This window comes from Amblyomma maculatum, chromosome 3 (assembly GCF_055883805.1).
Source record: "Amblyomma maculatum isolate TAMU_Amacu chromosome 3, ASM5588380v1, whole genome shotgun sequence".
In the NCBI taxonomy this organism is placed as follows: domain Eukaryota; kingdom Metazoa; phylum Arthropoda; class Arachnida; order Ixodida; family Ixodidae; genus Amblyomma; species Amblyomma maculatum.
The window spans coordinates 57,619,203-57,691,291 of NC_139346.1; the positions used below are offsets into that span (position 1 = coordinate 57,619,203).

The 72,089-nt window shown below is 45.4% G+C and overlaps 1 protein-coding gene and 1 pseudogene across 1 annotated transcript; both read right to left on the reverse strand.

The window, feature by feature from the left end:
- Positions 1–1,948: 1,948 nt before the first annotated feature.
- LOC146194820 (putative monocarboxylate transporter 5) lies at positions 1,949–29,371 on the reverse strand. The gene is made up of 4 exons (XM_084596131.1): positions 29,024–29,371; positions 22,934–23,077; positions 13,518–14,531; positions 1,949–2,341 (listed from the first exon to the last, which is right to left on the reverse strand). Exons 1-4 carry the CDS (start codon positions 29,247–29,249, stop codon positions 2,142–2,144), a joined length of 1,584 nt encoding a protein of 527 aa, XP_084452257.1. The 5' UTR covers positions 29,250–29,371; the 3' UTR covers positions 1,949–2,141.
- Positions 15,829–17,395, reverse strand: LOC146194821 (uncharacterized; annotated as a pseudogene).
- Positions 29,372–72,089: the final 42,718 nt, after the last annotated feature.

Consider the following 72,089-nt stretch of genomic DNA (forward strand, 5'->3'; position numbering starts at 1 on the left):
CATGGCTGTTTTTCTTTTATTTTCTCTTTTCGCCGGCGTGGGCACAGGTAACGAGGAAGATCAAGATTGTCATTCTCTATCGGGTCTTATTGAAGTCAACGTAAACATCCTCGGGTTGCGTAGAGCAATGGTAACGTACGTATGCTTATGCGCGTTGTTTAGTTCAGTAAGTAGCTTTCTCCCAATTACACCAGGAATTCAATGCTTACCTAAAACGATTAAGCCTGTTTACTCGCAGATTTCAAGCTCGCTGCATTCTAAAGCCTCTTCGCCTGCCCTTTAAGGTAATCTGTCTGAGCGTAGCGTCGCCCGTTTAATTCGTTTCGTCATCACTGCTGTCACGTTTATACAAAACGCACCTTGTGACATGGAAAAGCTACAGGTTTTAAAACTAATGGCAAACTTGTTAGAAACATCTGGCATTGTACCTGACATTTAAAGAAGCTTGTATGAGCTTAAAATGCTGTAGCGCCCCCAACCTGTCGCACTTGAGTGCACCATAAATTTGCGAGCCGGAATAACAAATCTGGGCCGCATTTGCGATCGCTTTTAAGTTCATGACGGCAGAGGGTTACAAGCTTCCGTATACGCCCTACCTCCCACCTTAATGCCCCTCATTCACGTTCATGCAATTTACTTGACTGCCCCAATCGTTATTCCCTTAACTTAATCAACTATTATCTCATACGTGGTCATGCGTGCATAGGCGTAGGCTACCACGAAATGTGATAGACCAACCAACATGTATAAAAACATTTAGGTTTCCCCGCAGGGGTGGTGCAGTGATTACAGCGCTTGACTATACTGCGTCCAATGATCCGGTATCTAATCCCGCCCTTGGTGGCCGCTTTTCAATGGAGGCGAAAAACAAGAATCTAGTGTGGTGCGCGATATCATGCATGTTAAAGAAGCTCAGGTGGTCGAAATTTTCAGAGCCCTCCACTAGGGCCTCGCTCAAAGTCTCACTCTCTTGGACAGGTAACTTTATTATCTGAAGCGTATTGGTGTCGTATATTATTGGCAGTACTTCGTCGGTAATTGTTTTTTGACTATATGAAGACAAAACGATTTTCTTAATATTATTGTTAGCAAAAACATTTTTCATATAGGCTTCAGGCCGTGTTTACGATTAATTACCAGAATTTTCTGAATAACAACACCGATTGTTTCAGGCACCTCAGCGTGCCCACACATGCCGCGCACTCACTCAGCCTGCCACAGAATACTTGCTAATTTATTTCCTTTATCTCTCCACTCTCCCCATTTCTTTGCAGGTGCTAGCAGAAGCCTCCGCAGTGCCTTTGTGACAGGGCAGAGCATAAGGAGGGGTGGAAGGTAATACATATCACCTGAGGTGGTACCAGTTGCTTGCCGAATCACTTTCTGACCAAATGTGATCTGTCTACATAATCCAAAAGCTAATTGTTGGCGGAACACTGCATCGGGCAACTCCTGTCATTTCATCGCGCTTTCCGCGGCTGATTGCCTAAAGTAATTTAGTATTCATATATAATGAAATTCCTAAAATGCGGGCAAATGCGGGCAAATGCTTTTTCCTTTGAAACATTATTGCTGCTATATTCGTAGCAGTTATTGTACAAAATTACTAATGAACCGTTCAATTTTCTCTTTGTAGAAAAAGAAACGGAAACATGTAAAAAAAAGAATAATCGTGACTTTGTGTGGTTCCCTGTTTGAGATTTTAAATGTTGCGTTCCTCACGTAAGATAGAAAGAAGCTCTACACCTGACGTAGGCGTAGCTGAAATTAAAAACAGCTGCTTTTAGGGCGGTATTGCATATTTGGTTATGTGATGAAGTTTCGTAGCATATAGCAATTTATTAGTAATTCTGTATATATTTCGCAAATGAAGAACTTGGCGGCGAACAAATGTTTACCATTTCTTGAATTTTGCGAAATAAAGTCACATGGACGACGGAGTGGGGTGTATAAAATATTTTATTTCAATTATGGGAAGATGGCAGCACTTGGTAAAAATATTTTATGGGTAATATCTTGATGGTGCACTCCACAGAAACGAATATGAGTTGACATTCCATCGCTTCTCAGTCCATAACAGAGATTGCAGAGTTTTCGATGGAGCGAAAATATAGGACATGGCATAACTTGTTGATGCTTCTTTATGACCGCACTGGTAGTTCTCTCCTTCTGTCGCGCGACGGTGCTGTAGGTGGATTCGAGACGCCCTTGCGTGCTATTCGCCTTGTGCGCGTCCACTCAAACACAATGAAAATCCCCAGTAATATAGCGACGGTAGTGTTCAAGGCAGCCAGCATCCGGTAGAAACCGTCGTAAGAGCCCATGGTGTCACGAAAATATCCTGTAAGATACAAATGGAAAGCAGAAGACAACTAATGAGCAGTATTACAATGCGAGCTTTCATTACAAATCACTAACGCCGAGGCATTTGTACATCTCGAGCTGTTATTGCAACTCTATCTGTACATTATAGACTTCAGTGCCCTTCGCATAATAAATAAGGTATTTTATAGGGTAGGTTTATATCCAGCACAAAGCCGCGAAGATACCTCAAAGGAATTTCGAGTCAGGCAGACAAGGGTGCTACGGATGTATTGTGAATTTTCGAAGTTGATTCCTGAGCTATTGTGCAAATCTGCAGCATTGTAATACTGATTAACAATGTCACATAGAAATACTCGTGTGCTGAATTTGCAAAATACATATGTCAATTTTACGCCGATGACAACAGATAAAATTTTTTCCCTCATACACTTGCCTGCAGTATTATAGGAGTAGAGTTACGCGAAACGTACATAATCAAAGTCAGCGAAGATTTATTAGAACAGTTTGCTTGTCTAAGCAAATTACTAAATTTTTAGAGGATGAATTTCTAAACATTGTTAGCTCGGAATACTGAAGGCCCAATGGGAATAAGATATCTAACGACTCTGAAACGAAACTGTTTATTGTAGAAGGTACGCCTTCAAATTTAGCGGTGATGACCGCAGCAAGGGCTCTGCGCGACCATCAAACGTGACAATGCTGCTGAGTGATGTCACCTTTGAATTGCAATATAGCAGTCGCAGATGGAGTTCCGCGGTTGCGTATACTTAGAATATGCGCCACACATGCAAGGAGACACAGGTTCGATTGATAGTGCCGTGTACTTCTCTAGGTGAAAAAAGTCCTCATGTCACTACATTTCCATAAACGTGTCTCGGGATGTAACTGAAACGAGTGGCCACCGCCGGAAACGCATTTCATTACCAGAACAGGTTTTAGCCACCACGGTGTAGTAATTGGTCATCAAATATTACATGACCACTCTAATAAACTCCCGGTCCTCATTCACCAGCTGCTCTGGTACAATTGACTACGGCGGTAGTCAGATCTATGACGCAGCGGAGGGTGCAAGGAGCTCTGACTCTGAAGAGACCGCTAATAAAAGCTGAACCTGGCACCGTTAACCACTAGCGCCTCTTGTAATGAAGCTAGCTTAGCGGTTCAGTTGCAGGACCTTGGAAGAATTAGACTTTCATTGGGCTCAGTCAAGTTAAGAGGGCGAATTAAACATAAGCCGTCATTAAGGGGCTAGCATTCACCCTATTATTGAGATTGAGCAGAATGACAGAAGGAAGGTAGATCTATGGTTCAGAATCGAAAGGCATATAGCTAAATAACAATGACGAGTTCTTAGCATTAACGAGATGGTGACGGGCAACCAATATGCCTAGTAGGTGTTATAAATTAAAAAATACTAAAGACCTACACCTGTACACGTAGTCGGGATGAATATGCTGCCGAAAGCATCTATGAAGATGAGAAATCGGCAGTAGGGATAATAAAAAAGAAGTATATTGTGTTCATGGACGACTTCATAATGAGGTACACAAAAAGCAGGCTGAAGACTAGTTAGTGTGCGCACACAGCGTTGGTTCAAGGAAATAGCAAGTGCTCTTAGTGACTTCGCAAAAATCAGCAGCCTACGAATTATGAAAAACTTTTCAGCAAAGAGACAAACCGGAGTTGACCATGAAGTCTGAAATCTCGAACCAGCCTTGACTTGAAGAACTTATAATGGAACGTACTGTTAAGGAAGAAATCTATCAGTGAAATACCGGTTAGAAGGAAAGTTTAAGGATTCGGGATCTCACTAAGCAACAAGTATCAGCGTTTATCTAAGTAAAAAGCCATTAGTTTTGAAGCAATGAACAATAATTACAGGGTTATGCTAACTAAATGTGCAGCAGAAATATGCAGCACAATAGTTTGAAATGGCAACTGCAGTGTTTCCGCCGGACGCCGGGTGGAACTGAACAAACGTTTACTGATGCAGTGACCTTATATAGGGGGTTGAAGATGTGATCTGCTGACTGCTCTTGCGTGGCTGATAAACAATACTGATGAAAATATCTTGTCAGTATGAACATCTGATATCTATACGTAACAGCAACGGTAAACAATCTAAGCAGAACAATATTCTAAGAACAAAGCATGCGAATCAACAGATATGTTGGAACATTTAGAGTTATCAAAGCTAAGAAACAAGCGTAAAGTCTCCGATGAAAGGAAGTATAGTCGAGCGTGATCTGATGAAGGCGGAAACATAAACACGTTGAAGAGGAAGCTAAGCATAGACAAAAACATACATACGCACTAAGAGATTAAACTGGCAATCTTATTACTAATATATCGGATAGTGAAGGGTCTCGAAAAGTTCTACACTCCATGTATTCAGGGCGATGATAAGATTCGCCGCAGTAAACAGTCATAACATGTTCTATTAGTAACGAAGAAACAAGATCAAGAAAGCTTTGGAATCTATAAAAACGAAGAAAGCAGCTCGGGAGGACGACGTATTATGTTGAAGGATGATCGAGATACCATGCTAAAAAAATGGCCACCGCGCACACGCAATAATACCAAACATAAACGGTATTGAATTCTTGAAACAAAGCTAATAACATATCAATCTATAAGAAAGGGATTACCAAATACGTGAAAAATTAGACCTCTCCTTTTGCTATCCTCTGCGTACACGATATTTACAAATAAAAATCGCCAACAAACATAGGGTAACCTGAAACTTAAATGAACAGAAGGTTCCTGCGAGTTTTCCAATAGCCTGTACAACTATAAGTCATATCCATGCTTTAAAGAAGTCTACTTCTTAATAGCACCCCAAACATAAAAATAGCGCTCTAAACATAACCAGAGCATTTAAAAAGGATTCATTGCTTACGAGAAAGTATTTGATAATACAAGCCTTAGCCATCATGCAGGTAAGGGAGGGTTTACACAGTCTTCTGAAATGCCCCCTCCATTCTATACTGCAACATGACATCCTTTACGCATTAATTCGCTTTTCCCGTCCTATTTCCTAGTTACCTGTTGTTTCTTTAAGCCAGCACGAACGTCTTGAGTGTCGACGCCTTTCATCCTTAACAGATGCTTTAGCGCACCCAATCAAAAATGTTGGCTTAAGTGGTGTCTTCCAATGCCATTGGAAAACGCCAGTTGAATTTTTGGAAATTACAAACTATTCGAGCTATATTTTTGTGTACTATAATTAAGCATAAAAATTATAGGAAGCACTAGACTTCTTAGGTGCGGTAAAGCGAAAACATTTGTTTATTATTCATATTTTTACTCACTGGGTACTTTTGCTTTTATTTACTTCTATTATTTATCTTTGGGGGCTACTGATTTCCCAATATTTAAATACTCTACCGGATTTAGCGGATGCTTAATATGTCGCTACTGCTGGATTGGCTACGGAATTTGTCTGGTTTGACACATACCTTCGGCCCCTACTCATGATCCGAGAAAAACTTTAACCTTACGATTCGTACCGTGCCGCGGGTCAGTGAATCTCCGTTTCGGTGGCTAATCTCCATTTTGCAGCTTTTAAGACAACTCCTAATGGTGCAATTTTTCTCTAGTGAAATAATGAAGGTACCATCTTTGCCAAAAGTAACCAGGCTGCGTGTTGCGCTTCTCAGTCAGGTAGAAGAGAATTCATACCACATCTGAAGTTGTAACTATGTGCAAAGTAAAGGCGAGCTCCTGTTTTTACTCCTGAAAAGTTGTAATCCTCAGTAATCTATGTTGACTTTAGAATACAAGCGAGAAGTGAAACATGCAGCCTGGTTGCTGTTGGCAAATACAGTACATTTCACAAACTGCGCAAAATCTTAAGCAAAAGTTAAGTCAGATTTTTAAACGGGAAGATCTCTATAAATTTTCCTCTTCTGAGTGCGTCCAATAAATATCAGAATCGTGCGAAAAATCTGCCAAATCACACATGAACGAGATCCTGATTATGCAGAGATAAAAATGAGCCAAATGCTTTTTTGACAGCATACCTTCTTCCGTTTCGGCCTTGTAGGTTTGATTTTTTCGTGTGTTCTTTTCATTATTTCTTCACGAGCACTACATTCTCATCAATTAAGAAGAATGTCAAGAAATTCGATATGGTCTGAGCCCGGAAGACCAGAATAATTATCGCACCATTAGTCCCGATGTCGATCAAGATATGATGCGTCTCTGGATCATCGAGTCGGACGAGGTCGTAGTTGAGTTGTCAATTTAATGTTCTAATCGAAAAGATTAGAATATTATCGAAAATCGAATTTAATATTGTAATCGAAACAATACCATATATACAAGTGAAGGAGAAAGACGCTGGAAACAGACTCCCTTGCCGGACGCGCTGCCGTTGACCAGCTGAGCTCCCTACCCTATTGTCTTGTTGTTGAGCACTCCGACGTCTTACCCCGTCGTAACAAATTGGCAGAGGTGCTGGGTACGATTACCCTCAAGACGCATCCTCAACCGCTGGAGCATCGTCGGAGCCCTGAACAACAAGACGATAGGGCAGAGCGCTCAGCTGGTTAACGGCAGCGCGTCCGGCACGGGAGCCTTTTTTCAACGTTTTTTTCCTTCACTTGTGTTGTAAGCTTCATCTTCTTCTGTACTGTTACATTTCCCCATTGAGCAGACGCAGCCCCCCGGGCGAGGTAGTTATTCATTTTCATGAGAGTGACACGGCTTCATCCAGGCGACATGGGCAACTTCGGTTCTGACTGAGCGACCGCCACTGGCTGTCATACGTGCCATTTGGTAGTTCACTTCAGTGAGGCGCTCAAGCACAACGTAAGGGCCAGCGTAAAGCGCCAACATTTTCTGGGCTAAACCACGCTTTCAGACAGGTCGCCAAAGCCACACTATATCTCCAGGGGCGTAAGACATATGGTTATACCGGCTGTCGTACCGAGCTTTTGAATGCTCTTGCGAAGCGAGAATTCGCAAACGGACGAGACGGCGAGCTTCTTCGGCTCGACAAAGAGTTTCCGCGGTGAACGGTTCGCCATGGACGAAGAAAGGAAGAATGGTGTCTAGAAAATATCCGAGGAGGACGGGCATATGGCAGGAAGAACGGGCTGTAGCCGGTCGTCTCATGTGTTGCAATGTTGAATGCAAACGTTATAAACGGCAGTATAGTGTCCCAATTCTTGTGGTCAGATGCGATGTACATAGATAGCATGTTTGTGAGTGTGCGGTTTGTGCGCTCCGTCAAGCCATTGGTTTGAGGATGATATGGTGTGGAATGCCGAAAATGCGACGAACACAAACGGCGAAGCTCTTCCACAACATCTGCCATAAACTGGCCACCTGGATCACTGATTATCACTCGCGAAGGTCCATGGCGGAGGATCACAGAACGGAGCAAGAACAGGGATACGTGGTGAGCGGTGGCTGAAGGAAGAGCTGCCGTTTCGCAGTAGCGGGTGAGATAGTCGGCACGAACCACGATCCAGCGATTTCCGTCGAATGACTTCGGGAAGGGACCCATAAGGTAGATTCCGATTTTCTCAAATGCGCCCCGTGGTGGAGTCACAGAATGTAGCAGGCCCTGTGGCGCTGGCGTAGGACGTTTGTGTCGTTGGCACTCAGTGCAGCTCGCCACATATCGCTCAGTCGTCTGGCGCATCTTCGGCCAATAAAACCGGTCGCCGGCAGGATGGAGCGTTCGTGTAAAGCCCAGGTGACCGGAAGTGGGTTCGTCGTGCATGACACGCACGATACACGAGCGGTAGCTCTCGGAAACCACAAGCAGAAAATTCGTGCCGGTGCTTGAGTAAGCCTTCTTGTACAAAAGGCCATCACGGAGTCAAAATGGGCTGGGAGCATTGGAATCCCGCGCCTCCGCAAGCTCGAGGCTTCTGTCGGTCTCTTGTGCAGTCCGCAGAGCCGAGGCGTCGGGAAACTCGGGCACGACGGAGGCGATGTAATGATCGAAATCAGAAGAGTCACATTTGGTCGTAGGAATAGGAAGACATGAAAGACAGTCTGCATCGGCGTGTTTGCGGCCACTCTTGTACGAAACAGTGAAGTCGTACTCCTGCAGACAAAGGACCCAGCGTGCCAGACGACCAGATGGATCACGAAGGCTGACGAGCCAACACAGGGCATGATGATCCGTCACAGCCGTGAAATGGCGTCCATATAGGTAGCACCGAAACCGCTTGACAGCGAAACCTACGGCGAAACACTCCTGCTCCGTAACTGTGTAGTTACGCTCAGGTTTGCTGAGGGAACGGCTTGCATACGCAATTACATGCTCGCCTGTTGCCGAACGTTGCACAAGCACAGCACCAACACCAATCCCACATGCATCAGTGCGGACTTCAGTCGGAGCGGAAGGGTTGATGTGCCGTAGTATTGGATGTGACGTAAGCAGAAATTTTTGTTGGCGGAAAGACGCATCACAATCTGAGGTCCAGTGGAAAGAGACGTCCTTTTGTAGAAGGGATGTCAGAGGGTAGGCGACGTCGGAAAATCTTGGGATGGATCGTCGAAAGTAGGGACACATCAGAAAACGGCGGAACTTATTTGAGTCTGTGGTCGTTGGAATGCTGTAACTGCTGCAGTCTTCCGTGGATCTGGCCGCACTTCATTGCGGTAGACGAGATGCCCGAGTACCAGTGCTTGACGTTCGCCCAAACGTCACTTTCTGGAATTCAGGACATGGCCAGCCTTCTGCAGGCAATCTGAAACAATAGCGAGTCGCGTGTTATGCTCAGTAAAGGTCCGGCCAAAAATAACAACATCGTCTAAATAGCACACGCAGATTTCCCACTTCAGGCTACGGAGTATTGTGTCCATACATCTTTCAAATGTGGCTTGCGCATTACGTAGGCCGAAGGGCATCACGTCAAATTCAAATAGGCTGTCCGGCGTAACAAATGCAGTTTTGTCCTTGTCAGCAGGGTCCACCGGAATCTGCCAATACCCCGATCGCAAATCAACTCAAAAGAAATAAGACACGGAAAAAAGGCAATCTATGGCAGCGTCGATGCGCGGGAGAGGATACACATCTTTTGTTAGAGTGATGGAGTTGAGCCGACGGTAGTCGATGCAGAACCTCCATGTTCCTTCTTTTTTCTTTACCAATATCACGGGAGCAGCCCAAGGACTGGAGGATTCCTGTATTACGCCGCTGTTCAACATGTGCCGGACTTGCTCGGTGATGATCTTACGCTGTGATGGCGACATACGGTACGGCTTTTGACGGATTGGATGGGCAGATCCCGTGTCAATCCTGTGGCGTGCGCGCGACAGCGGAAAACGTTGCGAGCGGTCGGACTGCGCGAAATCAAAGACGAGTAGGTGCTGGGACAAGAGGATCTTCAATATCTGTCATTGTGACGTGTTCAACGATGCGCTGATCATCGAAAGAAGCTTTTCGTCAACAGGTGAGTTAGTAGCGGGGTTGTCTAGGGTATATATATATATATATATATATATATATATATATATATATATATATATATATATATATATATATATATATATATATATATATATTAGTATGTCGCGTGCTGACACACCCGCGGACGAATATGTTCGTCGCTGTCTTCGTGATTCGCTATGGCTGACGCTCTGATACGAGTTCATCTTGAGCAGCTGGATAAATCAGGGCTGACTGAATAAAAACACCCCTTGAATTGGTGCAGCTTTAACGGCGTATGTTTCCATCCACACCGGAACTAAGAAGTCGCATATGGGCCTCTGCTTTCACATGCCGACTAGAACACCTCGACATCGCCGCCCATCGCAACCATGCTACTGTGTCGTCGAGAACTCTCCCGGCTCCGACTTTGAATCTCGCAAAACTAAAACGTATACCATCGCCGATCGTCATCTCCTCGTCGTCGTTCACCGCCCCGCTTCTACGACGCATTACCGGCGCTGTTGAGGCAAACTAACAGTCGAAGTTCCTGGGGCAAGCTGCGCCTGATTCGAACAATTCAAGTCTCCGTGTTCTCTTGCTAACCTAATACAAATATTTGTCGACGGGGTCGCAATAACTCGCTCTTTTCGACACGGGTGCTGCCATGTCCGTTATCAGTGAGGCTATTTGCGGCCGACTTCGCAAGGTGACCACCGCGCTTTCCGACTTTTCGCTTGGCACCACCTCATCACAGCGCGTTCATCTCTCAGCGGCGTGCACTGTCCGTGTTCTCTTTGAAGACGTTTTATACACCATCGAGTTTATTGCAATGGTTATTGCGACATCATCGGCAAGGATTTCATTTCCACACGTAGTGCCGTATGAACTGCTCCCGCGAGTGCATTTATCCCTCTTTGTGATACCGCCTTGTGTGACATCCCTACCCGGTCTGCAAAACTCCTTGTCGCCAATTACACAGACATTCCTCTATTTTCTGCTGTCCTTGTTCCATTCTACTGTGAAAGCATTACTACTTCGTCCGCCTTCTTCACACGTTCCGACGCCACTTCGCGCCATCCCTGCATGCTGCTTACATTTGCTGCTCTCAAATTCGAAGATGGCTTTAATGGTATGTATGTCTCGAATCCATTTTCTTGCCCGTCCATCGTGCTACGCGGCGAGTGTCTCTGCCGTATTAAAGAAAATAATTCCACCTACCTCACTCGAAGTTAATGTCCTCATCTATTGCGATATAGCGACCGCTTCGACACCACATGATGTTTTTCAACAGGGTATTGACGCAGCCTGCTCTGGGTCGCACATCTGTCGTTGTGTACACAATCGACACCGGTATGAAGGCACCTTTGCGCCAGCATCCTTATCGAGTGAAGGCCTCTGAGCTCCAAGTCATAGCTACTAACGTGGACAACATGCTTCGCCTAGATGTCATTCAGCTATCTCACCGGCTATTTTAGTCACTACGAAAGATGGTTCCATCCGGTTTTTCTTCGATTACCGTACGCTAAACAAGATCACGCGCAAACTCGTCTGTCCTCTGCAACGAATCAATGGCGCCTTGGACTGTTTACAGGGAGCCGAGTATTTCTCCTTTTTAGATTTGTGCTCTGGCTTCTGGATGGTGCCCATGGCTGACGCTGACCGCTCGAAAAGTGCTTTATAACAACGGTCGCCTTCTAAGAGTTCAATGTTATGCCCTTTGGACTTTGCATTGAGCTGGCTGCTTTTGAACGCCTGTTGGACACTGTTATTCGTGGACTCAAGTGATAGACTTGTCATTATCTGGATGGCATAGTATTGTTTTCTACCGACTTCTCACCTTTTCCGCCTGAAGCATGTCTTCATGTGGCTCGATGACGCTGGACGTCAGTTCAAGTTGAAAAAGGGCCACTTTGCCGCCTGAAAATTCACACTTTTTGTCCACGCAGTTTCCAAGAATGGCATTCTTCCCGGCCCCACCAAACTCAGTGCAGCTGCCGAGTTTCCGAAGGCGAACTCCCTGAAGCAGCTCCACAATGTTATCGGCCTCTGTTCCTGCTTGCGACGTTTCATCTTGAATTTCGCCTCTATATGTCGCCTCTATTTTGTCCCTATGTGTATGGCCGACCATTTATTGTGGTGACCGATCACCATGCTTTGTGCTGGCTGGCCTCTCTGAATGACCGATTAGGCCGCGTTGCTCGCTGGGCTCTCCGTCTCCAGGAGTATAACATTCATGTTACTTATCGATCAGGGCTCAAGCATACGGACGCGGACGCTCTTGCACGCCGTTGCCTAGGACTTCCTCATCTGACTCATCTGTGCTCACGATTTGTCGACCCTTGCTACTGTTGACATGGCCACCGAACAGCGGAGTGACCCGTGAATCAGCGCACCTTCGGACTTTCTTTCAAGTCCTACTCCCGGTCATTCCTCCGCAAAGTCCACCACTTCTCCATTTATGACGGTCTGCTCTATCGTCGCAATTATTTGCTTGAAGGACAGACGTGTCTCCTAGTCATCCCACCTCATCTCCGCGCTGATAATTGCGCTACTTTCCATGCTGACCCACAGTGTGGCCACGGGGGTGTTTTGAAAACCTACGCGGGCCTCGTCTGCGATTTTACTGGCGTGGAATCTACCGCTTTTTACGACATATCGTGCGCGCTTGCCAATATTATCAACACCGAGAAACGCCTCCTCAGAAGTCCCCTGCTTTGTTGCTGCCGTTATCCTGTGCTGCCCGTCGATTTGACCGCGTTGGCATAGATCTCTATCGTCTTCTTCCTACTACTCCCGCTGGCAAACGGTGGATTATCTTAATCGCTAAATTGAAATATCCCCGTAACCCTCTGCATCCGCACGAGACGTGGTTTTGTTCGTTTTCAAGAACCTGATTCTTCACCACGGTACTCCCAAAAAACAACTCAGCGACCGGTGACCCGTTTTCTTGTTTGGCGCTCGTGAGGCCCTGCTGAAAGAATGTCGCACCATTCAGCGCACTGCTACTTCTTACCGCCCTCAGGTGAATGGCCTGACAAATTAGATCAATCGTACTCTGAGTCACATGCTGGCTATGTACGTGAACGACGCTCATTCAAGCTGAGACCAGGTTCTTCCCTTCGTAACCTGCGCGTACGTACAACACTGCGACAACACCTACAATGTAAAAAGAACTCTAGAAACAGAGGGATCAGAAGCATTCACACATGTCTCTGAATAATGTGTTTTCACTAAATACGGATAGTACTTTGAAAGCTAAATTAAAATATATAGTTTGCGAAATTAAGTGGTTCTGTGAAGGATATAAAGGAGGAATGCAGATATAAACGATCGCCATATTCCCTGTTCTCAGAATCCCCGTGCAAAAGTATATCAGTATATTTACGTGTAAAACAGAACAAAAGAAGTGTGCAGTCCTGCATAGGACAGCTGAAGACAAGCAATTCCTCACTGCTCGTTTTAGCAGTTTGAGGTTCGCTGTTTAGTAGACGACTTTGAATTGCTGCTTTAATACCATTGTTATTATTCTGTTGTTTATAAGTTTCACGCTTAAGCGAGTACGCGGGTACTTCAATGGGTATAGACCAAAATTAACAAAAAAATTATACTTCCTCACTTTTCGCTCGACTTTAGGCAGGTATATATTCAGGATAACGAAGAACGAACGAATTAGGGCTGTTGTGGGCCCTGCACAAAACAGTAAATGTATTTCCTTCGCCCAAATCCTAGCTTAAATTTTCCTTACACCGAGAGTATTTGGTATAGAATCTGAAAAGGAAAAGTGTATAACGAGGCTTACCAATTATGGCCGCGCTGCTCAGGGACACTGGCACCATGACGAGCCCGAAGAGGCCAGTGCAAGAGGCTAGCCTCTCAATGCCCAGGTACTCGGCTAGAAGGATACCGCGTATCGCCGACGAGTATCCGTGAACCATAGTCTCAGCGACACGCAAAGCAACAATAGAGGTGAAAGAATTTGTGTGCGGCAAGACAAGTGCGCAGATGGCTTCCAGACCGTACGAGCTGGCGAAAAGAGGGAAGCGACTGATTGGGGCCCAGTCCGAGATTGGGACAATGAAGATACGCCCCAAAAGCTGTCCGACGGCAGCAAACTGTACAAGGTGCTCTGCGATGTCCACATCGACTCCCTTGTCCACGGTGTAGTCAACGATGGTTGTACTGAAAGACACGCTTGAGTAATCGCCTGCGACTGTCGCGATTAAAAATACGTAGAAAGCTGGCGTTCGAAAAACCTCCGCTGCGAATGTCCGGATGCTCCTGGCGAGATTTGAAATAGAAGACATTGAGCCCACGCGGGATTCTTCAGGTGGTTGAAGTGGTTTTCTCCGACCCTGAGTTATCTCCTCGACGACAGCTGGCTCTACGCGAACTGTATTCAATGATTTTGCGTTTTGTCCTCCAGACCTTCTCGTTTTGGGATCCATGAAGTTGTTAAGAGTAATTGTGGCTGGTGGCTTTTGACGACGATCAACTCCAGCTGTGGTGTTGTTTTGTGAGAGCTTCTTGCGAAAAGAACATTTTGTCAATGCACTTTTCACAGACTTGCAATCTACGGGCGAAGGGTTTCTGAGTAGCATGCTCAGAGGCACGGCATGCAAAAGGACGCCTCCGGTCATGAGGAGAGTGCCGTCGAGGGCATACAATGATCGAAGGTATGTAAGAAATGCCGGTCCCAGAAGGCCTGATACTCCCCATGCGATGTAGGTCAGTGATAATGCGCTTCCTTTGTACTTGTCGAAGCACATGAGGTGGTAGATGGAAACGGCAGCGATATACATTCCCATTCCTAGACCTGCAAAGAAGTAAATGCGAACATTATTGCACCCCTACTTAAAGAACGGAAACATATGAGAAGGGATTCTTTTCTTTTTGACAAATGATTATCTACATTGTGTCTTTAGGCAATTAATAATTCCTATTGCCGCAGTGTGAAATTTCTAAATGTTTCTGTGAACATTTGCTAAAAAAATCGCACAAACACACAGATCATTTCCTTCGCAGATCAATGTAGTCGAACCACATCAGTGCACAATTATTTCCCCTACCCTCAGGTATATTCTCCGGCTGCTGCGATCAAAGAAGCAGGTGTCTACATTAGGTAGCCTACGTTGTGGAGCAGGTGAACTCACGCTCCTTATTCGAGACGTGGATGTAATTCGCCTTTTTCTGCTGTTTAGAATACCAAACTTGCCCATGCAAACTTTTCCCACAGCTTTTTCGTAAGCACATATCTTTACTCCGCTATGTATGCAGTGCAAATTTTGTTACAATATGAATGGTAAAGCAATAATTTCGATGATCGTCATAAAAAAAAATTACTTGAAGAGTTTAGCGAAAAGCTGGAGCGGCTTGGGCACGGTGAATTTGTGAAGCCTTCCACTATGGCACCCCGAATAAGCTCAGTCGCTTTTCAAAGGTAAACCTTATAAACCAGATTAAAGCAATATCGCAAGCTTAACACAGAGATTTGCGCACTTTGATGAATATGTACTTTTAATGCACACCACAAACTTAGCAATTTATCACGTCGTGATTCCCTCCCTCCCTCTCAGCATTTTGCCTGCCCGTTTCGCTCCGTGTACCTATTCCTTGCCAACTAAAACATTAGCTTGAGTGAGAGGACTGCAGTATAGCTAGGCACAAAGCAAGGTACTAAGCTCAAGACTCTAAATTTGAAATATGCAGCATCACCTTGAGTTTATTGCCCGTGTTGTCGCAGTCGGCGACTGAATAATCTGATGGTGAAACTCTTCCGCGCTTTAGTTACAACTTCATCACTAGCTGCTAGTACATCGCCTAAATACGGCACTAGGAAAGATCGCACACTGTGTGACTTAAGTACATCATTTACCGTAATGTCTGGCTGTCCCTCTGTAACGTAGCCTTGTGTGCTCGCAGTAACTCGAGACCAGGGAAGCAGCAGGGTAGTTGATAGAAACAAAATTTAAAGTTGATTCACAGGTGTAGAGCGTATTGAAGTAGCTGAGTGGCAGGAAGATTTGAAGAAGCACGTGTTAGAGTGGCAGTCCGAAGCTCTGAAGGAATGCCAGATAAGGCGATAAAAGGTGCGCCCACTTTGAAAACACACGTTAAGATGCAACATTCTTTCCTTCGCAGAAATGAAAGCGTTAAACTGGCTTGCGTTCTCTCGTTGAACGTCTCAGCGTTTGTTGGGCGACACCTGTATTCAACGGGGCCACTGGAATATCTGGTGCCTGAGAATCTGGAGAACCGGTCCGGTTTGAGATGCGCTACGCAGCGATGCATTCATCCGTGCTCACTGTTTCTGCATGCTGTAGTTCTGTTGCTTGGTCTTGATCACTGGGATGTGTGGTGGTTGCAGTTAAAGCCAAGTTAGCCCCTAGTGCTTCTTCTCGCGGGCGTACCTGGTCTACGTGCTGCTCGACGACTCCCTCCGATGTTTCTACGGTAGCCATTATAGCTCCAGATGTCGCCTTCATATGCCGGGTGTACACTCGCTTGCCGCCCCGTAATTGCGGGCATACACCTCACTTCCAGGTAGTGGCAGCAGTCATTGTCGTTCTCTTTTGTTCCCGGAAGTGCTGGAGGGAGGCAAGTGTCCAAGCGTCAGCGTGTTTGATTGCCCAAAAGCAGCTCTGCTGGAGATTTACTTGATTATTGCGGAGTCCCCCGGTAGTTAAAACTTGACCGTTCTAGATTCTCTTCCAGGTTTTCTTTCTTAATCTTTTATAGTTCGCACTGCCCTTTCTACCTCCTCATTAGACTAAGGATGGTGTGTAGCACATCAAAGATTCGCAGCGTTGTTGTTTGCCAAGAACGACATGAAGTCTTGACTGGTGAACTGGGTCCTGTTGTTAGAAACGATCGGGCGAGGTATTCCAAACCTGTTAAAAATATCACTCCGACGGTTGCGCCAAAGGCAGTGCTTCGAGCCATTTGGTATGTGCGTCGACTACTAAGAGAATCATTTTTTCCGCAGATCGGGCACGCGTAGTAAATGTGAATACGGGACCACCTTTCACCTGTTTCAGGCCAGTTACGACGGGGGCAGCGGCTGGCATTGGCAGATTTTGCAAACAGTTCTGGCACTGAGCAGACATCTATTCAATATTTCTGTCGAGTTCTGGTCACCAGAACAAAGAACATGCGACGGATTTCATTACCGTTGAAATCTGGTGCGTTTCATGTGGAACATGTAGAACTCGCACCCTAGCTTCGGTCGGCAAAATGACCCTATTACCCAAGCACACCAGTTGATGCGCAACGGATAGTTAGAGCTTACAGTCATAAAATGGCAGTACGGCCAGGGCTATTCCGTTTGTTTCTGGGCCACCCATGTAGTACGTACCGTTTGCTCTACCAGGACAGGGTCAGAAGACGTTAATGCTTTCAGCTAATGAGTTTTTACAGTGCCATTGCTCAGCTGGTTCAGTGACAGCACATATTAAGGCGGCTTACCGTCGTCGTCAGCTTCTGGAGATCACTACAGAAGTCGGCTCAGGGCGTCCGCGTTCAGCATCTATATTCTTGGTGCGTACTGTAGTTGGTATCGGTGGGCACCAAGGTGGAGCACCAAACGTTGCACCCGTTCGGCGGCCATTGTGGGCATCTTCTTGTCTGATCCCAGCAGGCCCAACAATGATTGATGGTCAGTTACAAAGGTAAATTCCCGACTGATAAGGTAATCACGGAATTACGTGACGCCAAATACCAGTCTCAGTGCCTCTCACTCGAGCTGTGAATATTTGTGCTCAGCCTGCGCTAATGCTCGTGAGCGGAACCCGATGGGCCTATGAACGTTACCAGTCGTGTGAAACAAGAAAGCTCCCAAACCGTGTGGAGACGCGTCACTCAAGTTTACGTTCCTTTGAAGGGTCGAAATGAGGGAGAACAATGGCTGTTTTAAGATCTTTCTTGGCACGATCAAACGCGACTTCTTGAGGCTTTTTTTATTGCCAACGTGCATTCATTTTAAGAACCTGACACAAAGGACCAAGTGAGGTTGACACGTCCGGCAGAAATCTCGCGTAAAAAGTTGCCGTATAAAAAGCGAAATTAGCTCGCAGACTTTACATTGCCGAGGTGCCTGCATGATAGCATCAACATTTTTCTCTGTCGGATGAAGCCCCACGATAGATGCGATGCCCTAGATAAGTAACTGCTGGACTGCCAACTTGCACTTATTGAACTTTATCTTTACACCACTCTCTCGGAAGCGCTGTAAGACGTTTTGCAACCTCTCACCGCTTTCACTCGCTCCGTTGGAAATGAGCACATCGTCACGTTAAACCTGTGCTCCTGGAATGCGAGCCAAAACCTAATAAATTTCTTTTTTTATTATTCCGTGCGCCAAGGCTATCCTAAAAGGAAGCCTGTTGTAAAAAATAGCCAATTTGACTTATTAATGAAGCAAATATTCTTCGCATTATCGTCCAGCGCTACTTGATTGAAAGCATCCCTTAATTCCATAGGACTTTCCATGACATAAAAAAGAGGTGGCAGGTGAAAGATCATGCGGGAAGTATTAGAATCGCATTACAGCTCCGACTGGCGGATTTTGCCGATCCGGCTCCTGCTCTTTTCTTCTAGAGTCGTACACAGTATCCGTCGCATTCACAGATAGTGGAGGCGGTTGATAAAACAGGAATTACATCGCCATTTACTAAATTGGAGTTATTGGCTGTTATCGAAGACGTGAATGGTAAAACTGCGCTTGGACATGATGATGCTCCTTATGAAGTCTTCAAGAATTTAGAAGGGACCACAGTTGACAGCTTGTTGGATATGGTAAATGAGGTATTGTAAGGAGGAGAGATTCCACTCGGCTGGAAACACTCGTTGGTGGTCGCAATACCAAAGGCTGTGAAACTTCCCACAAGCCTAAAATCTTTACGGCCTATCTCGCTAACACCCACAATTTGCAAGATTTATGAAAAGATGATAGCCACCCCCCTGCCATGGTGGTTGGAAGGTAATCAAACATACTGTGCTCGAGAAATTGGGTTTCGACAAACCTTGGCACAGAAAATTAACTGCTTATGCTGGCTGAAGAGGTCATACACGTGTTGCCTTATAGCCACCTTGTGCACACTGTAGAGGCTACCGACGTGGCGAAGGCATACGACGACGCGTTACATGCCAAGATTTTTAGCAACATGGAAAGTATGGGCATTCTCATGAAGATCATAAAGGCAGTACATAATTTGCTTAAGGACGGGACATTTTCTATGCGGATAAACGAAAAACAAATTGGCAGTTACACCTCGATCAGAGACGTTCCACAAAGGTAAGTGTTAGCACCTTTGCTATTTAGTATCGCGCTGATCCCATTAGCGTGGAAATTAGCTGAAATACCAGAAGTGTGGTTTTTATAATACGCAGATCACACGATTTGGTCTGCTCATAAACAACTTGAGAGACAGAATCAGTACCTGCAAGAGGCTTAAAATACCATAGATGAATACTTCCAAAATGCAAATCCAAAATTTTCACCTCAAATGTCCAGCTATACTCATGTTGCAAACAAGAATGCAAGAAAACAATTGGCAACGCAGAGTCACCCCAAAGTTTAGAAATCAGGCATTGCAATAGGTGGACGAGTTGAAAGTTCTTAGCCTAGAAATTTACAAATCCAGCAAAGGAACACAATGGCTCCACAAAGTAAAAAAAAGTAGCTGCGACTTCCTTAAACTTGATAAAACGCATTTTGCCTAGGGGGGGGGGGGGGGGGGGGGGGAGGAGCTCGAGCGAAACTAACAAGAGGTCTTGTACAATCGGTGTTACCGCTAATGGTACTATACCAGATCCAATTCCAAAAACTCACGAGTTGGCAGTGGGCGGAATGGGAAACAATAAACAGAAACGCAATGCACACAAGCACTGCCTTACCAGAACTTACCCCTATCACTATTCTCCAAGAGGTTGCAGAGCTGAACACGTTGACAGAATTAATCGAACAACGAAAGGCAACAAGGAATATGAAGCGAAATTACGTTATGCACATAACATGCTAGTATAACGAAATTACAGTGCAAAAAAAAACAATGGCTGTCTCCCTCCGTGGAAATTCACGACTATTACGATAAACAAGACTACTCGGCTTCGTCGTAAAGAAAAGTTTGCATCATGACCTCTTTTTGATGCACTTCCAGGTACATGTATTGCGTATACGGAGAAAATGGTGGTAGAACAGCAGCTACTAGTCCAAAACAAAGCGAACTAAAGGCACATAAAGAATATGTTTCAGAATATCCGGACCCGCTTGCGTTGGAACTCTATGCAATCTGCGATGCCATGGAGGCCATAAGTAAAATAGATTTCATAACAGAAGCCCACATCTATACAGACTCCTTAGAAGCCATAAAACAACTGAGAAAGTGACAGACACTATATCTAACCCTAGAAATCCACGCACTCAATAAAAAAGAAACATACGCATCAAGATACATTGGATAAAAGACGATTCTGAGAGCACTGAGCAGCGAAAAGTTGGCAACCTCACACACGAAGTTCCAATCACTAATGCACCCCCACCAAGCTCCCCGCTGTTCCTATCTTAGCATGCTGTTTAAGGAAAAGCAGACGTGCTCTCATTTCCCCCTTCCCCCTGTACTTTCCCCCTCCCTCATAACTTAACGAGTTGAGGAAGGTTTCTCTTATAGGATTAAGAGCTTGGGTGGCCCTCACCCCGTCGGTATCATACCGATGCGAATCTGAAGAAGACATCGGACCCACCACATGCCCGAAGTGTTCCACACCAACTGCAAAAGTAGTTGTTCGCCACCTGCTGTGGAATTGTGCAGGGACAAGGGCATCAAGGGCACAGATTCCGCATGCAGTGGGAGTAACCGCAACAAGGGCAGAAGACTTCTCCAAATGGCTCACCGACAACTATAAGAGCTTCTCTTGTTTTTTGCGAAAAATAATTTACATGAGGTTATACAATATGCCTTACTGCAGGCTTGCGCAATAAAATAAATGCAGAGTGCTGAAACAGCCCCCATCGTGTAGTTGTGTAAACACATCCTCAATGATTGGCAAGGGTTATTGCTTAGTTGCACACGCTGGATTAATCGTGGCCTTGAAATCGCCGCCGATTCCTACTGTGCCGTCTTTCGTAACTACTATGAATATGGGCGTTGCCCGTTCAGAGCGCGCCACCGGTGACAGTACGCCCTGAGAAACTAAATTGTCTAGTTCAAGTGACATTCGCTCGCGTAGCGCGTATGGAATTCCTCTGGCCTGACAGAACTTGGGTACAGCGCCTTCCTCCATGTGCAGGCTGGCTGGAGGATCCTTGATTAGCCCCAGTTCCTCAGAGTTGACATCGTGGTAATCCTAGAATATACTGTAATATGCTGGAATTCGCTTGCTTCTTTCATTGATACTGAGACCCCGACAAAACGATCCACAGCAATATCTGCGCTATTCAGTCTGGATTTAACCGCGACCGCCGAGGCTTAGTCCCGCACAGTCCAACATGGTCAGTGCATTATTTACTCTCCCCCCTTTATGGCAAATCTGTAGCGCGAGCTCTCCAAAAACTCGAAAGCGTACTGTGTAGGAGCATTAATTCAGACTGAATTGCTACAGTTTCGGCCATTTTCAGTTTCTGTTTCGGTCACTGCGAACGCAAACAGACGACCCGGTATCGACTTCCATGCTCAGCAGCAAGCCGCTCCAAGCAAATGTTCGGCGAACGGGCGGTTCCAGACAGCTTTTTCATTGCGATACCAAAGTTTCAATTTGAGCGACTTCGGGGTCCTCGTCTGCTGAGGTTACCCTCCCCAAGAGGTCGTTAGTTTGCGCTGTCCTATTCGAGTCTCGTTCTGGAGCCCCCACGGGTTTGACATTTTCTTGAGAGGTGACTACGTTGTACACAGAGGTAACAACAGGCGTTAGACCAGGTACAAAATGCCTCATTATGTTTTGTACTATCGCACCTTGCACATTCTCGATGTGCAGTAGCCCTCCTCTTATCTAGCTGAGTTTTTCCTTCTGATATTCCTATAATTTTACCACGGAGCCGTAGCTGGCCCGATCACGCAATTTACGTCCCAACCGCAGCCTCAGCTTCAAGTACCATCGTCTCAGTGCCTTGTAGTTTTAATTTCTGCTTTGCCAGTAGCTGCTTCTGTGGGGTAACTGACAGTATATGGCACACAATGCGATCTTTGTCATGCAATCCAAAGCATTGTCATAAATTGCAGTTGTCAGCTATTTTACGAATGCCTACCAGGAATTCATTATTCGGCTCGCCCTCCGCTTGACAAAAGTGCTCACTCAAAACTTTGACGACTTCTTCATACTTCACACCATTTGGTTTACGCTGAGCCACCTTCCCTGCCATCGTGTGCGTATTTAACGCGGCAACCAGCAATGCTCTTTTCTTAGTCGAGTCTTCCATCGCATTCGCTTCGAAGTATGCTTCCACTTTATTAAGAAATGGCTGCCACTTATATTTGCCTTCTTCGAAGTCCGGAAGGTGGTGAGCCATGATGGCCTTCCTTTCTCGGTTCCGCATGGGACCCTCTACAGTGTCGACTTTCACTGCATGGGCGATGTCCATCCTCGTCGCTACTATAGCGTAGCCATGCGTGCTCGCATTAACGCCCGACCAGAGTAGCAGCAGGGTAGTCAGTATACCCAAACATGAACGTTTATCGTAAGTGCAGAGCGTATTTGAGTATCCGGGTGGCAGGAAGATGTGATGGAGTGCGTGTTAGAGTGATAGTCCGAAGCTCTGAAGGATCGCCAGACAAGGCGATAAAAGGTGCGTGCACTTTACAAACACACGCTAAGTTGCAACACTCTCTCGTACCTCTCTCTTCGCCTTTACTGCTGAAGCCACCAGCACATGTTGCATCCATTTGTGGAAGGGGTAGAACGTACTTAGCCACACATTGTGTCTGCAGCCAAATCTTTAAATCGTAACTGCTCAATTGAAACTTAAAGAACAGACGGAATCTTTTCTTAGGACTTGATTCGCTACGCAAAATAAGAAAATTTAACTACCGCCCCTGAAATACAGAAAAAACTGCGTCTGTACCGAGAGTGTAAATAGTAATAAACATGGCAGGGCATTTCATACGAGCAGCATTTTGGCAGTCACATAGAGCTGTTCGGCAACGAGGAAACCAAAACATGTGCCCAGAATTCAATGTGCGCTCCGACAAAACGGCACAGAGTTTATTCACGGGAATTTATTCTCACCGTACATAGCTCCTAGCGTAACGGACATCCAGGTGACTTCTCTGGCAAAGGCGGATGCGATGATCCCAAGAGACGCAATGAAGGCTCCCAAGATAACGATGTTAACCATAGGCAAACGGCGCTGTAGTGCAGCCACGACTAACCCTGCACACGGTGAAAACAAAGAAACATTGCATCTTCGATATTCAATACGGTACCCAAAATATAAAACGGGATAATTCAACGTTCGGTTCCTCCGAAAAAGAGCGAGGAACGAGGATTACTTCAAGTTACGCTTCTTTTAATACAGTCCCAGGATGGAGTCAAATTTCGTCGAGCAGGGCCCTTCATTGATAGACACCGACTTGGTGAAAAATAGAAATTCCGTTTTTAGAAGTTCGTAACCATTACCTTGGTTATTTTTATTCGTTCAAAGGCATTTATAATAGTTCAAAATGCATGTTTTTTTTTTATACCTGATAGAAAGCTTACCTTTCTTTACAGGAATACTCGAGCAAATCAGTTGGAATTTCCGCAAGATAAAAGCCATATGTATAGGCTACTCACGCTAATCTCTCGAAATGATAAAAATTAACTAATTATTTTTGTAATAATAGGAAGGCTTCAGGGACGCTTTAAATCTTAATTGTTCACGTCGCTCTGATCAACGTGAAGCATTTAATGCGGTAAATGCTTCACGTCGGGTGCCTTCACAGTGCGGCAGGGTCTCGTTCTTAGTTTAAGTGTGAGAGCTCCTCAAATAATGACGGGAACGAAGATTAGTATAATAATAATTAGTCGCTGAAAAAGCTAGACATTTGGTCGCAGCATTAGATACCCTGAGTTTCATCAGGATCAGTGCAGCCTATTCAACTTCTAAAGAATGCAAGGTAAAGAACTCCTGCCTTTTGCCATTTTCATTTTGCTTACAAAGAGTCATCAAGTGCTTTTTAACGAAATGACGATCGAATAAAAGCATTTTCGCTACTGGAGTGTGGGATAACAAATAACAATATGAAATAAAACTATAGGATTTTTAAGAACCAGAACACCATCGCGGTTCACATGTAGGCAATGACTGCTACCTCAAAGCGCTTGTTTTCTTCCCCTGTCCATGGGGTTTTTGTGTGCAGTTTCAGTCTCTCAGATCGAAAGTCCATAGTAAGGACAGCTTAGAATGCGGAGCTATGTCGCCAAACTCGCCAAACTTGCCTACTCGCCAAACTAGTCATGTTAGTTCCTGTGGCACGTAATTGAAATATATTCTAGTTCATTTAGCTGTTCTAAGTATCGTTTACGGGTTCATAACGAACTGGGGGTGTGAAATCTTAAACGGTCAGCTGTAAGCGTTGCACCGTTTTATCGACGAAGGTAGGCCCTCTGCTCCGCGGGAAGACCATGGCAGGGTTACACGGGTGCCGAAGGCTGGCCTGAAAGGCGGTTTCGCGCGCCTGCAGCCAAAGTTACTAGAAAACCTGATCAGCTTGCAAACTCCGCAGAGATAACGCGGCGAAACGCGGCACCCTCCAATTTCTGCTCGCGGGGTGATGCTTCCTGCTCTGTTACCCGGTTTGTACGACTGTTGCAATAGCTACTGTCTGTGTTTAACTCTAATTTTCGCGGACAATTACGCGTCTGATGAGATTCCGCTTCTGGCTAGATTCCACAAGCATTACTTTTAGTGTGTTAAGAAATAGTAATCGAAACATCTGATCAGGATGTTGCTTAGGTGCCTGAATTGCTACACGCAAGCCTTAGTCATGTAGCTTTGAAGACGACTCGAGTACGTTTCTTTGGTAAGGAATTAGGTGTCGTTTATAGTTCAGGTTTTTTCATAATTACTGCCAGCTCCGGTCAGGCTACAGCAGTAACAGCATGCATTTGAAATCCTACAGCCAACAGCCACTGGTTTAATTGTTTAAAAATGGGCTCCATCTGCAGTGGTGCAGTGGCTAGGGCGCTCGACTGCAGTGCCAAAATATGCGGGATGAAATTCCGGCCACGGCAGCAATTATTTTATGAAGGCAAAACGAATGACGCCGATATTTTATGCGTTGTGAGGGCACCTTAAGAAACTCTGGATGGTCGAAATTTCGGAACCCTCTCTACGGCGTCTTGCATAGCCTTATTCGTTCGCTTTGGGAAGCTTAATTCGCCAAAACATCCGTTTTCCATCAGCCTTTGTGGGACTTTGCAGGCCTTATTAGCTGCTTGCGAAGGAAGCAACGAAGCAATTTCAAACTGTTGCCGTCATGTTATCTGTGACGATTTGCTTAAGGAAAAATACAAGGTAAGCTTGGTTGTCTCAAATTGTGCTGGTTGCAAACTTTTCATCTTGCATGCAAGTTGCCTCTCATTCGTTGCTTTTTGGTAGGATGCTTCCCGGTTTTACTCTCACTCTCTCTCTCTCTGAACTCATCTCTGAATTCTCTCAGAAGAGTTCTTCACTTCTGAACTTCTGAGTTCTGAAATACTCTGAACGCCCGAACATCATCTACACGGATGCTTCACATCCCCATACGTATTGGACATACTCACATAATCTAGACGATCCTAACATCTGCACTGCATTTTTGACGGACATTCGCCGCTCAGCGTTGACTGCGGCCTTCTTCCGATGCGCTAACATCGCCGAGGCCGAATGCATGACCATCACACTCGCTATCGCACACATCAGTGTGTTGCAGACTCAGGACATCACGATATGCACAAATTCTCAAACACCATATCGATATCTCCTGCGATGGGCCCTCCCACTCTCATCCGCGAGAATACTGTCTACACTACCTACCCCTCCCGTTTCCATCAGCATCAGAAGGGTACCTGAGCGCTCATGCATTTGCCCGAGAACTGAGCTCCCGGGCGCCAGTGGAAGACCTCCGCAAACCTTCAGTACGCACGCTCGTCGAGCCTCTTGACTACACTACAATTGTTCACTGCTGTCACTGTTGCGGCGTCCCGTAGCCGCCGCCACATCACACGCTCACTCACAACGACACCACGTACTGGCGAGAAATCAAGACACATTCGTTCCCATCTCCTCAATTTGCCCACATCTTTCACCCCACGGACTTCCCACCGCAGTGAACCACTTGCAACGCCACCCGACCCACTCTGTGCCAATACGTATGGGAATACCCACATTCCATCCGTGCTCCCCTTCAACCCCCCCCCCCATCTCCTTCTGGGACGCCGCCCTTCTGGCCACGCAACCCGCAGAGCAGCTACAGCTGGTCGAGCGGGCCAAGCTAGAAAGAAAGGTGAGAGGGCTCATGTACTAAGAGGTCCTGCTAGGAGTCTCTGCCTTAATTTTATAAAATAAAGTTTTTCCTTCTCCTCCTGCTCCCTCTCCATTTTCCAAGTACGCCATTTTTTCTATCTACGAGCAGCCAGCGCTAATTGCGGTTGATCTATTGAGGCACGCTGTTATTTATTTATTTAGAATATACTGCAGGCGCTAACAGTAGGCCCTAGCAGGAGGGTCAAAACATGCTATCAGAACATCAGGCACACAAAATAGACCTACAAATGTACAAGGCCGAGAAAATACAAATTGTAAAACGAGCAAGACATGGCACTTAAATACTGTCTGAAATCCATCATGTCAATAGAATCAGCGCTAGACTTGATGGTATCATGGTATACTCTTCTATGGTGCATGAGAAAAATGAACTTTTCAAAGCGTTAATTATGGGAGTCTGAAGCGTTAACGATGGACCACAATGATTTGTTTGGCGAGCAGTTTTTTTCAAGCGCCTGGCGCTTATAAAAACGCTTAAGGCATGACAGAACTGATGCACCTTGCTGCAGCGAGGACTTTACTGTCCGTGCCACCCTACATTATTTTTTCCGGGACTTTCACTCTTGAGGCCTTATACGAGGTCTAATTTACATATATACGTTGGTCACTGACATTTGTTGGTCGGTGCTGCTTTAGTTGGCCTTTTTTATGAATGTATTTGTGTGCTTTTTATAATAAAGGTCGATTATCTACTAGCGGTATTTGTTCAACATATTACTGCGAATTGTGGAGCTACGTCAGCGCTTTACAGGTCATACTGTATAAAAATGTGGAAGTGGTGCTAGCTTGATCTCTTTTTGTGCAGCCTTGTAAATGTAGCTTTGATTGTACGTTTCATTCAAACCGCACAATTTGAGCTCAGGGTCAAGAACAAAGGCTTACGAGCGCTCAACGTCTCTCCTTAAACGGACGGTCAAGCAAATACAGCTGGGTGGATCCAGACAATTGGGGTTTAATTTGCACAATATCATGCGTAGGCCTGATGTCCTTCAGCGCCTCAAATTTATTTGCCCCCCCCCCCCCCCCCCGATTTTAAGGTTGGGGGTGTGTCCATGAGCAGCCACGTTTTCAACGTATGGCAGAGAAAAATATGTAACACCCACAGCAGTGACAACTGAAAAAACAGTACCGATATCATTGTAATTCCTTACAAGTCAACTCGCGCAGGTAGTGGGGCTGGCTTATCGAAATAATTTTCTGCCACGTAATATTATCACACTAATATATAACTCCCTATTTTCATCGCGGCTTAACTACTGTGGCTTAGTTTGTGGTTCAACCATTAAAGACAACACGCAAAAAGTTTATGTGTTAATAAAGCAGTTTCTTGGGATTATTGAAAATGTCCCACGTTATTTGCATACTCATGATCTCTTTAAAAAATACAATATTATGTCAGTTACTAAAGCTTACGACTATCGACTATGTAAGTCACTTAAACGATATTTCATAAATAATTCTACATTTCTGCAGTCACTAGCTGAACTGGGAGCAAACGACAGAGCGTACGCTACACGCAAAAATGAACAATGGAAGGTACTCACATACAGAACAAACTATGGTCTCCAAACATTACACAACATACTGCCACGAACATTAAACGATCTGGATAGAAAACACATTAAACTTGAATCAATCACTTATAAAGAGCTTAGAAAACATTTTTTGTCCGTTTAGAGGTGTGCATTATTATTTTCCTATGCTAGAAGTCTGCACTAGTGTTGTATTAGTTTTTTTTTTTCTCATTCTATCCCCCCCTCTCTCTTTGAAGAATGTTGTCTGTTGCAACGTTATGTTAATTTTAGTGCGTATACTTTGTGATTGTATATTTTCTGCACTGCCGATGTGAAGCTGTCATTGTTATTGTTTCGGGGGCCTGCGGCTTTGTCAAGTTGTCATTACGACAACTTTTTCTGCTGTGCTCCCTCATCCTATGTATACATTAGGTGTAAATAAAACATTATTATTGGTATTATTATTCAGCCTGCTGATAAGCAGAGCTGACTACGAAGCATTGCGGAATAAGGCACACGCGGTCACAACGCAAGCAAACACCTAATGCGATAGACGCTCCTGAAACCGTCGCCTGAGCATAAAAGCTTGTAAACGACTACAACGCGTGGCAATAAAACAAACAAGCACTCCATGCTTTGAGACGTCAAATACCGCAACCCGGGTGAAGTTGTGTAATCTCCTTTCCTTGAGTTCGTGCCCACAATAATTTGGAAGCCAACAAATTGAGGCTTCAACAGATTTTACCCCGATAAGTTCTGCTGAATGCAAAAGCGAACGCGTACAAACTTCGGAAACGAAGCCGCTGTGAATTAATGGCAGCACATGACAAATGTTTAGGCTTCCTTTACCGCAAATAAATGGAATAGGTTTACCAAAAGTGCTCTCCAGCTCCGATGGTGATATGTATTAACTAAAGTCTATATTTAGAAACTTAGAAAAATTACATTTTTTACTAATTACTTGCAAAGCAAAGCCTTTTCCGAGGAACTTCAGACGCCTTGCTGCTGTATGCAAAGGATTGTCCTGGCACATGTCCACGTTTTTTGTTTTAACCCTTGGCTAAAGTTTGCCTGGGCACCCTGTAAAACCGCCCATCCGCGCATCCAGCGGCAGCAGCCAGAGCCGGCCTACTAAGTTACAGATGTAACGGCCACTAGACGGCGGTAAGCTTTCGTGAAAATCTCAACCGCTGGTACCGTATACATCAAACGAAACAGCAGAATTGCCAACTTAGAGTATAAGATACGTAAGACCCTTCGAAGGTTCTCAGCCCTCCGATATAAGAAAACACTTACCCGAAACGTGCGTGGCCATGGTTAGTACATTTTGAGGCCAAGATGCCCGCTCCCGGCTGACGTTGTAGTCATCTACGAAGAAGATGAAGAGCAGTGCCATGTAGGACACCGGGATTGTCAGGAGCAACATGGAAAGTGCGGCAAAAATGGGTACACCCCAGCACACATCCACGGGTGGACCCTTTCTGTTGGATCCCGTCATGCCTCGCGCTGAGGCAAAAGCCATGACACGAGGTGAAGAATATTGGTAAGGTGCCGTTCTTCCCTGCCTAAGTGTGAATAGTCCAGGTTCAGCGTCCTTCTCTTACGTTTGCAGTTTAAAAGTGCCTATAGCTCCTCCTCCAATAGTGTGAGCTCTGCAAAGAGACAATTAAAGCGTTTGAATGAGTTGCAGTAGCGGTGTGCAAGAACAAAGCGTGAAGAGGAAAGCGGCACAAGACAGAGTTGGATTATGGGGTGAGAGGAAGGTAATGAGGACTAGGAATAATCTTCTAATCCTATTGACACTCCTCCTCTCTCTATGGCAGATAACAGCGGGATAGATAATAATGCGTTGTGTACATCGCGACTCGTACTCGTTTCACCGTTCCAAATTTCTTAAAGTAGAGATGTATGTACGAAAAGACTGCGACCTGCGGCGACGCGCCTTTACGAACGGTGTTGAAACATAGGTGTGCAACGGAGGCGGACAGCAAGAGTTAATGAGGGCATGAAAGAGCACTAATGTCATGGTGGATTAAGAGGGCTTATTACGTGCCGTGAAGATGCCAATGTTGATGTATCCAGGCGGCTTTACTAGAAATAAAACACGTACAGAACAGATTCTCAGTGGCATAAATTCATTATGACGATGAGCTGTGCAAAGGGTCCGTGCGAGCGGCGATGCACAAATTAAAGCATTGAAAATAAAATGACATCAGAGTAGCCAACATATATAATAATGCGCGTAAACTGGAAGTAGTTTACTGTTTGTATAAGCGAAAACTTTTCACGTTTGCAATAAATTATACCCGCTTGCAGGAAAGGGATGTACTATTTTTGCATAAGCAAAAATTGTTCACGTTTGTAATAATATGTTGTTTTTAGTGACCTGTCTCGGTTATTTAGTATCCGTTGCGTAGGTGGCCGAGGTTCACGGCGAAGTGTTTTTCACCCTGCCATCGCATGGCATTGGCATGGACATGCCTTCATGTGCATGTGCAGGACATGTGTACGAAGAGGGGATAATCGATGGTCGCTTAGGGTAACAAACTGGTTTGCAAGGGAAGGAAAGCGTAGCAAAGGGCAACAGAAGGTTAGGTGGGTGATGAGGTGAAGAAGTTCGCAGTGGTCAAGTGGATGCAGCTAGCATAGAACCTGGTTAATTGGAGAAATATGGTAGAGACATTCGCCCTGCAGTGGGTATAGTCAGGATGATGATGATGATGATGATGATGATGATGATGATGCTTTTTAACCCGGGATGGGTAGGACAGCCGCACCAGATAAGCGTTGAGTGCTGCATTTTACGAGCGGCTCCATACAATGCGCATTATCTCCGTGAAATTGTCAGTATTTTGTTGTGCTGCTCGTCGTAATGATGCACAGCGAGGCGAAGACGGTGCGTGCTTTGTGAAAAACTTATTGCCATTTCGTGTGTTCCTTTCCGGACGATGCCACAAAGCGGCGCCAGCGCTCAGCCTCCTTCCCGCACGATCACATGTGCATGAACGCGTCTCGATGCATCCGCTTTTTATTGAACTGGGAAGATGAGGTTTTATTACTCTCAAAACACTCGTCGCATTCCGCAAATCATTCGCTCGGTTTGCACATTTGCGACCAAAAGCAGTTATATTGAGTTACGTGGACACGGGTTAAGAAGTGCCTCTTTCCTTCAAGATTATGTCAGAGACGGGTGCGCATAGTTCCTTGGGTGGCAATCAAATTTAGCGGGATACATCCTGCTTCTGCAAGTGTTCCTGATGCAGAGGATTCCTTTGGGAGTCCAAGGCATATTCGCAAGCAGTCGTTCTACTGTACAGAAGCTGTACGGCTTCTGCCCTTTCCTACTATCACTCAGCCAAGAAATCAACGACATTATCGCCTCTAAAGGTGAATATGTATGTTCCTGGCGTGGATGCGAAGAGCCGCATGCCACAGGCAGCACTTCTGCAAGCCGCTCTCGCCTATTTAGCCAAAGTATATACACAGTACACCCACATATTCACCGTCAGTTCAACTATTCAAGACACTCCTTCCTGTGGCCTTTATGTGCCCTACAAAAATCCATGTCCTGTCTTACTGGCTGCAGCGGAAGACGTCATCTACGACAGCTGAGCTCCATGGCATCAAAGAAGCTGTTTCCTATATCCTGCGCCAGACCCCCGGCCTACGGGTTATCTTCACGGATTCCAGAGCATCTCTGCAAATCATGTATAATCTGCTGAAAAAAAACTAATCATCAGCCTGTTTCCCTTCACATCGAGTATATGTATCATTTGGCTACTGTTCCGATAATGGCGATGAAGCGGCTCGCAAACGCCACCAACATCAAAGATAAATTGAGACCTACTTCCTGAAATCTGATGCATCCCAAAAGGCTACGAAATTTTCTACCGAAGCAAAGTATCGACTTTCTTCGCTATTAATTTCACTATTAATTTCTTTACTCGAGTGACCCGCACCTAAGGACAGGACTCGCTCCGAAATTTCCTCGCCAAATAGAAACTCTTTACCACCGACTCTTCCTGAACTGTGCATATACAAATAGCTTGCGATACCGTTTTGGTCAAATGAACAGTCTGCTTTGTGACAACTGTGGTTCGGTTTAAACTGTGCAACATATCCTTCTTGAGTGTCCTGCATACGCTGATGAGCGTGCGGACTACGAACATAGCATAGAAATGCTCACTCCAGTGCCGTTAACAATGGACACTTTTTAAAGTCTCTTAGCTAGTCCAAGGCAACAGAGGCTCACAATGAACTTTTTATTTACGTATTTAAAAGAAAATTTAGCAAATTTTATGTTTACCTTGAATGTCACCCTTCAGCATTTTTAATGCTGTTACTCTCTAAGCACATTTATCGGACTATGCATTTCATAATTGCATTTTATACCATTACTCGCGATGTACCTTAGAATACTATTATTGGCCGCACTTGATCTCCCACTTCATTTGTTTTAATCTCTTCACCATTCTTTTTCCATCTTTTCTACCCCGATTCCCCTCCCGACGCAGAGTAGAATGTCAGCGAAATTTAAACGCGGGCTAAAATCTCTGTTCTTCATTAATGGTCTCTATCTCTCTCTCTCTCTCTCTCTCTCTCTCTCTCTCTCTCTCTCTCTCTCTCTCTCTCTCTCTCTCTCTACCTTTGCGGCGTGTTTTGCTTACTGCCCACATTACCGCACTAATCTCAGCTGAATGTCATTTAGCAGGTATCAAACTGAGGTTCTTTTTGACAGCGGAATATTCTTTTCTAAATGTAATGAATGGTGAAGTATTGACTAAATCTGTAGCCAAACAGTGACCCAACCTCCCTTTGGGCAAGAACTCAAGTGGGAGTGAAGCTTTGGAATTGCGCATATCAAGACAAGATCTTTGTTGTCGAAAACTTTGACCTCTAATTAGCAATGATCCCCTTTTGAATTGCATACCTAACGTCTTATATCTATGTCGCTATGTGTTTTACCCTAACGTTAAAATATCCCGTTCGCGTTTCTTTGAAATTATTAATTCACTTGTTTGCAAGTGTATGATATTGTATAATCTCGCCGCGGGTCGTTTCCAGACACTACACTCCGGTCATTTGGTCATCACGAGGATTACTTGAATAGAATGAGAGACTAAGGACAGATTTTGCCTTCTTGCAGTCGAAAATTTCCACTGTCGGGACGCATCTATGTATCTATGTATTACAACGGTTCAACGCTTCTGAACCAAATATTGAGCGAAAGCATTAGCTGTCGGTGACTGAGCGTTCTTCTTCTCTTTTTTTTCTTCCTCAGCCCACACATAAAGCCCCGCTTTAGCAAACCCGCTATGAACGTGCCTGACGTCGTGTATCACGTGAGCACCAGCTGCGCCTCTAGCGGGCCGCATCGACCGCTTTTGTGTCATGTGGGGCGTGACGTAATGCGCTATGCCGACCGCTTGAGCTGGTAGCCCAGCTCTCACCCTAGTGTCACTTGGAGTGTGACTTCACAGTTTCACCTGGGTGCGGGCCCGCTACGCCTTGCGCTTGAGTTCGTAGCCCAGTTCTCACCCTATACAGTTTCGTGGGGTGTATCCTCACAGCGTCACGTGAGTGTGGCTGCGCACGTTGAAGGCTCGAAACCTAGAGTAGTATTGCTTTCGCAATAAAAGGCTGGCTTTTTATCCAGCACCGTTTCACACATTTGTGCCCTTAGTGAAAACACTCGAGCCATGTGTTCCATATTCATTTGCTTGCAGAATTCACTTAAAGACCCCTTTTATTCAGGGTGTTTCCAGGCGCAATAAATAGCAGGATGCGTTTACATGACGCGCCACGAAATACAAGCCGAGCGACGACGGAGCCACAATGATGCCAGATGAGGTAGTTGATGAAGCTACAGAATTTCAGTTAGCATAAAACTTGAAAGTCGAAAACCAGGTGTAATAAACTTGGTTGAACAGTTGGTTTTCCTTATGTTTTCGCCTCCTCCGAGCTTCTTTCTGCTTCCGTAGTCGTCGGCCCTGTATTTCTTGCAAAAATGAAAGCAAAATAATTCCCCGTCAAATATACGTGGCTGTGAGGGACGTCTCTCTAAGACGTCACCTAATGCCACGTGATTTGCCGCATGATAGCTCGCAGGGGGCGCCACGTAAATCAATCTTATCTTTATTTTTTATGTTTAGGCTTCCAAATATACGGCGATGAAGTCGAACCTTTATCACAGCGTTGACACGTTTAGATGTGCCGTACGCTGTTGATTTGATGCGAAGCAGACTAGGGCTAGTGACGACTATAGCGCAGGCAGAGCGCAGCGCACCGTGTGCCCCGGCGCACCTACAGGTAACGCCTTTGCTAAAATCCCCGCACTTGGGCAGGCATGCTGTTGTGCCCTAGTGATAACGCAGCTGCTGCTCCTTTTCTGGTACGAACATGAAGTACATCAAACCATGCAGGGCAGTGCAAAGCAAACACAGCTGCGCTTTGTATTGCATGCTGACGGAGCTTTAAAGAATCCGCCCGCTGGTGTTCTTTGTTCCATGCCTCGCTGCCTATACTGTGGCGGCGGTAGTTCGAAAGCTGTGATCAGCTTGGCGCGTTGGCCAAGCATTCTCAAATGGGTCCGCTGCCTTAAGGCCTCGCTTTTCAGTGGGTGGTCACCAATTCGACTCTAGCGCGAATGTATTACTACCGAAGCTCAAGTTCCATGGTATAAATTTCAATAGTGAAGCGGATAAAAGCGCTGGTGTTGGCGTTTATTTTCGCTACCCTACTACACTCAGGGGCAGTGCCATAAAATAGGCGGGCTACCCTGGCCAGCCAACGACATACATCTTTCAGCTTTGCAGCATAGAGGCCCAGTTCTGATTTTTGTTGTCTCGGTAAGGACTAAAAGTTGGTTTTGAGTGAGTGAAAGGTGTTTTAGTGGGATCGTTATTTTCAATTTTTTTGGTGGAATAGCATTTGAATATAGCTCTGTTTTGATAGGTATATTTCGCACTCGTTTTTTTTTGGTTGAGTATGCATCCCCTTGACCAGAATTAGTTCAGTTCAGTCGTTCAGTCGTGTCCGACTCTTCGTGACCCTATGGACCATGTCACGCCACGCTTTCCGGTCTCTCACTATCTTCCTTACATCACATAACTTCATCTGCAGTGCCTCGAGGATACCATCTAACCATCGCGTTCGCTGCCTACCCCTTCTCCGGCGACCGTCAACCTTTCCCAACATCAAATCTTTCTCCAGCGACTCCTCTCTTCTCATCAGATGACCAAAGTAGCTGAGCTTTAACTTTAGAATTTGACGCCTCCAATGAGCAGTCAGGGTTTATGGTCGACAATATCGATTGATTTGATCTTCTGGCAGTCCAAGGAACTCTCAAGAGTCTTCGCCAGCACCACAATTCAAACGCGTCAATTCTTCGGCGGTCAGCCTGCGAGGTGCGTCTTCTACCACTTTTTTTACGATATGGTTAAATAGTATCTTGCTGAACCCCAATCTGTTAATATATATTATTACTCGCGATGTAGAAAGTGGCTTTCTTGTGGTCCTTTATGTGAACATATTTGTTTCGCTATCAGCTGCATTTTAAATGCCAATTGTTCAATGCAGTGCTCAGGAAAGTTAAAATAAACATGTGAGTCTCTTTGCATATTTCGGCGGTTTTATGATAGTGATTTGTCATCCGTTTATTGGCTGATAAAGAGAGGTTTATGCTGTGGGATGAGCATAGTCCTAAATAATGACGTTTATGAAGGGAAGTATATATAATTTAAATAGTTCGAATGATGCGCATGATTGACTGAATAATATTTATACCAAAAATGTGCTCTGTTTCAGGCAGCCTAGTTAGATCAAAAAAGTGTTACAATCCAGTTGTAATGTTATTAAATTTGTAAGAAAGTAAATGTTTCTTATTTTTCCACCATCTTCTCAATACGCGGTGTAAACAGTGCACGCGTGTAAGCATTATTAAAGAAGCTTGAATAGAAGGTGCAGCCTTTATAGCCCATTGTGATCAGAGGCGCACTTGACACCTTTTTTCGCTGAATAAAAAATGGTCATGCAATGATGACCATGTTACCGATAAAAACTATTGCCTCACCCGTGCACTTTCTTAGCTAACGTGTCCAGGCTTGGCGATCGGCTTATAAAATAAATAGTACGCAGCGTACGGTTTCTCTGAAGATGAAGGTCTCTCAGGAAGTTGCGAGCAAACTAAGGTTTTCATTTCCTTAGACATATACGGATATTCAAGGGTCGCATGAATGCTTCGCTCCTTAGCACTTGCATTGTTTGCAAGAGCGCTACTTAAAGCTTCCTAGCGACACCCACTGATAATTTTGTACCGTAGTTTTTACCATTCTTAACCTTTAACGAGCCAGAGGTCAGAATATGGGTATATATTTTGATTATATCACCATAGACTTCATAGTCTTGGCAGGTTTGTCGCTGCCGAGGTATCCCCCCCCCCCCCCTCCCTTTTTGAAAGTCGCGCATGCAGCCTCTTCTGGCAAATACAGGCGAGGCAAAGAAATTTATTTTGAAGCCGCCCCCGCTGCTTTGTGAGCCTGGCAATTCAGAATGCGAATGATATAACTAGAACAGGCTAGTATATAATGCATACAAGGTTACTTCGAGGAACGCACAGCTAGAACTTTGCCTTTTAATATGAAAGCCATTAAGGCCCCAACCTTGACAGGTGCACATCTCCATAATCAAAATCGCGATCGGATGGTCGCGCTCTTCGAAGAGAGCAGGATTTAAGGTGCACGGACCACTGCCTTGAGAGCAGAGCCCGCGTGGGCTGCGCTACATTTAGGCTGCTTCATCCAGACAGCATAGGGGCATTTACGCAGCAGATCGTAGCGTGTTTTGTGCTTCGAACGTTTTTTGCTGCCGGGATTTATTTTTATCTCTTTGCCGACGAAATGTTCTCAACGCGCCGGAACACATTCGGGTTCGTTTATTACGGTTACTGTTATTGCTTGGACATTCATAAGACCATGAGACAGAAAGTACCTGTATACAGAATGTTTCCACTGAAGGTGTCCGCATATCCAGTACAGCATCTTACTAAAGAAATTATCTATGTATGGTGCACGCGGTATTGCTCTGCAGCTATTATCTTCGTATCCTCATGATCGCTATCAGATTGTACGCATAAGTGGCTCGAGTTCATCACAACTAAAACTAACTAAAGGTGTTCCACAGGGATCTATATTGGGACCACTGCTCTTCCTAACGTATATAAATGATATCGTAAAAATACCCGAATCACCAGACGGTATCATGTATGCAGATGATACTAATATATTTTTCGCATCTCATGATATAACAATACTGGAAACCAAAGTGAACAAATACTTTATGCACCTTTCAAGGTGGCTCAAAGAAAATATGCTAGAACTGAATTCAAAAAAGGCAACCTATATCGTATTTCGTCCCGTCAATAAACCATTACAGACTACAATAACACTAAACATTGATGATCAATGCCTTTCCTCGGTTAAAGAACAAAAATTCCTAGGCGTGTGGTACCAGGAAGAATTATCATGGACGCCACACGTGAACCATTTAATAAATGAACTGTCACGAACCGTTGGTTGCTTATACAAAGTAGCTCGTATAGTCCCCCTATGGATAAAGCAACTTTTGTATAATACACTTTTCTATTCAAAACTGTTCTATGGTATCATGGTGTGGGGAACCACAACATATACTAACTACAATAAGATTATAATATTACGGAAGAAAATATTGCGTTGCTATGAAAATTATTATGGGTCTTTGCAGCTTTTACGAACTTCTCCTTTGTTCTTAAATTACAAAATGTTGAGAGCCGACCAGCTTTGCTACTACAAACTACTAATGTTCATGAAACACCGAAAACTATACGTATGCGACAGGAAAGAAAATCCTGTTTATCCCTTTCGATATAATAAAATACGCACACCTAAAAGAAGAACGAACTATGCAAAACAAACATTCACATACCAAAGGGTTGGTATTCTTAATAAATTAGAAGATGCAATAAATTTAGCAACCAGTATAGGTAAGTTTAAAAAGCACATTAAAGATGTTTTATACCCTTTGGAGTTATGTATCTGGACTGATTATCATCTTGGCCATGTTTCTGCAGAACGTATTCTAGTATTGTATACTGACCTGGTATTTGATCTATTTTGCCTTGTGTTGTGTTCCAGTGTATATTATCTCTATTATCTTTATTTTGTCATAAGTGACTAGCTACAAATTGTATAAGTGTACAGGAGGAGATCTCCGTTGGATATCATTTCATTGTTGTATATATTGCTATGGTATTGTATAGTGTCATGTCATTCTGTTGGTTTTGCTTATGCACATTTTTTTTGTACTTTACGTTCTCTTATGCGGGGATATGATCACTTCAGTCGACTGCAGAGGGACAGAGGCCTTCGTCAGGCGCCACAGCCTCTAGCTTCTGCCCCTGCAGCAGATGCTGTATTTGCTCTGCTGAAATAACAATAAAAAATGTCATTGATAGGGAGCTAATAGACAACTAATAATCGGTATATTATTTCTCAGCCATGGTAAACCCAGTGATGACTACCAAACTGATGTGGCCATCCCGAAAATTTTCCAAACTTTAGATTAAAAAGTTGACATGGTCCGAAATTCAAATTTTGTATCCAGTTTGATTTGACAATGCCAGATAATGGTGCCACCGGTGTTTAAGGGCGCTACACGCGAATATAAACCAATGGTCCTCCCAAAACAAACCCAATTTGCGGCGGCACCTCACGTAATTCGAGCAGGTCTACAGAGAAATACAAATGGGTGGCACCGCCAATAAATGTTCAAAACACGCGTGCTATCTGCAGCGCAAATGCTTCTACCGTTTTCATAACGAAATGCTTGAATTAGCGCCTCCACCGCGGACTATGATGCGTCAAGGGAGCGGCCCGCGCATCTAATGCCCGCCCGCTTTGAAGAGCGCGACCATCCGATTATTATCATCATTATATAGAAAGTGACACCGGGACAGTGAGAAGGCACCCGCAGCAAGGGGAGGGTAGTGCCGGCAGTAGACGGGCCCATGCGCGTGACGATTTTCTGCTTTCGGCTGGCTCGTCTAGGCAGCGCTGACCCACAGTTTTTTCTTGGCTGGGTGCTTCGTTTACTTCTGTCCGCACTTGTAATTATGTAAACAGGGACAGCAATTATCCTGGCGTTTTCAACCTGCTTTTTAGCGCTCTGGATTGTTTCGTGTATTTCGAAGGCACAAAGTAACCCAACAATCGGTTTCACCAGAAACGGTTGTGAGAGGCTGTTCAACGAGAACGCAATAATCATTGTTAGCCGATAGATTCTCCCCTACCATACTAACCTGAGTCTCTCCTCAGCCTGCACCCAATCCATCCAGATAAGCGTCTGTAGACGGAATAATGAGGAATAAAGGTTTTTTTCAATCAACTGAACAAGTCAGTAATTTTTGTAGTAGCGCAGCTCAAGTAATTTTTCCCCAGCACTTTCTACTCCCATATCGGACACTCATCCCGTGAACAGAACGCAGCGTTCTTAAGCAGGAGCACAAAAAAAGAAAAATGGCTTAGCTGTAGTTAAGCTTAGGAGAGGTGGCTCAATGCACTTGCTCTCGCGCCCTCGAAAGGTGGAGACAATTCCGCCATATTTTGGCCCACCCTTCTCATATCGCTTCAGGAGCGTTCCTGCAATCTGCAGTCGCAATCTTGGACGTGCGCCAAGGAAGGCCACGCGACACGAGCGATGGCGTGCCATCCAAACGCACACTTCTCGGAGAAAGTGTGATATACTGCGCCTTCCATCCAGAAGTCTCATCTTGTCTAACTTTCCTGCCATCTGCAATCCCAAACTTGAACGCGCGCCAAGAAACTCCACGCGACAGCCACCGAAAAAGCGAGACATACTTGCGTGGGCTCAAATATGGAGGTGTAGAGGCGGCACTGACCCTCTCAAAGAATGGATGGATGGAAAAACAGTTATCATCATCGGCATTAGGAGGTGAGTGTTCAGTTTGATTGTTGGCCGCGCCAGATGGCCGCCAGTTGCGTCCTGTCGGCGATTTCTTCAGCCCACTCAATGACCCGATCCTGGATACGCGGGTAGACGAAGAAAACAGGCTGTTGCGACTGGCATCAACCGCCTCTACCGCCCCGGCTCCTTCTACCCTGATGGGGCTGGCACAGGCAGGTCAACGCCGCTTGCGGCGGGGGCTAGCCTGCTGCCGAATTTTTATCTGTTTTAGGCCGTTATTGGACCCGCCACCGCTTCGGTGTTGGACGACGGCTGTTGTTGCGGCGCGCGTCTTTCTCTCCGTTTCTCTTCCTTTTTTTCTTCTGTATTTCTAGCCGGAAAAACCTACAGGGCATTTTCTGCTGTTACGGCATAAATTCTGTGCGGTTTTCGACGGGAAACCTGTTGTGACAAGAGAACATTCTGTAGTAACATCAGAAATGTCTATACTTACATCAGAAAAGTGCTACAGAACTACAAACAGAAATGTACTACTGAAAAACTACAGAACTACAGAAAAGTACTACAAAACTACAGAAACATCTCATGGTTACGACAGAACTACAGCATACTGTGTAGTATTTTTGACAAAGTTCTGTAGTTTTTTTCGACAGGGTTTTCTCTCATAAATCAATCAATCTCTTCTGTCTGCACGAGGCAGCGGAGGTAGCTCAGCTGCAGAGCCAGTAGCAGGCCCGTGCATTTTCTTTTTCTTCTTCCTGCAGCCACAACAACATCTACCGCCCCCAGGAGCCGAGCGGCCTAGCGATTCGCAGCGTATGCTGTTTTTATGGGCGTCATGTTGGCCGCGGCACTACCTTGATAATATCTAATACCTATAATATTATTATTATAACAATATTGTTACGACGGGGGTTTGACGTCGGAGCGCTGCACAGGTCGAGGGGGCAGAGAACTCAGCTGATGAACGGCTGCGAGTCCGGCACTGGCACGAGAGTCTCCTCGTCTTTCTCAACGTCCTTTTCCCTTTCTGCTCCTATGCTTTTTCTTTGTCAGCGGGGTCCATCGGAATCTGCCAATACCCCGATCACAAATCAACCGAACACAAATAAGATGTAGAGAAAAGGCCATTTATGGCATCGTCGATGCGCGGGAGAGGATACACATCCTTTTTAGTGATGGAGTTGAGGCGGCGGTAGTCGATGCAGAACCTCCATGTTCCGTCCTTTTTTATTTTATCAATATAACGGGAGCAGCCCAAGCACTGAAGGACTCCTGAATTACGCCCCTGTTCAACATGCCTTTAACTTGCTCGGTGATCACCTTGCGCTCCGACGGCGACACGCGATACGGCTTTTGGCGGATCAGTTGGGCAGATCCCGTGTTAATCCTGTGGCGTGCGCGCGACAGCGGAAAACGTTGAGAGCCGTCGGATTGCTCGAAATCAAAGACGGACATGTGCTGGGACAAGAGGTTCCTCAACATCTGTCGTTGTGAGGTGTTCAACGATGCGCTGATCATCGGAAGAAGCTCCTCGTCAGCAGGTGAGTTAGTAGCGGTGTTATCAAGGGAAGAAGTAAGGAGAGTCACAAAATTCGGGACAGCTGCACTACATGAAGCTAGATTGGAGCCCGCTGGAAAAACAACCGGTTCCGGTGAGAAATTTATAGTCCACAGTCCGGTACGGCCCTCTTTCACGCAAACCAAACAATGCGGCACTAATACATTTTTCTTTACGCACTGTAAATTACAAGGCGCCACAGTAACTTCAAAAGAGTCATCAATAGGACGGGGGCAGAACACCTGAACGCACACTGCAGAATTTGGCGGTACGACGACTTCATCACACACACACAAAAAAAAACATCTTCATAATTTGACGTCTCTTCCAAACGCTCACGAGGAAGAGAACAACTAACACTTAGCTCTCCCGTTCGACAATCAACTGTAGCGCCGCACATACGCAGGAAGTCAATTCCCAAGATTACATCGTGAGCTGATCGGGGCAGTACTGCAAACTCCGCCGGAAATACTGTGTCCCCCAAAGAAACTTTAACGCTGCATACCCCAACCGGACACAATAACTCTCCACTTACTGCATAAAAAATTTGCAGTTTTGTCCTAAACAAGCATAACTTTGTTCTTCAAAAGGTTCTCAAAATCTCATTACTGAGACAATGGCACCAGTGTCTACCAACGCCATCGTAGGTAAACTATCAACGAGCACATTAACATTGTTCTTTAACATGAACACAGACAGAGGAATATTAGGTAGCTGCGCACATTGTCCAGCGATCTCACCTCCATTGGCCGCGCGGGCTGGTTTTCCTGCGTTGGTGGTAGCGATCGGCGCCGTGGTGACGGGGAACGGCGCAAACGAAATGACGGAGGCGGTGTCAGACTACGGTCAGACGCTGCTGGAGAATGGCTGCGGAGCCCTTCGTATTGAAAACGGCGCCTCCGCGATGGATGTTCTGGCCGGTAGCTGTCGATGTAGGGCTGGACGTATCTTCGGTTCGATGCCGTCGGAGGATTCCTGAACTGTGCGCGCCGATTGCAGTTGCGGGAAATATGACCCGCGACGCCACATCGGTAGCACACAGGAATAGGCCGATCAAACAGCTGCGCTTCAGTGGACTCTTGCGAGGTAGGACGCGACGAATATTGAAATGTAGGTTCTGGGTAGACGCAGCTTTCTCGCGGTAGGCGCGGTGTACGGTTTGAGTAGGGCCGAGGGTCTCTGCTCTGATAAGAGAACTGCCGGTAAATCTGGTTGGGCCTTGGTCGCGGGGTGTCCAGGTCTTCCCAGAAGGCGATGTCGGTGTCATTGGCTGGTGTGTAGCTGGACATTGGTGGGCACGTACGTGCGTGGGCTGGAAAAGCGTATGCTTCAGCCGCGAAGCCAGAGGGCGGTCGGGCAAGCAGCTCACGTCGCGAAATTTCATCCCTAACGATTTAACGAATGGCGCACAGGAGACTTGGGGATGGAGATTCTGCGATGCTGGCCACGGTAGTGACATTTGCCAGTCGCCCAAACTTCGGTGTAATCCGGCGGGTCTTGAGGGCCTCGAATGTCCGGCAGTGTCGTGTAACATCGGTGACCGAAATCAAGTTTCCTTTGGCAACAAGGAAGTGAGAGACGTTTTCTGCAATGCCCTTGAGCAGATGGCCTACCTTATCTTCCTCGGCCATCCGACTGTCGACGGTCTTGCATAATTTCAATACTGCCTCGTTGTATGTGGTGCAAGTCTCACCTGCTGCCTGAGCTCTCTGAGCAAGTGTCTGCTCATCCTGCCTCCGTTTTGCAGTCAGATCGCCACAACATTCTTTGATAGCTTCCACAAAGCCCTCCCAAGTGGCCCGATAGTCTTCGTGGATCTCGTACCATATCAAGGCGGTCTGCGTCAAAAAAAAATACGACATTCGCTAGTTTCGCCACCGAATCCCAGCAGTTGAAGCCGCTCACACGTTCAAAATGAGTGAGCCACTCATCAACATCTTCCCCTGCTTGACCGGCAAACGAACGAGGCTCTCGAAGCGGTAGCGTCGCATTTGAGGCAGTGGGTGCTACATCACCAGACGGGGACAGAATGCTTCGCGTTTATATTCGAGACTGCTCAGTTGTCTGCTGCATTCTCGGAGAAATAGGAGGAAGACCAGCTAGGCGACGGCTCCGGCTGGATACCTGAACCGCTTGCGCTGCCTCTGGGGGCGGTAGATGCTAGTCGGAACAGCCTGCTTTCTTCGTCTCTTGCGGAGTCACCGTACCGAGCAAACCCAAATTTCTTGGCGAGGGACCATCTTTGTGCTGAAGATTGGGCAAGGTTGCCGGAGGTGCCGACAGCCTGCGATAATTATATCTAGTCTGACGGATTGACTGGCAATTGCTGTTTCTATGACTGCTACTTTGATTTCCACTGCTGACATTCTGGTCTGTAGGCCGCCTAAAATTTTGTCCTGTGTGTCCATACGTTCGTTGCAAATTGTATCGCTATCAGTGAGACTTTTGTTTAAGGCATTAAGTCTGCCGTGATTGTCAGTTTTGTTGGCAATAATTTTGTCTTCGAGTTTTCTGATGTCCTCGTCCCTGGTTGGTTCTTGAGGGGTTCCCTCAGGGGAGCTTTCCAAAGTTTTTTGCTTTGACGCCCTGCTCGTCCCTGGTTGGTTCTTGAGGGGTTCCCTCAGGGGAGGTTACCCCAGGGTTTTTGCTTATGACGTCCGGCTCACAGTCGAGGGTGACGGGCGTTTTAAGCTATTGGATGGTTCAGCTTCCATATCTTGTGGCACCATCGCGTTTACGACACACGCGCAGGGGAGGTTTAGGACTTGCCGTTTGCTTTAATCCAGGAACTGGCGCTCTCGTGCCTCTTTCGAGGGTTTCTATTCTTTTCATCATGTAAGCTAACTGCTCTGTCAGAAGTTTGTTTTCTGCTGCCAGATGCTTTTCTAGAGGCTTTGAAGGCGCCATAACGGCTGTGCCGTTCACCTGAGCATAGGTGCCTTGGCTTAGAAGCAGGGGAAACGCTTGGTCTATTCCTTCCTTTGTCCACGTTGCGGGCTTTAGGCTGGTCGGTCCGGCCGAGATTGTGGTGTCTGGTTTCCCGGCTCGGTGTCCAGGTTTCATAGTCATGCCACTGCTCGGCTGAAGCTCGAAGCGGAGTTCACATTTACTAGAGCCTGTGAGGTGTTGGTCTCTGCACACGATGCACCTTGGCGTGCAGCCGGGTTGGTCTTTCGGTAGATGCTGCGTTCCGAACGTCCTGTAGGGGCTTTTTCTCTCCTTTATGCAGACTTCGGCGCGGTGTCCGCGCTTCCAGCAATTGATGCACGTTTCCACCTTGTTCCTAGAGGGTTCTAAACGGTAAAGTCCCGAAGCGAACTGCATTCCTGTGGGTACCTGAGTGATGCCTGTGAAGGTCATCACAACAGACCTTAACTTTTCTATACGTCTGGCATCGGCGATCTCGTATCGCGTGTTCAGTTTCTGGGTGTTCTTAACAATCTGCTGGCGCGTCTGTCCATCTAGCGCTCCACGTAGGACGCCTTTAATGGAGTTGTCTGGTGCCGCGATGTACACAATAGCGCGTTGCGTATGGTCTTCAATTTGCAAGTATTTCAGGGCTATGTACGCTCCTGTCCTTTTAGTGCAAGGCAAGCTTACGGTGAAAGAGTTATCGGTTGGATTGGTCCTCACCTGATCGATTTACTAGGCTTCCTTGAAGTTTTTCTCGCCTCCTTTACACACAGCGCGCTGGAGCGTCCCTTCAGCGGTTTCACGGAGATTAACACCACCTTTAGGCCTAAACACCACTTTATAGCGTTCTATCGGCAGCCGAGGGAGCAGCTTCCTTCTCGGTAGCTGCCTCCTGGCGGGGTATGCTTAGGAGCTGCGTTGGCGTCCATGGCCGGAATCGGCGGTGTGTTCCCAGGCTTTGGATGGGCCCTGTCGTGGGCTTTAATGGCCAAGGGCTACAATGCAGGATTTTTATATTCCTCCACGGGGATCTCTTCCCCCTCCACCGTGTACACCATGGTGTCGCATCGTGATGGTGTCCTTTCAAAGAATGTCCCCACCCTCCGGAGCAACCCCGCCGGTGTGGCGCAGTAGTTATGGCGCTCGACTACTGTTCCCAAGAACGCGGGATCGAACCTAGGCCTCGGCAGCCGCTTTTAGATAAGGCGAAAAGCAAGGCGCCCGTGTGCTGTACGATGTCAGTGCACGTTAAAGAACCCCAAGTGGTCGACATTTCCGGAGTCCACTACGGCGTCTCTCATAGCCTAAGTCGCTTTGGAACGTTAAACTCCACCAACCAACCAACAAACCAATCACCCTCCGGTGCGGCGGAGGGGGGCGTGCGCATCGAGTAACTCTATCACCTGTTAGACCACAGCGCACCTAGTGAGAGAAGCGCAAAACGCTGAAGAGCCGACTTGGTAGCCCAACTCTCGCGCTGGTATGACGTCCGTAGTCACGTGGTGTAAAGCGTAGCTGCCGGACCACACTACGCTGAATGCTCGAAGCCTGGCGTAGTATTTCTCTTGCAATAAAAATGTAGCTAGTTAGTTAGAGGAGCCATTCTGTTGCTACCCCAGAGGTACCACATTAGCTTTCGCGTTCTGTCACTCAGCGCTCCCTCTAGCGCCTGAAAAGGCGCTGTTTAACTTTCTTTTGCGCAGTGCCTTTACGCTAAATCAAGTATTGCAAACCGACATTGGTTCTAAGCACTAGTAAAACGCTTTGTTAAATGAAGAGCATGTTTCTTTTGTTCGCGGTAATTTATGGTAGGAAGCAAATATTAGAGCAGCGTCAGGATAAATTTAGGTTCAGCATTTTTTTGCATTTACCGGACTGCATTTACCGGACGATGCGCTTTGCACTTCCAAGTTGGATAAAAGGCGCCGGAGCAATTTGTCAGTTGTAGTTGCATTTCAGATTCATAGAAACTTTATTGAGGAGATGTTTTAATTTGAAGGGAGTCTCCCTGTGTAGAATACTTCATCCAGTGGCACATAGAAAGGCATCGCTGCGTCCTCTATTCAACTCTTTCGGGTAAAGGCAGATTCTGAGGGTCACCCCGGAAATTCACATCCCGTGCAATTCTGCAGCTGTTCAGATATCCTTCCGCGCATTTATTTTATTTCGTATTTCAGACATTATGCAAGGCAAGAAGCTTGATCTATCGCTCTTATCATCCACGACACACATTTTCCTGGGAGGACGCCGGCAGCCCGGACAGAGTTTGTTCGTTGTAGACGGCTGGCGGTGCAACCGCCGCAAGGCTTAGGACTAACTACAGGACCTGAATATTTTGAAGCGTATGTTTGCTTGTAATATGACTGGCTGCGCTGGAAGATCGAGCTACAGAGCAAGCAGAATTCGATATAAAATTCACATGACTTCATGAAAACTTTGATGCAACCATTGCGTGTGCAGCTTTTAGAGTAAAGTCATGCCATATCCATACCCATACATATAGGCGTCTCTGACTGAACGCGTTTAATTGTAAGTGTTAAAGACTAAGTACCAAACTTGAAAAGGCTCCTTGCATCATTCAAGATGCTGTAAGAGTGCGTGCGCACCGTCAGTCAATGTTTAAATATCCCCTAAGAATATCTTTGTGAGACATATTTACAAATTCACCCAAGGAGGAAATACTACTTCGAAAGCTTCCTCACGGATATGAGGAGCCCTTCGTAGTTTGGCTCTTTGACAAATTTTGACAATTTCGCCAAGGTGTTCACCGAGAAGTGTGTCAGGCTACTCATCTTTTCTTTCCTCAGAACAAGCAGTTTTTATTTAGGCGAAGAATATTCTTTCAATCCCCGTGCGCATCGACATCCAAGCAAAACTTCGTCAAAACATCGCAAGAAGGAAGTTTGCACGTCCTAATCCAATTAGGCGCGCTTACACTTCCTCTAGGTTTTCGCCGAATGTAGTGCATTGTATTTAGGAAGGTTTTTCGGTATACTAACAAGTGTCAGGTGCCAAATGTCACAACTGCTCTGATAAAAGTTACAATTAAAATGTACACTAATATATTCAGAAGCACGCGGATAATTTATTTAATTCAATCTATTATTATTATTATTTATTTTTTGTACAACGTAAAAAATGTACATGGCACAATATTGTTATGGCGATTGCTACACTCCCCCAACCTGTCCGCTGTCCCAGTAGTTCTTTGTCTTATTTTTATATCCACTGTTGAAAACATTTTACACTTAACAAAATAATGCACAATACGCTAATATTACTGGGTATTCTTTGTCTTATGTTTATATCCACTGTTGACAACATTTTACACTTAACAAAATAATGCACAATGCGCTAATATTACTGGGTATTTTGAAAAACCATGGGCAAGGACACTACTAACATACCCTACTACATGATTCCGAAATAAATTTTAGATCTAACGTGTTCGTAATTTCTTACCTCTGTCAACAAGGTCAATTCTATCGAACATATGTAGATCATAAGTTGCCTATCTTTATAGTGTAAGTTTTGTTTCGGCCTTTGTACTGAAGCAAATTTAACTTTCCCGCAGCTTTGTTTTTTGAGGGTCGCATTATCATTTACGTCTTGCTGTCCTCTTTTCTTTCTGACATTTATGACAGAAAATTTTGGGTTAATTGCAAAAACCACTCTCCTGAAAAAGTTTCACCGTTACTGATGGGATTGCTTCAGATCTAAAAATGAGAACGATGCTTGACATAGATCTCGAATACTGGCGTGTTTGAGCAAATGGCTCTGCCAAAGATCTGTTCGAAAGGAGTCCAAGACGGTTACTGTGACCTGAGGATGTTAAGGTCGTATGAGAAGAAACACACCTGGAGAAACAAAAAAAAACTCAATGGAAGGTGAGGGTTACGTTTGAGTGGTTTAACTTCCCAAAGCGAGTTCAGGCTATGGAAGACGACGCCATAGGGGACGGCTCCGGAAATTTCGACTGCCTGGTGTTCTTTTGTGTGCACTGACATGCTTGCTTTTCACCTCCATCGAAAAGAGAATATTCGCGGCTGAGATTTAATCCGGTGTCCGGGGACACAGAAGCCGGGTGCCCTAACCGCTAGACAATTGTGATTAAAATCGCTACGTAAAATCGCCATGAAGGCATTCAGTACAACAATATGTCTACAGAGTCAAACGGGTCGCAAAATGAAAAAAATGCTATATCAATTTGGACTAGCTGCTATATCCCTGTGCCTGCACCACTGAATATATCAGCTGATTCATGGAAAATTTTCTTTATAGCCATATCCATTGTTATATATGAACACCTGGACAGAGAAGTGCGACATTTTGTTTTCATAAATTGTTTTTAGAGTCTATGCTCTATGTTTCACATTGCAACTCCCAAGATAATGGGGCGTGGAAAATTTTACCCGAAGCCAAGGTGCACCATAGTGGAGAATTCCATAAATGTTAACCACCAAGGGTTTTTGCAGTGGCCATGGACTTAGGCGGAGGTGTAACAACTAACACGACGTCTCACGGTTGCTCAGTGTAGCCATAGGGGTGTGCGTGCTGGTCTGAGTGCGGCAACGTTTCCTCGCAAGCATCAGGATAATGTGCAGCTGTGGTTAACTTAGCTTACTCACGGATTAAGGGGTTAACCTGGCTAAACCCACGGGACGTTTTTCTTGAAAGCATCAGCTCAAGAATTCATTCCAAAATCTTCATGTAAGGCCGGAAGCTGCTAGTCACAAGCTAAATAAAAGCCAGCTGTGCTAACTGTTTTAAACAACGTAGTTTTGCGCTGGATAGATTTCTTCCGTCTCGTTGAATGGGAAACGAGATGGTATGCAGGCATTTAACTTTCTCAGAAACAAATGAGAGAAAGAAGCAATTGTAATCTGACAACACACTTTGCTAGGCTATGTTTGCCGCAAAAGTTTGTGAGCATTACAAGGGTCCTTCAATATGGCATATGGTAGCTAAATTTCTCTGTCAGTCTAAGGAGAGCTTGGTACGCGTACCAAAACTGCGCTGCAATCAATCCAGGCTCATAGGTTTCCGGACGGCCGAGCGAGCTGCCGTTTTGCGTTGAATAGATGTTTTGCTCTATTCAGGTATGCCATTTGCTTTTTGATACCTTTTAACTAGCCCAGTGTCGAAGTTTGCTAGTGCGTGTGGGTTCGTAAATTTATTGCTTTTTGTGAACCACGGCTGGAGGAGGAACAATAAAAAACTCCGCTTTTTCGTTGTCTATCATCCCATCTAAGACAGTTTCGGAAAGGCGCCATCGCCCGGAAAGAAATCGGCGGCATCTTATTTAATTCCCCTTAACGTGCCACTTCATGATTAAAATCTGCACACATTCTAAATCGCTGGCTACAATGCGTTCGTAGTGTCGATATTACAATTTTCTCTGCATCGTGAGCTGTCCAGTTGGAACATGGGCTTACATTCGCCGAAGCGCACTTCCATAATTTTATGACGTGAGGTTGACCTGATTACAAGATAATGTCCACGTACGTGAAACCTCCGGCGCACACAAAAGCAAGGCGACAAACAATGAGCAGCGTCGTAGTGTGCATAGTTTTCTATAATTACATCGCTTACGGTCTCTCTTGGATCTGCGGAAATAGAAAATTTTACCTGCCAACAGAAAGTAAACGTGCATTGCCAAATCAGATTCTCGCTGGCCGTTTCCAGTTTGTGACTTAGCTCCTCTTGAGATTTCTGTCTGGATCTATGTACGCTTCAACAAGCACATCGTCTTTGTCATGGACACTGCTACATTAGCATTAGCTGTGAGGCAGACGCAATAATAAAATAAGGGGAACAATCTGGTAATTGTAGTGACAAGCTCAATATATTGAGCGGGCTAGGGGCGATATAGGGGTCGATATGTCATGGGTGCTCGATTTGCAGTGCTGCACTCCAGTTGTCAGTGCGATGTCGTTCACGGCGCCTTTGCTAATTGGTATAGTCTCCTTTATCACATCAAGATCAAAAAAGAGTTTACGGGTGCGTTTGCTAAGGCGGAGCGCTCCGTCGATACGCGAGAAGGCACCTCCTGTCTGAGCTGTATTTTCATCCTCAAGCATGCCGGCTTGGTCATCGCCGTTTTCGATGCACGGCTGCCGCAGAGAAAATATTTCTTTTGTCCTCGTTAACAGGCAGGCCGTAAAATTTTATAAGCGAGAACAGGGACGGGTGATTTACAAAGGCATGGAGTAATGCAGATGTCGAAACGTCCATGCAGGTCACGCCACTTGATTTGCATGATGGTTGGCCACTAAGCGACCGAGCGAACAACGGCAGCCTTCGCCGCGTCTCCTCTTTACGTGGCTTTGTTGTATGTACACATGCTGCTTACTCTTTATCTCGAATGGTTGCAGCCACTAGAAAGTAATTGGGGATTAGTCTAGAAGGTATCTTGCCAACTTTAAATTGAGCGTCGGCGAGAGTGACAGACATCCTTTTCTTTGTCGATCGTCAGGCCAAGCCCTTTGTTCCTATAGCCGACGAGGTATGCAGCTTTGCGGGAGTGAATCAGCGCAATGAAATATTTCTTTTGTAAGCTGTTTACTATTAAGGCTTTAGTGGCTCATGACTTGCAGCGTATCCGTGCGTGGGTTCGTCGACAGTGAGATTACGCGGCACCTGCCAAACAGAAAAATAAAAATTCTGTCTCCTCCGGGGATCAAAACTCCATCTCTCGGCTCACAGCAGAGAACCTTAATCAACTGCACCACGACGAGGATCGTGAAGCGCACATCATTATTGTCCTCCTTTTCTATTGTAAAGATGATAGTAGCGATGACAATGACGCTGTAGTTCGTAATAATAACAGTGATGGCAGTAGCCACTGACAATCACCGTGCGTTTAGCTGATAATGATAGTGAGCGCAAACTTGATGCACCATGAGCAGCAGCAATGCTTAAACATTCGCATTTCTGCGTTTTAGTTGTCATTGTGCACTAGCAATTTTTTCTGACTTATTGCCTGCCGCCACGACTCCTTTACAATTTGCGAATAATTAATAAAGGCTAAAAGACATTCGCTTTTTTTCATTTTTTTCCGTATACACCGACGTTAATCGCAGCGACAGCAGCGGCATAATAGAGAAAATGAGTTACATTGCACTTGTAAAGACCATGCTGTAGTTTAATGGGTACATAAACACTTCGCAAATTGGTAGCGGCGTTGTTTACCACTGATGTCAGTGCAGTTACCGGTGCCGTGCAATAGCATTTTCGTTTTAGAGATAGCCGGAACATATTGGTAAATTATGCAATGCAGTGGCTAAAATACGCTATAGAAATTTCCCCGCAGGGGGCATCTGTTAAAGCAGATGTTTGCGTGTACTGTGCGACACCACGGACCCCGAGCACCCACGCTTAGCCGTGCGTGGCATCGCCGTGTCTGGGGAAAAGGGGATCCTGGTGGTTGAGCCGATGCCGAGTGTTTGGACCTTTAAGGCCCCTCGGCGGAGGCAACACACCACTTTGGCCCACGCTTCCCATAGACGGCACCTCCGGGCTGACCCACCCGGGGGGAACCGGCAGTCGCCTTTTCCTATCCTCCCCTCCATCTTTCACTTTCCTATCTTCTATCCTACAGCTCTCCTGTCTTCTTCTCTCTTCTTGGATTCTTCCTTCTTCCGGGCGGCTAGGGTTAACCGTGTGTGGTGTAACTACACTGGGTTACCCATATTAGGTTATAGTTACTGTGTACAGCTGGCGAGGGTAGGACTTATTTAACTCCTGCCCCGTCCCCTTGTTGGGCTCGATGGTGGGTGGCTGGCACTGTGACCGAACAGCATACTTACTTTATGGCTTCTTCAAGACAAAATGATCGCCAAACAAAGAAAAGGCGGACCGAAGTAACCTCTCAATTCTTTAATGAAAAAGTAGAAATATTCCCCAAGTTCCACGTTATCCACAGTGAAAAACCAGAAAAGCCAGCCCGCATGGTGTCTCCCTTCATCGTGTCCAAGTCTCTCACACAAGCCCTGGGTCCAGGATACAAAGTATCCAAGCTGGGCAGTGGGGACCTCCTGCTTGAAGTCAAAGACAAAACTCAATATGACAACATTCCAAAGCTTGAGTCGTTTGGGGACATCCCAATTGTAGTGTCTATGCACACATCATTGAATACTGTCCGTGGCGTGATATCTGAGAGCGATTTCTTGAGCCTCACAGAAGAAGAAATGCTTGAGGGGCTTAAAGAACAGCATGTAACCAATGTCCACAGAATAAAAATAAGAAAAGATGACAAAGAAATACCCACTAAGCACCTTGTCCTAACTTTTGCCACCTCCACACTCCCCGAATCTATTGAAGTAGGATATATCAAAGTGACTGTGCGACATTATATCCCCAACCCCAGACGCTGTTTCAATTGTCAACGCTTCGGTCATGGCTCACAGAGCTGCCGTGGCCGTCCAAAATGTGCAAGATGTGCTGGAAATGACCACACCTCTGAAAACTGTGCAGCTGTGCCACGTTGCGCCAACTGCGATGGGGAGCACCCTGCCTACTCCAGATCATGCCAAACTTGGAAAAACGAAAAGGAAATCATAGCCATAAAAACAATAGAAAACATCAGCTTCAAAGAAGCGCGCGAAAAACTGAAAAAGAAAAACCCATTCGTTTTTACAGCGAAGGCAGACTACTCCAAGGTGGCGCGTGGGGGCGACACGCCACGCTTGAATCTGGCTCCTGTCCAGGCAATGCCTCAGACAGGACCACCCCCGCCCCAGGCAGGGACAGCGAAAGCTTCCTTGCCATCTGCAAAACAGGGCCTACCGGTCTCACAACCGCCAGCCCAAAAGGCTTCCCTTCAGAAGAAGCCTGAAACACAAGCACCCGCAGCTGACCAGCGGACGTCCAGCGCCTCCGAGGAAGCGATGGACACTAGTCTTAGTTCGCCGCCGCTTCTGCGCCGGCACAACTCCCTTGAAAAGAAAGAAAGGGACAAACCCCGAATAACGGGCCCTGAGAGACCCGAAACCTAAATTTTTAACTCTCAACAAAATCCACCTAAAATGGCGTTCCTCATTCACTGGAACTGTCGAGGTCTAATTAACAACTATAGTGATGTAAAAGATCTCTTAAACACGTTCTCTCCATTCGTCATCTGTTTACAAGAAACAAACCTAGGACCTGAATATAAAAACATCCTAAAAAATTATAAAGTCTTTCGGTGTGACCGGGAGCAGTCTGGTAGATTATCAGGAGGTGTCGCTATTGTTATCCAGAGTGGTGTTGCAACCAGACAAATCAAGCTCAAAACTAAATACGAAGCCGTAGCTGTTACCACTTTGCTTTTTAAAACGATAACGATATGCTGCTTATATCTTCAACCTCATTCACCAGTAAACCTCCATGACTTAGAGGAGCTTTTAGACCAGCTGCCAGAGCCTTATCTGGTAGTTGGTGATTTTAATGCCCATTCATCTTTTTGGGGCAGTGAATTAACAGATACTAGAGGCCGCATATTAGAAGATTTTATATTATGTAACAACATATGTTTGCTGAACACCGGAAAGCAAACATACTGCTCACCAAGGTCTGGAAAAATGAGCTGTTTAGATCTATCCCTCTGCTCGCTATCGATTTTTAATTATTTTAAATGGGACGTGATAGACAACCCGTATGGAAGTGATCATCTACCTGTTGTTATTGAGCTTTTATCTACATCATCAATCCCTTCTAAACCACGTCGCTGGAAGCTCCACCTAGCCGACTGGTCATTGTTCAAATCAGAAGCCAATTTAGAAAACATTTTTTCAGACAGCCTCAGTGTAGATGAATTAAATGAGCTTTTCACGACCCGTATCCTTGCTGCTGCTCACCTTGCTATCCCCCAGTCCTCGGGCAAAATACAACCAAATCATAAACTGTGGTATACACAGGAATGTAAGGAAGCAAAAAAACAACAAAATAAAGCCTGGGGTGTCTTTCGCAGGTACCCAACGCACGAGAACCTATTGAACTTTAAGAAAGCAAGAGCAAAAGCAAGATATATTCGTCGCAGCGCAGAGAAAACATCTTGGAAAAACTATGTTTCATCTATAAACAGTTCCATCACATCCAAAAGGGTATGGGAACAAGTTCGCAAACTAGATGGTACCTACTCCCCCTACACAGTCCCTCTCCTAACCCCTCCAGGTGTGCAAACTAGCTTGCAGGAGCAGGCAGATATACTCGGTGAGCATTTCTGCAGAGTGTCTAGCTCTAACCACTACACAGAATCATTCTTAAGATATAAAATCACAGCTGAAAAACAGAAACTCCCAACTAGCGGTGGCAGCAACGAACTGATTAACAGCTTAATCACATTACAAGAAATTCATAGAGTTCTATCTACTGGCAAAAAGACTGCCCCAGGCCCCGACGAGATACATTATGAAATGTTGTCCCACCTCTCTGAGCCATCTGTAGAAGCCCTTCTAAAGTTTTTCAACAAGATATGGGTAGTAGGACAGATACCGGAGGCGTGGAAAAAAGCTCTTGTTGTACCATTTTTGAAGCATGGCAAACCACCAACTTCGGCCAGCAGTAATAGGCCAATATCATTAACTAGCTGTCTAGCAAAATCATTTGAGAGTATTCTTAATATTAGATTAATGTTTATCCTAGAATCCCAAGAGCTTCTCGATATTCATCAGTGTGGTTTTAAGAAGGCATGTTGTACAACTGACCATCTTGTCCGTCGGGAAAATACCGTCAGAGAAGCATTCATACACAGACAGCACTGTCTAGCGGTCTTCTTCGATCTTGAAAAGGCATACGACACAACATGGAGGTTCGGAATATTGCGTGACCTTGCAGACTTGGGCATCCGTGGGAGAATTCTAAACATCTTGCGTGATTTCCTCTCTAACCGCTCATTTAATGTTCGTCTAGGCACAACTATGTCAAAAACATTTATCCAAGAGAATGGCGTACCACAGGGATGTATTTTAAGTACTACATTGTTTGTTGTAAAAATGAATAGTATAAGTAAAGCAATCCCAGAGTCTGTTATGTATTCACTCTACGTTGATGATTTGCAAATTGCCTGTACATCATCCAACATATCATCCTGTGAGAGGCAAATACAGATAACATTGAATAAGTTAGCTACATGGGCAGACAGGAATGGGTTTAAATTCTCCCCTCAAAAAACAGTAGCTGTTCTTTTTTCACTGAAGAGAGGCCTACAGACAGATCCAACTTTATACCTAAATGAAGCTGAACTGCCAGTAAAAAATAAACACAAATTTTTAGGTATAACTTTTGATAAAAAATTAACATTCCTGCCTCACATAACTAACCTTAAGAAGAAAGCTTCTAAGTCCCTCAACATACTCAAAGTTCTCTCAAAGAAGCACTGGGGATCCGATCGAACATGTCTTTTACATATTTACCGCTCTCTTGTACGCTCCAGTTTAGATTACGGTTGTATTGTGTATGGCTCCGCGAGGTCATCATATCTAAAGCGATTAGACCCAATACATAACCTCGGCTTACGTCTTTCTAGTGGTGCATACAGAACATCCCCCATTAAAAGCATCTATGTAGAAACAAATGAACCACCCCTTGCCGACAGGAGGAGCATGCTTACATGTGAATACATACTCAGGATAAGATCTTTACCAAAACATCTCTGTTTCCCCTTAGTTACAAAGTGCCCTTCCAGAACACTGTTCATAAACAAACCCCATGCTATCAGGCCTTTACTACTCCGCTTTGAAGAAATATGCAAAGATTTAGGAATACTGGATGCACTTCCAACTGTAGCCCAGAGACAGTATCCATTTCCGCCCTGGTACAGCCTTCCCTCTACATGTGACCTCACACTGACAGCCTTCCGAAAAAATCAAACAGCACACGAACACATATTACAGGAATACCTAGCACTACGAGAGAAGTATATGAACTTCACAGAATTTTTCACAGATGGATCAAAAACAGCAAATTATGTTGGATGTGCTGTCGTGCAAGGCAACAGAGAAAAAGTTGTAAGGCTACCTAACAGTGCCTCAATATTTACTGCAGAATGTTACGCTGTCTATGTAGCTGTAAATAAAATTATGCAACAGGACTGTGAAAAGAGCATAATCTATACCGATTCTTTAAGTGTGCTTACGGCATTACATTCCAAAAATGCAGTTGAGCCTATAATAGGGAACATCATTCACGGCATAGAAAAAATCACAACGCAAGGCCAAACCATAATGTTTTGCTGGGTTCCTAGCCATGTTGGGATAGATGGTAACGAAGTAGCCGACTCATGTGCTGCACAAGCTCGAACTAAGAAAATAAAGAAAATCCCAATTCCCTACAAGGATTGTATTAAGTTAGTAAAAAGAAGCCTGATAGATAAATGGCAGAAAAAATGGAATAACGAAGAGCAAAATAAACTACACACAGTAAAACCCATAGTAGGAGAATGGAAATCATGTACACAGAACAAACGCTTCAGTGAGGTGATTTTGTGCCGTCTTCGAATCGGACATACACACTTGACACACAATTTCTTACTGAGAAAAGAGCAAAAACCATTATGCAAAGAATGTGGAGGTGAGCTCACCGTGAACCACATTTTGATCTCGTGCACAGAACTTGAACAGTTAAGGAAAAAATATTTTACTCCATTCTATAATGAACGCATCCCATTCCACCCCTGTTTACTATTAGGAGACAACCCGCTTGTTGAAATTTCATCTGTTTTTAGTTTTCTTAAAGAGTTAGGGATCCTAAATCAGCTGTAATTTTCTAAACTTTTCATTTTCACTCATAAAGAAGCTCAGCAACCTAGTGTTTGGCGCATGATGGCCATAGCAGCCTATGTGCCAAAAAACCCAACCCAACCCAACCCAACACTATAGAAATTTAAACAAATTAATAGCTTTTAGACTCTCTGACGGGTAATTTTGGCCTGATAAATTGAATTCATACCGTTTCCGAATGGTAAGAGCCGGCATGCCGCGCACAGTCAACTACGGCGATATTTTGGTTTGTTCATTGCCGACAGTTTCGGAAGCCTAGCCTTGTATTCAACCCTCCAATAAAACTCCATACAGCCTAGTGTTAAGCGAGCTGCCTCGATGAGGTGGGGTACAGAGAAATATATTGCCGCGAAACCTTCAAAACTGTATTTGCGGGCCTGCTGTGGGCTCGTCATGTAAGCGCCAGCAGTTTCGCAGAACAGCAATCAGACCCTGAGCTGAAAGCGCTAGCCGATTACTTAGAAGGAAAGACCGCTTCCCCTCCTGTTGTGTTCAGGCGACATTTATCTTCGTTCGCGTTAAGCAATGGCCTCCTTGTGAAGAACTTTGCACCCAACAGGACTGCGCAACTTCTTGTAGTGCCTAAAAACCTCCGGCAGGAAATTTTGCAGGCGTTGCATGATGAGCCCACAGCAGGCCATCTCGGATTTGCACGCACGTTGCGTCGAATCCAGGGGAAGTACTACTGGCCGCGACTGCCTGCCGAAGTTGCCCACTACGTGAAGACATGTCGTGAGTGCCAACGATGCAAGACGCCGCCTATCAGACCAGCAGAACTACTAAATTCGATACCGCCCCCAGACCTGCCCTTTAAAAAAATTAGGATGGATCTCCTCGGCCCCTTCCCACCAGCTTCGTCTATAGGTAACAAGTGGATCATCGTGGCCACTGACTACTTTACCCGTTACGCCGCAGCAAAAGCCTTACCAAATGGTACCGCAGCAGAAGTCGCCAAATTTTTTTGTTGAACATTTTCTCTTGCGACACGGCGCCCCAGAAGTGCTCATCATGTACAGGGGAACGGCGTTTACGGCAGAGTTGACGCAAGCCATCCTGGAATACAGTCACACAAGCCATCGACGAACAACTGCGTACCATCCCCAGACCAATGGTCTTACAGAGCACCTGAATAAAACGATCGCGGACGTGATCGCCATGTACGTCGACGCTGAACACAAGACCTAGGACGCCATCTTGCCGTACGTGATCTTCACGTATAACACGGCAGTCCAGGAGACGACCAGAGCGACCCCGTTTAAGCTTGTGTACGGCAGGGAGCCCACGACGACGCTCGACGCAATGTTGCCGCACGTAACCAACGAGGACAACCTCGACGTCGCCGCCTACCTGCAGCCTGCAAAGGAAGTCCGACGACTCGCACGACTGCGTATTAAAGACCAAAAGCGCGCCGACAGCCGACGACGCACGCAGAGTACAATCCAAGATACCAAGTGTGGGTTTGGACACCAGTTCACCATCGCGGATTAAGTGCAAAGTTGTTGCGTCGATACTTTGGGCCGTACAAAATCATTCGCCGCGTCGGACCACTGGACTACGAAGTAATTCCCGACGGAATGTCAGCATCACAACGGCGACGCGCACGCCATGAAATTGTACATGTTGTACGACTGAAGCCATATTACGCGCGTTAAAGAATGTGCGGTGTTGCTTTGTTTTGGAACATCGAGGCGATGTTTTTTTTAAGGGGGGAGTAATGCAGCGAAACCTTCAAAACTGTATTTCTTGTTTTTAACAGCCGCCGGCATAAAGGCTTATCACTCTGATTCTGGATCGCGTATCAGTTCCGTAATCTTTGTTTGTTAATGCTCGATGTCGCTAGTCAAATATCTATCAGTTCCGTTGTAGCGCAAGATACACCGAGATCTATCTCGAAGATTCCGGTCACTCGTGTGTCTTTCCACAATGTTCCAGCCCGTGCTGGTAGCTGTTTGCGATGTCATCCAGATTGTTCTGAGCAGCCATTAAATTGAGCGTTGACTAGTGTGACGGGCATTCTTTGTTCGACGACCGACGAGCATGTTTGTTGCTATCGCCGCCGCCGAGTTGCTTAGTTCTTTTGCGGGCGCAAGTCAGCTCCAATAAAGAGTTATCTCAGTACCATCACGCCTGTGTTTTCTTTTGGCGTGTATAGCCTTGTCACCCCAACGTGGCAATATATATTCTGGTTTGACCAGCGCAGTACGGATACCATAAGTGCTGTCTGCTAACGCGGTTTACAACTTACTGTTCACTCTTTTGCGGCAATATTTGAGTTAATGAGCACACTACAACTTTCGGTCGTGTTTCAGAACGTCATCACAAGTGTGAGAAAGTTACACGCGCCAGCCAGATTATACGTGATGGATAAGAAACTAACCAGCTGATGCTGAGTGGCACGTGCTGCTTACAATTGTTTTCTTCCATTGGCCTACGCTTCTGTTTGGGGAGCTGCTTCTTTTTGTATTTCTTTCAGCATGAGTTGTACAAATTGCATATTTCAGCAATATACCCGAGTTGCGAGTTAGCTATTAGGTGCGTAGTCCTTCCCATCCGCCATGTACACCAACTCGCCCAAATTTCCGTTCCAGCGCTGCCTTGTTCATTTCAACGTGAAGATTACAGTTGTGGGTCTGCGGCGGATGCGTTATACAGCCTTCAATAACATATAAAGCAATAATATATGAATTAATAGCACGAGCAGGAAGAAACAGCTTCAGGCGCCTTCCTGCTACATGTCACCGGCGTGGCTTACCACTCGCGGATCCCTGACAGGCAGGGGCGCCCCTGGCGGCCGCGTTGTTTCCCCGAATAAGTCCTCCATGGGCGTTTCAGACCATTATGAGTATTTAGACTCACGTGCTAGCTGTTCAAAGGCAAATAAGCCTGTTTCACAACATACAGCGTGTTATTTACTGTGACACGGTTGGTTGAAAACTTATGTTAATGCGGATATCGGTTTTTCCTAAATAGGGGAGAAAACCTTCTTTCTAATGGCAACTTCGTTGGACGTAGTCAAATATCTCCCGTTTTTATTTTTCAATCGAATCTATACTCGGATGTTCAAAGAAATACCTGGGACTGATTTAGTAATGCCCACAAAAGAGCGGCAAGCGTCATCAACCTGCCCACCATACCTCCCGTCGCACGCACCATGAAGAGACCGTTTACCTTCCCCTTTCCCGGAAATCTGCGCATCTTTCGTCTTTTTTTTTTTTGTTCATATTCCAAGGGACTGGAATGAATTGCCGAACACTGCAGTACTTTATTTCTACTCATCAATCTTCAGATCATCCATTGAATAATTCATAAACTCAACAACCACTGGGTCATGTAATACCCCTTAACTGGGGCCTTTGAGGTATTCGCAAATAAAAACAAAGAGCTGAAAAAACCTTTAAGAGCGGCAAGAGGGTAGGAGGCACATAAGCGGGGATTTTTACAAAATTCTAGTGGCCTTTAAAACATCTGTACGCGTAGGATATCAACGGATTTAGTTCGGAGAGAAGGAGTAGGAGGCGTGTGGTGTCTTAATATTTTCACAATGTCATTATGTCGCATAAAGCCCGCAACGTACTGGTACACTCATAAATAGATTAGCCCACCAGACAGGCGGGCCTTTCTTAGATATACATATAATGCGAGGCATTCTATTTTTTGCAATTAAATGATTGCAGAGGTCACCCTGATTTCTACTTTAAGCAGCCATTGCGGCACTCAGAAACGAAATGACCCCATTGTTGAGAAGCAGATTTTTTTTGCTACGTTTGTTGCCTCAGGGCATAAAAGGAATGTTATGGTGGATGAAGGGTGTGGTCAAATAAATGAAAAAAGGTTGGCTGATACAATGAAATCGAGGAGTGAAGTCCCAGCATCCAAACGTCATATGACGGCGGACTATGGGAGGGAACGCCAGCTGCCATCAGGTTCCGGATCCGCGTCGTCTTCAACACTGGGCATTGCCACCGCAGGTGATGGATGTCAGCTTCTATATTTCTAGACTTCTATACGGGGCACCTAGGGTGCGGATATAAATACCGGAATTGTGGCCACTTTCGGATCATTGTGGGTGTTAGGGCCACCCCAACTCTAATTCTCCGAAGCGCCACCGACTCTGCCCGGGTTACACCGCGAGGGAAGCTTGCCGTACACGGAGGTATAAGAGCCCGTGTACGGCGCCGGAGGTGCTCCTTTCTTGTTAAAAGCAGGGTAGCATTGTTCAATGTTAGAAGGTTTCGTGATGTCGAAGCTGAGTTTGAAAGGCGGGTCGCAGAATCTGTGTGGCTTTGAGCCCTTAAAAGGTCACGTGGAGTCCATTGAATACGAAATGGATTTGGTATGCTAGCCGCTAGACTGTGTATGCTTTGGCAGATTTCTGGGCTACTACTAACGCATCTAAGCAGCTTTATCACCTGGAGGGCATCAGTACGTATGACAATACGGGTCGTGGGAAGCATTGGAATGGCAGCCACAGAGCGAAGCGCCTTTTGCACTGCAAGCAGTTCCGCACAAAAATAAGATGGAGGTTCCGGTAATTGAAATGTTGATAATTTGTTCATTGAAAACTTGCTAGGACAGTAAATTGCTGTTATCACTGGCAGGCTTGGATACTTACGTCGACGTAAATTATAATGGAACAATGTGACAAGCGTGTGTCTCGTTCCATACATCGGTCGCGAAGTGACGACGTCGTTTCTTGTGTTCTCGGTCGTCGTAAATCAGTTGGCTTGTTATCGCTCAGCCGTATAAAACGCCATGGAGGAAGAACTGGCAGCGGCGGCGGTAGTAGTGAGTGTGTCGAATCTTAAGCCCTTAGAGCGCATGTTGCGTGAAAGAGTGTGGTCTTAAGCCTATGTGCATTACATTGTTGCTGCACCAGTTGATCTATTGTGTTTAGTTGTGCGTTTTCCTGGAGCGCCACGGTTGGTGTAATGTGAGGAAAGCAGGTGATGACTGTCATTGCCTCTCAATTTTTAGCAGTTCGTGACTAAGTTTACTATAAAGCTTCAACATCAACGCGAGCCGAACAGTGGTTCAAATTTAAAATGCCGCTGCTAATGACAGGTTTCCTGATCAAGCGGCTTTAACCTTAAATAGTGAAGAGGGCTGCGCAAATTGAGCGGTTTGATAAAAGTTGACGAGATAAAGCGGGTTCGAGTGATCCAAATATAACGCGATCCGGATCTTCTAAAATGGTCCACCATCCTCATGACGCAAAGTGGCAAAGGAACATGAGCGAAAAGTGGAAAGTCAAGGACGGCCGTTAGTTAAAACTGGTCTATTTTGTGAAATCGCAAGGGCTTTATTCATTCCCACAATAGTCTCATATCTCTGACAAAACACTGCTCGTACAGAGTTGAGAACGTAATAATGTACTTTGTATTTAACTGAATAACCCATTTGGACGTAGCGCTATTTCTGTCTTTTCTTCATCCAATGTTGCTTTAACGTTCTGAAGAATGTGGTATTTGTACCAACTATTGCAATCCGCCTCTTTGATGACAATCCTAATGATTACGCTTAACGTGGACCAACCACCACGTTTGTTACGCTGACTACTACTTAATGATTAGCACCCTTTTTAGCTCAAAAACGCTCATAAATAAAATCAGAGAGGGCCAATACTCTTAAAGGCGCCCGATGCAAAAAAAAAAGTTGCCTAGCCGTGTAAACTTCCGTAACCTGCTCCTAGCGGGACGCTTGAATTGTGCAGCGGTCCGTGCATCTACACTGCATCTTGATGTCGCCCATGCATAGACTAGATGGCGATCGGTATTCAATAATTGAGTTGTTTTGTGTTGTGTTGTGTTCGGTTCTCTGGCGTTTGGGAAACTAAGATTATCATGCGCCAGACTCGGCGTAAACTAGTTCCTCTAAAAGAAATAAGTCAGAGTTCTTTATAGGATTTACTTATTTTAAATAATCGAAAAAGAAGAAAGTTGGACAATGGCGTTCCCACCTCGGATGAAAAGGGATATGTGTTCATTATAGAGATACGTAAAAAGGTTTTTCTGATTTCCTCAAATTTAATACAGGATGTTTTAAATGAGGTTTATTGCAAACAATTCCCCGCAGACCTCACACTTAGGTTTTTCTTGTTCGAAGAGTATGCACTGGTACGTGAGATGTGTACGCCCAATGCGGGGACGTCAAAGGATTATTTCAAAAAGCGCTCTTTATGACTGGATGACTTCCATTCTTGAACGATTGGCTTGACCAAGTATGTTTGGCGTTCACTTCAGATCACATGAACCCTGCCATTTACCTCTTATTTTACTCTGTATGAATTTCACAGTCTTTTAGTGGAGATTTTGATTTGATTTATTACAGTGTTGTGACCGCATGCAAGATATGCGTCCGCTTTCTTATTACCAGTGATTTCCACGGGGGGAGCAACCGAGCAGAACTTTATAGCTTACCCTTTGTTATCTGCTTTTAAAGCATTGTGGATATCTCCAATTATGGGTTCCATTATGTTTGTGCCGCTGTGCTGTATTTGCACTTAGACGAAAACGTTGAACCGAAGCAACTTCAGCGTGTAGATACTGGTGAGAGGAAAGACGATTAATCACGAGGAGCGGTGGTTGCAATTCGTGAAATGGCGGACAGCCGGCGATATTCACAGGGTCCTACTTCAGATAAATACTCGCCCGCGCATCAAGCTTGCAATCACTGACATGCCCTATATTTCATGTAGGAATTTCACACTAACTTTCGCCGTTTATTCGCAATAATCAGAATAGTGGTTGCTGTGAAATAAATCAATGAAACTACACAAGACGAAACGTGAGCCTTTAGATGCGTAAAAGCACTAATGTGCTGATATGGAAAGCCAAGCTAATGAAGAAAAGACATTGCTGCTGTCGTATACTTTATTTTAATCATTCCGACTAAACCCACAATTTAGGTACCTTGTTCTATAATTGAGGCTAACGTTATTGAGAGGGCATTTATTCTCGCACAGTTGAAATATGTCGCCGATTCGCATGGAATGCTCTTGCGGAAACGCTTCCACAGTCGATGTCGGGGTCTTGGGAGCTGAAGCGTGAAAGACACGGCCCATGGGAATTCAAAGTTTGTAAATAGCTAGCCAGAAGGGTTGCAGACTTTCGGCTGGATTCGTGTGACAGTGAAAGTAAAAGATAAGAAACGATAGCGAAAAGCAAGGAGTTTTTTACATCGAAAGACGTGTGTCTTGCAAAGTCAGATGCCTCTGAAGATGAATTCCGTCCTTATGTTGATGGGTATTTGACTTGCGTGTGGCTAATTAAGTTTCATAAGTGTTCCGCTGAGTTTCCTCTCCTTCTAGATAAAGACAAGCCCAAATATAACGCCGTACCGTGAAGGAAGAATTAGGAGAGCTATGCTCAGTTGTCGATCGTTATAAAAATAAGCTTGGATATTGGTTTTTGTAAGCCTATGCTTTGATATCTTCAATGGCGTTTATTGCCTTTTTCGCGGTCCAAGAGCACATTCGTGTGAGCTTTTCGTGTTTGATTCAAATGTATCCATTTAAAATGTTTATCTTCCATGCTTTAGAATAATTTATAATTTGACTCCATTCGCCCTTTACATCTTAGAACGGCTAAACTTCTGAATAAAAACTGCCCCCTCTAGCAATGCTCTATGTTTGTATAACTTCAAGACAACAAAAACTAGGAATCCAATAAATTCGATTGAGCCAATGTTCTATGAAAAACTTATTTCTTGCAACCCGCACACGTAACTGCAATATGTCCTATTAACGAGCGCTTCGGCAGGCGTGCAGCTGAGTGGCAAGGCGTCTGTAGTAATAGAAAACTTGGTAAATTAAAGGCGACTAAGGAAGTCACACGTATGAACAGAGAACTGGCGTGTGGCATCCGCCGTGCTCTGTTCGATAGCACTGAAAGTATAGCTAATGAGGCGGCGGTAAGGTTAACTTTTGTGCCTGTATAGGAAAACCACCCAAAGACAAAGCTCTCAATCTACACTATTACAAGGTTTTTCAGAGCTTTACTAAGCCGCAAGTTTCTTCGTAGAGAGGAGATGCCTCTCGTCTTAACGCCGGTCTGTGACGTCACATTTTCCGAAACGCTCCCGGAGCAGACAGTTTTTTTTTAGGTAAATGGACATTAGCGCTGTAATTGCTATGCCGGTAGCTCCTATGTTCGGCGCATTTTGTAGTGGTGGTAAAAAACAAAATGCCAGCTACTTGAAAGTCTAATAGTTTTGCGAAAGCCCAGTTTAGCACTACTACGTATTCGCTGCCCTCGAAATATGGTTATTGGTACAAATGCTTAGTCTGCAATAAATTCCTAGTCGGCTCTCATTTTTATCGTACCCAAAAGGTTGCACCGGCCTGCAGGCCGGGCAATGTCCACTGACTAGTATGCATAGATTTAGACTTTCTTTTTCTTCCGGAGTGAGGGACGCGCACGCTGTGGTTGCTCTCTAAGCAATGTATAATGCTTATTGCAGGTAATGTATACAACTTCATGTTTCTTATATGTTGTACAAAGTAAACAACAATAAATGTTTATTAAAAGCAGCTGCATGTGACGTCACCTTATTTTTATGCACTCTGAGACCGCAACGCTGATTCTTTTCATATAGAAATAAGCTGTTTACAAAATAGGCATTCAAGAATGATTCCTAAATGCTCGCATGGGCGAAGATTTGGGAGCTTCTGAGTTTGACGAAGGATCTCTGTATAAGCTAGGGTACTGCTGCAGAAATTAAATTAGAGAGTAGGCCACTTTGGCCAAGGTTTGGCTCTTCTCATAGTAACAGAGGCTGCAGCAGCTTAGCAGCTTCAACCGCATCCTATTTTGTACTCTGCCCTTGGTTAGGATCCTAAATATTTCTTGTTATAGAAAGCACTGCAGTTTTGTTACCTTTGCATGCCTGGGACACACCCAATGACAGTAGAATAAGTAATAAGCATTTATAATATTAAATCAATGGCGACCTTCTAGCGTGGGAAGTGTGCACAGTGACGGCTGATATGCCTTCTTGCTGTCTACTAGGCCGGTGCTCACTTGTGTTAGCCTTTGAGCGCATAATATTAAAACGTTTTCTTGTATACTCGCCTTAGCTAGTCGTGAGGCCTGTACAAAGTACAAAGCATAAAGATTGAAAAGTGGAGCAACGCACACAAGCAGAGGAAACCACGTGAGCTGGGATGCAGCGGCGACTATTAACTCAGTTTTTAGATAGCCGTACAGTTACATTCGGGCTGCACTCATTCCGATGTTCGATCTATGTTTTTCTTGCGTCGTGTTGCAGGCTTCACTAAGGTACTCAGACACCTAGTTGGGAAACGGGCAGTGTGCAATTCGCTTCTCCTGTCTGGTGCGCAACGTATCAGTAGAGCTTGGGCCGTGTGTCAAGCAAGCCAGTAGTGCAGCATACCAGTCGGCTACGTCATTTAGAGACCACCGTAATACCGGTTGAATTCCTTAGTAACGATCGACAAGCCTTACTGTCTGGGACCCTGGCCTTGCATCTCTAGAATCTGAAATCGAATCTGTTCAAAACCGCGCGTCACGTTTTATACTTTCCAACTATCACCGTAACTCCAGTGTTACCGTTATGAAAACAACATTATCATTACCACCGCTTTCACTACGCAGAAAAATTTCTCGCTTATTCCTATTTCACAAAATCTATTACCACAATCCTGTCCTTAAGAGCCGGCTACTAACTACCCCCACATATGTTTCAGGTCGCATTGATCATCTTCACAAAGTAGGTGTTCCGTCATGTCGTACTAAACACGCCTCTTATTCTTTTGTTCCAAACACTTCTGTCAGTTGGAACCACCTTCCTAGGCACATTGCTGATATTACGGACCCAAATTCTTTTAAGACTGCCGTATGTAATCTATATTTATAGATGGTAGTCAATTCTTTTTGTTCGTTTTCGGTGACATTGTTGACTGTCGGAAATGTTTTTTTGCCTCAACTGCTTTTCCGCTTTTTTTTTTTTTTTTTTGCGCCAATCCTCTTTTTTTTTTTTTTTATCACTTTTCGCCGTGTTATTGTTTCTCCTATGTTGTTTTATGCTGCACTGTACCCTGTACCAATGTATCTTTCCCACTCCCCTCTTTAATGCCTTCGGGCCCTGAGGGTATATGAATAAATAAATAAATGAATAAATATCTATTTAAAAGGAAACGTTTTATGGTAAGCAGCAAAACACCGCGATCTCTTCGCGGTTTTTGTGGAGCGCTGTTACTCCAAGGATCAAGCATAGACGAAAATGTCTGTTTCCGTACAACTGGAGGCATGCCATGCTTAATGGCCTTATAATATATATATATATATGTATATATATATATATATATATATATATATATATATATATATATATATATATATATATATATATATATATATATATATATATATATATATATATATATATATATATATATAATGAACAGAGAAAACATTCCTGTAAATGTCAACAGTATGAATCATACTAAAAATAAAAACAAATATTTCCCTTGCACTGCTTGACTGTTCGCTCCTTTATATATACGAAACGGGGGTGCTTATTTGTCGTCTAAAGCGCAGCGAGTTCCCCAAGGAACACCAGCACACACCACTGTGGCTTCTGTTTTTTCTTCTTCCTTTGTGACGCCCCGAAGCATGTGACACTTCACCCCCTAGCAGGCGAAGCCCCAGGGCAAGCAGTTTAAGGAAAGTACCGGGGATGGAACCTCTTTAGCCGAGCCACATGCACCACCTGAGTCCGGCGTATCAGATCAGCCATGTACTCCGGAGCACTGACATCAACGCTCGCAACAGATGTGACTTTGGCCAGTCGCCCAAATTTAGGAGTGATGCGACGCAACTTCAAGGTTTCGAAAGTTCGGCAGTGCCTGATGAAGTCAGCTGTAGAGTTCACATTATGTTTGCTGATAAGAAAATTATAGATATCTACAGCGATACCTTTGAGCAAGTTCCCCACTTTATCTTCCTCGAACATTCGAGGCTTTACAATCTTGCACAATTTCATAATATCCTCGATATATGCGGTGCAAGTCTCGCCAGGTACCTGGGCCCGCTGCATCAACGTTTGCTCTGCGCGTTTCTTCTTCGCGGATCCATCGCCCAAGCACTCCTTTATCTCTTCTGTGAAACAAACCCAGCTGGTTAGCGAGTCTTCATGATTATCATACCAAACTAGGGCAGTGCCTTCCGAGAAGAACACTACGTTCGCTAGTTTCACGGTAGCATCCCAATGATTGTACTGGCTCACCCGTTCGTAGTTGGTTAGCCACTGGTCGACGTGCTCGTCAGATGTTGAGCAAATGTGCGCGGCTCGCGGTAGTGCTGCCAGTTGCTCACCGCAGGTGTTGTCCGATCAGCGTCGCCGTCTTGAGCCATGTTAGATGGTAGAGGTGGCAAACCAGCGAGTCGATGGCTTCGTCGAAGACAACGGGGATCCGTGTTGATCTGCACCGCAAACTCCACCACAACTGTAACGTACGGGGGTCTTTATTTTTCGTCTAAAGCGCAGCGAGTCCCCCAAGGAACACCAGCACACACCACTGTGGATTCTGTTTTTTCTTCTCCCCAGCTTCTTCTTATATATATGTATATATATATATATATATATATATATATATATATATATATATATATATATATATATATATATATAAGATACTGCCGAGCGACGAAAGCGGGAGTGGATCATATACAAAGGGCTCATGAAAACAGAAGCATGTGCGATATACTTGAAGCTGTTGTGACGAATAAGCAGATACAGAATGCTAAATAGACACGCAGGCATGTGATGTTCTGCAAAGAAGGTACGGAATGTCTTTCTCGAATATGCATGAACCAGAGTTGTGGACAGCTGAAGAAAACAGTAATTAGCTGTAATCGCAATAACATACAAAAGAGGCATCTCTGTGCAAAAAGAACCAAACGGAGGGTTTAAACAGTGTCATAAAAACAAAATTATGGCTGAAACGCTTAGCCCAATAGAACCAATTTGCACGCTGAATAAGTTCAAAGGAATCGATTAGATACAGAGGGAGATTACAGATCAAACTACAGTTTTGCTGCTTCAGCAAAACTGCGACCTGTTTACTGAAGGCGCTGATCTCATGAAAGGTTCGCCAGCCCGACTGCGCATCAAGGCCGGAGCAAACCCCAAGTTCTTTAAGGCAAGGAAAATTCCTTTCGCACTTCGTGATAAAGTGTCTAAAGAGCTTGACAGATTAGTCTCGGCTGGCATAATATCACCAGTTCCTCATTCTGAATGGGCCACGCCCATCGTGCCAGTCTTGAAGAAGGACGGAACAGTGCGCATTTGCGGGGACTTTAAGATTACACTAAACCCTGTGTGCGAGGTTGAGCAGTACCCCTTGCCTGTCATAGACGACATTTTTGCAAATCTATGTGGAGGAAAAAAATTCAGTACTTTAGACCTTCGCGATGCTTACAATCAGGTTGAGCTAGATGAAGACTCGCGGAAATTAGCAGTAATAAACACACACAAAGGGCTCTTTTGCTACAACAGGTTACCGCTTGGCATCGCATCAGCGCCAGCGATATTCCAACGAAAGATTGAATCGGTGCTGCAAGGACTAAAAGGGACTCAGGCTTATCTAGACGATGTCCTGGTAGCCGAGAGCAGCGATGCTGATAACGCAAATCTGCAAGCGGTGCTACAGCGTTTCCGCGAGAACGGTATAAAACTTCGGTATGACAAGTGCAAGTTTGGCGAACAATCCGTGACGTATCTTGGTCATCGTATTGATGTTGAAGGGCTACACCCCCTCGAGAAGCACGTGGATGCAATCAGGCTAGCCCCTTTACCGCGAAATGTTGCCGAATTGCGATCCTTTGCGGGAATGGTTACATTTTACAACAAGTTTCTGCCAAATCTTTCCACTATGCTTGCACCCCTGTACAGCCTTCTTGAAAAAGGTGCAAAATGGGTTTGGCACGAAAAAGAAGACGCGGCATTTAAGAAGGCCAAGGATGCTTTCCCAAGTAGCACACATTATGTGTCCCACCTGGGGCCCGTATGGGCAAGTTGGGCTTGGGTAACCACAATAACACTTATAACGGCCCCCTTTAGGGATCAAGCGGGCAAGCCCAAATTGGGCTTGCCCCTGCTTTTTCCAGCTGGGCATCATATAGGCGCGGAAAGGGCTAACTGATTACATATTCCCACATCTGGCCCTCAAGGGTCCCGCTTGAGAAATTTTAGGGCCGATGCAAATAAAATTTGGGCTCTGTGTAGGAAAAGCCTGGGCTAATCTAATTGGGGCTGCCCAGTCAAAAGCCGAATAGGTCCCGCATGGGCCGCGGCGGGGCTAAATACGGGTATGCCGGCACATTGCCTACATGGGGCCCTTGAGGGGTACTTGAGGGAAGGTCAGACGAAAATGTGGAATTCATGCAGAAAATTTCTGGGCTGCCCCAAATAGGGCTGCCCACCACAAACCTAGATAATTTCCGCATGGCCGTTAGCGGGGCAGGCAAGTACTCTTTCCCGCTTCTGCCCGCATCGGTCTCTTGCGGGGCAATTTAGGGCAGATGCAATGCAAATGTGGGCCTAATGCAAATAGATGACGGGCTAGTCCGATTGGGGCTGCCCACGCAAAAACCGAATAGGTCCCACATGGTTTGCGGCCGGGCTGAAAAGCGAGCACGCCACCACGCTGGCCACATGGTTATTTCTTGGGGTACTTGCGGGAAAATGCAACATATATTCGTAGTCCATGCGGTAAAAATAAGGTCAGCCCAATTGGGGCGGCCCATGAAAGGCCGCAGTGGGCCCAAAATTGGCCGTAGGCGGGCATACCGCTCTGAAACGTCTCCACCATATCTTGAAGGCACCATTTTATTTATGTAAATCATGTTATACCGGCCACTAATTGCCTCTTCTGGAGGTTTCACATAACTGTCCTAAGCATGTCTATGTAATGAATAAAGACTATCTATGTTTACTCTACATACAATATTAATTATGCAGTATCGACAGGACATATGCAACAGTAACTGTTCCGCTTTACGAGTATGTACTGAACGACCTCCAAATGTTTCCTATGGCATTACTATTCTGCACACAGCACCGAAATAAATATTCAGACCGACATGTTGGGCTGATGTGGGCCAGCCCATATTATTGTAGTGTTGGGAATAAATTTCTCTCATGTTACTGATTGTAGCATACAAGCAAAAAAAAATAGTGCTTAATGTTTCACACTTGATTATTGGAACTTGGGCAGCCCAGAAAATGCCCGATTCAACCCATGAGGGCAGCACGTGGGTTAACCGGCTTTCGCAAATCCCGCGCCTGTACAATTCAGGTATTGGAGGGATTAATGGACCTAAAAATTAAAACCTTGATCAATGGATGTCACCGCCTGCACAAACGTGGGACCCATTAATGGTTCTGGTGTCCTGCCCACATTCGTTTAGCTGGGCTGAATGCGGGCAGCCCTATTTGGGCTGAATGCAGGCAGCCCCATTTGGGCTGCCCACGCGGATACAGTTTGGGACCGATCGCGGCGAAATTGGGCAGCCCACGCGGGGCCCCTCTGGGTACGTGTTGCAAATCCCGCATGGGGCCCGTGTGGGCTGCCCTCACGGGCCCAACGCGGGCCCCCACGTCATAGCCCACTTTGTGCTACTTGGGTTGTGTTCAGCCCCAGTGCTAACGTACTTTAATCCGCAGCTGGAGTTGATGTTGGAATGCGATGCTTCACCTTACGGTTTCGGTGCTGCCCTTTTCCACCGAATAAATGGTGAAGACAGGCCACTTGGCTTCCGATCACGGACGCTCACCTCAGCTGAGAAAAACTACTCCCAAATTGAGCGAGAGGCTTTAGCCCTGGTGTTTGGCGTGACACAGTTTCGCGATTACCTGTTGGGCCGGGAGTTCACGCTTGTAACGGACCACCGCCCCTTATTAGGTCTACTCCGACAGGATCGTCAAAATTCTGTCATGGCTGCCGCCCGAATTCAGCGCTGGGCGCTTTTGCTAGGGGCACACAAGTACAAGCTCATTTGTAAACCTGGAAAACAGATGCTAATTTCTGACGCTCTAAGCCGTTTGCCTCAATCGCCGCAGGAGCCGAAAGCGGAAACAGAAGATCTGTCTGAAATGGTGCTTATAATCGACGATTGGGACCAACCAGCGGTTTCCCACCAAGAGATTC

Coding starts and splice junctions, on each gene's coding strand:
- LOC146194820 (XM_084596131.1), bottom strand. CDS start 29,249: ATGGCTTTTGCCTCAGCGCGAGGCATGACGGGATCCAACAGAAAGGGT. Junction 23,078..29,023: donor CATGGCCACGCACGTTTCGG/GTAAGTGTTTTC, acceptor CACCGTGTGCAG/GGTTAGTCGTGGCTGCACTA. Junction 14,532..22,933: donor TACGCTAGGAGCTATGTACG/GTGAGAATAAAT, acceptor ACTTCTTTGCAG/GTCTAGGAATGGGAATGTAT.